This window comes from Triticum aestivum, chromosome 5D (assembly GCF_018294505.1).
Source record: "Triticum aestivum cultivar Chinese Spring chromosome 5D, IWGSC CS RefSeq v2.1, whole genome shotgun sequence".
Classification (NCBI taxonomy): domain Eukaryota; kingdom Viridiplantae; phylum Streptophyta; class Magnoliopsida; order Poales; family Poaceae; genus Triticum; species Triticum aestivum.
The window spans coordinates 259436460-259508445 of NC_057808.1; the positions used below are offsets into that span (position 1 = coordinate 259436460).

Genomic DNA, 71986 nt, shown 5'->3' on the forward strand with positions numbered 1-71986 from the left:
GGACGGACTGGAGCTGTTGGCAGTGATACATTGAGGAATGTGTGGCTCCCACATAGCGTCGAGAGCCCTCGCCGGCAAAGCGTTCCGGCAAGGTTTCTTCTGGCCCATGGCTCTCCGGGATGCAACTGCACTAGTAACCAAGTGTGAAGCGTGCCAGTTCCATTCAAAGAAGCTTCATCAACCAGCTCAAGCTCTTTAGACAATCCCTCTTTCCTGGCCATTTTCGGTCTGGGGGCTCGACATACTGGGCCCCTTTCCCCGTGTTGTTGGGGGCTTTGAGTACTTGTACGTCGCAATCGACAAGTTCACAAAGTGGCTGAAAGTGGAGCCAGTGACAAGGGTGACAGCACAGCCAGCCGTCAAGTTCTTCAAGGGACTAGTCTGCCGTTTTGGTGTGCCAAATAGAGTCATCACCGACAACGGCACACAGTTCACGAGCCGCACCTTCATGCAATATATCCAAGACCTCGGCAGCAAGGTTTGTTTTGCTTCTGTTGCTCATCCCGGAAGTAACGGCCAAGCTGAGAGAGCGAACGCAAAAGTGTTGTGAGGCCTCAAGACCAAGAGTTTCGACAGGCTACACAAGTGCAGAAGGCGCTGGATTGATGAGTTGCCAATGGTTCTTTGGTCGATCAGGACGACGCCAAATCGAGCCACTGGCCAGACACCCTTTGCCCTACTATACGGGGCAGAAGCAATTCTCCCCACGGAACTCATATACTGGTCACCTCGAGTGCTCGCTTATGATGAGCTTGAGCAAGAGCAGTTGCGCCAAGATGATGCAACGCTCCTTGAGGCAGATTGTCTTCGGGCTGTTGTACGAGCTGCTCGCTACCAGCAGGCCTTGCGCCGCTACCATAGCCGCAAGGTTCACTCCCGAAGCCTTGAGGAAAGCGACCTTGTTCTTCGGCGAATCCAATCCGACAAGAATTCCAACAAGTTGACACCAAAGTGGGAAGGCCCTTATCAGGTAATACGAGCCACCAGGCCCGGCGCAGTCCGCCTGGAGGCCGAAGATGGTATTCCAGTGAGCAACTCCTGGAACATCGAACATCTTCGCAAGTTTTACCCATAAGGCACGGTTGTCGGGCCTCCCGGCAAACCACCTTTTTGTACAAGCCTTGCCGGCAAGGCATGTAACCCTTTGTACAAAGCCAGGCGCAGACCCTGAGCAACAGATGAATAAATGAAGCGCTCGTGCCCTAGAATTAGCATGCATGCTAGGTTGAGTCTCCCTCTCTGGTAGGGTTGATAGGGCTTGGTGGCGACTAACCCCTAGCATAGAGGTCGAGTGCGTGTCTTTCTGTCTCTTCCAGTCCTTTTTGGTTCGCAGGCTGCACATGCTTTTCTGCAGAACCGCTTGGAGGAAAGAAGACGGACCGGCACCCCCGACCCCGGCAAGACGAGGTTGCCGGGGGCTGCGGATTCAGATAAGTCTCTTCTCCCCTGCTATGCGCTTCCGTATGAAACTCGAACGAATGAAACTTTGGTTATTCCTATGCCACCGTGCTCCCTCCTTCCTATGCCCGAAATCCTTTTCAGGCTGGAATGTGGTTGTAGTTGTGGTGGAAAGGAAACAAACGAAGGGCCCGATCCCGCTTTACCCCTACTCCCGCCAAAGGCGTGGATGTAATCATTGTATAAAGCGGGAGGATGGCAAGGTTTGTTGCCGGGCGACGTTGTTTATTTGAAATAACAAGGACTCACTCCTTAGTGTGGGCCTCGCTCACGCACAAAGGAACCCGGCAAACACCCTTTTCCATTAATACGTTGATTAAACGAGTAAAATTCATACGGAATATAAACATAAGCAGGGAATTACAAAGTCAAGATTCGACAAGTGCCCGCGGGCTTAAGATCTAAAAAAAGAGATAAGGTGCCCGTAATCCCTTTCTTTTCCCTCTCCCCAGGAAGCGGATCGAGACAGCGGGAGGGCAAAAGGAGTGCCTAGGCGAGGTACGAGCAGCAGAAGACACCAAGAGAACGTCCCGGCAGCCGCCCAGAAGAAGGCTGGTGATGATGGTGCCGGGGAAGAAGCTGGAAGATGAGGTAGCGGGCCGCCAATACGCGACGAAGGTGTCAAGTCCATCGTACTCCGACTTGATGGCCCGCCACCCGCCTTCTTCGTATTCTCCGGCCCTCCAGCGCCAGCCACCAGAAGCAACGGCCCCGAGAATTTCAAGGAGCTGGCTCAAGGAGCCGCCGCCAAGAACTACCCCTCCCCGGCAGATCCCTCTGCCGGGGAGAAGGTGATATGTCTCCGTCGTATCTATAATTTTTTATTGTTCCATGCCAATACTCTACAACTATTACATACTTTCGGCAACTTTTTATACTATTTTTGGGACTAACATATTGATCCAGTGCCCAGTGCCAGTTCTTGTTTGTTGCATGTTTTTTGTTTCGCAGAAAATCCATATCAAATGGAGTCAAAATGGGATAAAAACTGATGAAGATTTCTTTTTGGAATATATGTGATTTTTGGGAAGAAGAATCAACGTGATACGATGCATGAGGGGGCCACGAGGCAGGGGGCGTGCCCCAGGGGGTCAGGCGCGCCCTGGGCCCTCGTGGCCACCCCATAAGGCGGTTGGAGCCCTTTTTTCACTGCAAGAAAGCTAATATCCGGATAGAGATCGTGTCCAAAATTCAGCCCAATCGGAGTTACGGATCTCCAGTTATAAAAGAAACGGTGAAAGGGCAGAATCTGGAGCACAGAAACAGAGAGAGACAGAGAGACAGATCCAATCTCGGAGGGGCTCTCGCCCCTCCCACGCCACGGAGACCATGGACAAGAGGGGAAACCCTTCTCCCATCTAGGGAGAAGGTCAAGGAATAATAAGAAGGAGGGGGGCTCTCTCCCCCTCGCTTCCGGTGGCGCCGAAACACCGCCGGGGCCATCATCATCACCGCAATCTACACCAACAACTTCACCACCCTCATCACCAACTCTTCCCCCCTCTATGAAGCGGTGTAACCCCTCTTTTACCCGCTGTAATCTCTACTTAAACATGGTGCTCAACGCTATATATTATTTCCCAATGATGTATGCCTATCCTATGATGTTTGAGTAGATCTGTTTTGTCCTATGGGTTAATTGATGATCATGATTGGTTTGAGTTGCATGTTTTATTACTGGTGTTGTCCTATGGTGCTCTCCGTGTCGCGCAAGCGTGAGGGATTCCCGCTGTAGGGTGTTGCAATACGTTCATGATTCGCTTATAGTGGGTTGCTTGAGTGACAGAAGCATAAACCCGAGTAAGGGGGTTGTTGCGTATGGGATAAAGAGGACTTGATGCTTTAATGCTATGGTTGGGTTTTACCTTAATGATCTTTAGTAGTTGCGGATGCTTGCTAGAGTTCCAATCATAAGTGCATATGATCCAAGAAGAGAAAGTATGTTAGCTTATGCCTCTCCCTCAAATAAGATTGCAATGATGATTACCGGTCTAGTTATTGATTCTTAGGGACAAATAACTTTCTTGTGTGACAAAAAGCTCTTTACTAAAACTAATTTAGTTGTGTCTTTATCTAAACAGCCCCTACTTTTTATTTACGCGCTCTTTATTATCTTGCAAACCTATCCAACAACACCTACAAAGTACTTCTAGTTTCATACTTGTTCTAGGTAAAGCGAACGTTAAGCATGCGTAGAGTTGTATCGGTGGTCGATAGAACTTGAGGGAATATTTGTTCTACCTTTAGCTCCTCGTTGGGTTCGACACTCTTACTTATCGAAAGAGGCTACAATTGATCCCCTATACTTGTGGGTTATCAGAAGGCCAGGTGCAGATGGTGCTGCTGCCGGCGTTGCCTAGGGACAGGGCATCCGACACCTAGTCAGACCTGTCCTCGTCGTCCTCCCCACCGGTCCCCTCCTCGTCGCCGTCGCTCGAGGAGGAGCTCTCGTCATCGGACGAGCAATCCGCGCAGCACCCTAACCTGTGTCCTGAGTGCCCGAAGACCTTTACGGAGAGCAGGTCGCTCTCCACTAACTTGAAGTAGAGGATGTGCCCCTTCATCAAGCAATGGGCGCGTGCGAAGGTTTTCCAGCCCCGGCGAAGAAGCATCACATGAGGGGTGGGGAACCTTGTGTTCACCCACATGTCGCCGTTGCAACACCCCTTCATGTGAAGCCTCGGCCTCGGTGGCTGGTCGATCTCCAGCACCCTCGCGAACGCCTCGAGAAGGCGAAGGCGGCTGCACGGCGGCTCACGCAACTGCAGGATAAACTCCAGCGCCGTGTCCCCGGCATGGCCGCTCGACGAAGCAGGAGGAGATGGTGACGGAGATGGTGACGACGCAGGTGTCCCCCTTCCGCGCCCACCTCTGCCTCGACCGCCTCACCGACCACGGCTCCGCCCGGTGCCTCTGCCTCGAGCATGGCCTTCACCTTGGGCATCTGGCTCTTCCTTAACCGTCGTGGCTCTCTGGCGGGAGGAAGACCTAGTCGCCTCCGCGGAAGGATGGCCACGACCGCGCCCTCTCGCCATGGCAAAGGAAGGGAAGGGCTCGAACTAGAAGAATACGAATGCGGAAAGACGCTGCCCCTCTCCCTTTTTATAGGGGGGCGGGGCCGAGCGAGCCTGAGGGCGGCCGCCCCAATCAACCAATCCAGCCGCCAGGGGCGCAAGGAACCAGGACCGACCCGCTGCTCCAATCAGCGGTGCCCGGCCCCCTGCCTCGGCATTAAAGCCCGTACCCTCCGTGTCCACCGCCTGCCCTCCCCGAGGCATGGGGGACACGTGGCGGGCGAGCCAGGATTCCGATGGTAAGTGGAATGGCCGTTTCGTGCCCCGTGATCGCGGGGCGCGGGCGCCATGACCCGAGTCCACTTAGTAAATGAGCCGCGCCCCTGTGGCTTCCTCTGTTTTTATGGGGAGGACGCGGACCGCCTCTTTACTATTTTACCACGACGTGACACAAGCGTGCAGCAACCACCCCACGCATGACCCCCACGTCACGCACTCAATGTGCATCATGGGGAAGCGCAACTAGCGAAGGGATTACCACAATCAAGACTCTGCCACGCATGCCCGCACACCGTTCTGGGCCTGGCCCAACAACGCTCCGTGCTTATGTGTGGCCCAGGCCTGGGGGCTCCTGTCGGTGTACAAAAGTAGGGGCCTTCTGTACCCCTTTGCTTGTGCACAGGTAGTTGAAGCCACACCTGCGGCCATGCTTGGCGGGGCAGAGGAAGCAAGATACAAGACTACTAGAGCAGCGCTGAAACCAGAGGCGCAAAGAGCAAAGGGACAAGATGGGCTTGCCCCGGCAAGAGCCTTGCCGGGGCGGCCCGCGTGGCCCCGGTGTAACATCCCAAATTTTCAATTTGGTATGTTATACATAGATCATCATTGCATATCATATTTTATTGCATTTGACAAATCCTCGATAAATCCTAAGCAACTCAAGGACCCTCGGAGAGAGTTGGGGATTTTCTCGAATTTTCATATTTGATTTTCATCAAATAATAAAACGAGGATTTTTGGTTTTAATTATTTTCTCTCCGGAAAAATATTTCATTAAAAATAAATGAGAGGAGAAAATATGACTTCTCCAAAACAATTGAAATATTGGAGGAAAAGTGTTAAAATCATTTTTGGATTTTATTCGGAGTTTATTTGCAATTTTAATTGCATTAAAAATATAGCATGTTTTCAAAACATTTATTTTGTGTCAAAAAAAATGTTCACCCTGTTCTAAATATTCTAACTAGACGGGGAAATTTTGTTTTATCTTTTTTGGATTTTTATTTATTTTTCTACGAATTTTTCGGCGGAACGTTTAAAAAAAACCGCGCCGCGCCCGACCGGGCCGAGGCCCAGCCGAGCGGCGGCCCACCCCGCCGTCTCCCTCGCGCAGCAGCCACCGCCACCGCGCCCGAGTCCGCCTCGAGCACGGCCGCCGCCGCCTTGCCCCCTCCCCCACGCCACCAGCCCCCTCATAAATACCCCGCCGCCGCCGCCCTCCCTCTCACCCCGAGCCCGCCCGAGCCGCCGCCGCTGGTAGCCCGCACCGCCGCCGCCTAACGCCGCCGCCCCGCTCGTCGTTCGCCGCCGCCGGAGCCGCCCCTCGCCGCCCGAGCCCCGCCACACCCCGCCGCCCCTCGCCGAGCCCCGCCGGAGTTCCGTTCCGACGAGGTACCGATCCGATGCCGTCGTTTGCCGGTTTTGTTTTTAAAAAAACCGTTCGTTTAAAAAAAACCTAGATCGGTTTATTTTTTTGATTTTGTTATTTTGTGAACGTTCACCGACCCGTTCGTTTTAACGAGCGCGTTCGTCGTATTTTCTCCGTTAACGAACGTCCGTTCTTTAACCGTTCGTCCGTTTTTTCTTTTTCGTCGGATTTTTCCGCGATTATCTCAGATCTCGATTTCTGATCGAATCTTCGTTTCTGTTTAACTTTTCGCTCGTTTATTAGAATCAGGCGATTCAAGCGCCTAGAGTTTCGTCTCGAAATTCTCTTTCCGTTTAACCTACTCAAGCAAGTTTTTGCTACTGTAAAATTTGACCTAGATCCAGATTAGTAAACGAAGCTTGTTTCTTTCGCCGTTTGACTTCCGTTGCTTCGTTCGAGTTGGTTCTTTTTGCAAACCGGAGTTCTTCAGTTGAACTTTCTGGTTGGATCTTTCATTCGAGTTTTACCTGTGCATTAGATGAGTACTTATTGTTTGCTTGTTTGTTTGCGATAGAGTATCCGGAGTGTGCCGCTTGTTACTTCGAATCGCTAGGTTTCGCGGATCATCAGCAAGGCAAGTAACACTTTGATCATACCCTTCCATACCCAGTTTTATTGCATTAGATCTATTCCTCAAACATTGCATGATTAGGATCCAATTAAATTGTGGGTATTGGGAAGTAGTTGTGGTAGTACCTATTACCTGTTCTTTTATCAAACCCTTGGGAGTTACTTCTACGTTGCTATTATTATTGCCATGCTATGCTCGTAGACGTGGATTGGGTTTTGAGTGATATTCATGACAGATGTGAGATTGTTAATAATGGTTTACCTAAGGTGGCAACTAAAGCTCACATCTGGGTGGATTGAGGCACCTGGAGAATCCAGTGTTGTCTGTTTGTATAAGGACCGCCACCCAGGCTCAAAGGGATCATAAGATTATTCATGCTAGAAACTTCTATGTGCAGCCACAAGCTATTATGGGCTCTAGCATAGTTGAGTAGGTTACATGATCTCTTGAAGAGGTGGGCTAGTAGATGTAGGGGAAAGTAGGTGTACCGGTCCACCCGGAGTAAAGAGTGATTGTTCCTGAAAGACTGTGTCTCGGTCATCCGTTTCTCAAACATCATGCAGTGCGAGAATCAAGCGGAGGCGATCGAGTCTTGTGGGGAAAAGTGCGCAAACCTCTGCAGAGTGTACAAACTAATCATGGTTAGCCGTGTCCCCGGTTATGGACAATTTGAGTATCTAGTACCTGGATTATCATTTGAATCTCATCACCATGTTACTTTTAATTAATTTTGTTGGGTAAATGATGATTTTTAATTGGGATTGAGATGCTGTCAACCATCTCAATGTTTCACAACCACCATGATAGTTAAATAAATGTTATTCCTTTGCAGTAGGGAAAAATTGGCTTTCCGCAAAAACTTTAACCATAGAGCTTTCCACCAGCCATATATGCATGTAGTATATCATTATTACTGTTCATTATTCTCTATGTGTTACATTGCCAGCATATTCCATGTGCTGACCCGTTTTCGGGCTGCAACGTTTCGTGTTGCAGACTTTTCAGACGACGAGTAAGGTGCCTTAGGTCGTGGTCTTATACTCAGTGATGCCGCTGGAGTTGATGGACTCACTTATCTTCCAAGTCTTCCGCTGTTATCGTTTTTAGATGGCCTTAAGCCATATTTATCATACTTAATCTCTTTGGAGATATTCGATGTAATAAGTGTGTGTTTGCTACTCTGTTATAAATCCTCCATTTGTACTGTGCGTGTCAGCATTACTGATCCAGGGATGACACTGGTGCACAGCAGCACAGACCATTTGAGGTCTGGTCGCTACACCCGGCAAGAGCCTTGCCGGGGAAACTTACCCAACACCAGCAAGACCGCCACCCTTGAGCTTGAGAGTTCCGACACCATCGACAACATTGGAACCAAGGCTCGGGAGGCGCCTGCATGGTGGCATGCAGATCTTTGTGAAGACTGAAGGCCTGCAAGACTAGATAAGAACCAGAAGACAAAGGCCCCCGGCAAGACCCTTGTCGGGGACGCCCACAAGACCCCGGCAAGATCCTTGCCGGGGACATCTACGGGGCCACAACCAGGCCTGCAATTACCAAGGTTTCGCTGCCCCATGGTCGTTCCGACATAGCAGCCAGCCTACCAACTAGGCACGCACCTACGTGGTAGCATGCAGCTTCTAGGCCAACCAGGCAAGCACCTACGTGGTGGCATGCAGATCTTCGTGAAGACCCTGCCATCGCACTAGCGCAGTAGCCAGCCAGCCAGCGTGGCGCTACATGCCTCGTCATCTTGGACGCGCTTCGAAGCAAGGCGAGGCGGCGACAGACGAGACGTGCTTCCTTGCCGTCCCCGATAAAGCAAGAGGACACGTCGGCGATGCATTAAATGCGTTTTGTCCTATGATGTCAGAGATAGACTTGTACACTGTAGACACTTTCCACCTCCTGTGTGCCGCTGTGGCAGCCCCTTTGGCATATAAAAGGAGGCCGAGGCGTACTGAGGAAGGACTCGGACTTTTTGGGCTAGGCATCCACCGCAGCTAGTTCAAGAGCTCAAGAACACCCAAATATACACCAAAGCAGGACTAGGGTATTACGCGTCACTTGCGGCCCAAACCTGGATAAAATTCCCCCGCGTTGATCTCCTAAACCCGCTCTTTTCACAACTCCGCGCCCCGCCAACCGTAGTAGGGATTCCCTGTGATCCCATAGGTGTCATTCTTGAACCCCGACACAGAGCCTCGCGACGCCGCGTGGGCTGTCACTCCTGAATTCAAATCCGGGCCTCCAATGCGGCTCACATCATGTGTTAAGAAGGGCCTGGACTGGGCATCATCCGACGAGGTGATGACGCTGCAGAAGCGCGTCAAGGGCGTGATAGAGAAGAACACCGGCCTCGCCGATGTGATCCAGGTGATGCTTTTTCACCGGATTCTCCCATGCCAGCGCCGGTCTCTCCATATGTGGGAGTTCAATCCGGCCGGCCCTCGGACCCTGCAATGATTCTTCGGTATGACGCAGGAAGAAATCTGGAAGCTACTTTTCAAGGCCCAGAAGTCGTGGCCGGGCACGACCGAAGACCTCGGCCTCGACTGCGCTCACCCGGCCACTCCAGTAAGTTTTCGGATTTCCAAACATAACCTCTACTCGTAGATTCGAGTAGTATGCTAAGCCTTCCGTTTCTTCTTCAGGTCTGGACGAAGATAGCAGAGCGGATCAAATGTCCGGCTCCGCTGCTCGAAGACCCAGCTATCCCTTTGCTGACAAAGATGCTGGTTCCGGCGCCGTACCAGGCGCCGGAGAAGAAGGCCAAGAAGAAGGGCAAGGGGGCCAAAAGTGGCCTCCGCCATAAAGGTACTTCGGACATCGCGTCCAAAGATACCGAGGTTCTCTCCTCCCCCGAGGGAGATGAAGATGAAGAAGACGAGGAGGAGAGCAATTCTCCCCTCAAGGGGGAGAGAAGAAGAGGGGGGGCGTCCGCGGACCAAGAAGCGGAGGCGTCCAAGAAGGGGAAGATCTCCGTTTCGGCTGATTCAGAGTCGGACACTGAAGTCATCCCCGAGCGGCGCCTCAGGCCGAAGCCCCTGCCGAATCGTGAGTTTTTAGAAATACCATACATACATCCGACCTTTTACAGATCGTGGGATAACAATTTATTTGCGTATTTTCAGTTTGGCCCATGATCTCCCCCAACAATCGTCATCTTCGGGGAAATCGTTGGCGCCGGAGATGATGGAGAGCGAAACGCCTCCGCGAACCTCTCCGCCCCGAGCCACGGATGACACCGAGGTGTTTTCCCAAAGGACTTATCCATGCCAGGGGGAGATGCGGAAGGCCGCTAAAACGGCGCCAGAGGGTAATGCCTCAGCTGCCGAAAACATGGGGAATACTACCCCTATGGAAACTGACGACGGGGGCCTGGATCAGTCCAGGCCCCAGCCAAATATCGCTCAGGAGACCCACACGGTTCCGGAGTCGAGTGAGTAGCCCCCTTCAAGGGAAGGGGGAGGTCATACTCCACCGGCGACCTCTACCAATCCGGAGGCGCTGGATATGCTGAGGGAAGCACTTCAATGGGCTTCCGTCGTGGAAGAGCATCGTACCCTGATGGGTACGGTGGTTGAGAAAGTTCAGTCCGCCAAAAGCGGTCTGAACGAAGCTTTCACTAGCCTGTTAACAGGTTTTGAGGTAAGTGATATAACATGCTTTAGTCGCTTTTCGTATTGGAAGAATATGCCTGTATATAGATAGTAGCCCCTGAGACTCTGTTTGGGTCTTTGGAAAAAGAGCCGAATAGAGGATCAAATCATCGCCGGAGATAACACGTCCATCTATTTTGATAAACGGGCTTCGCTGTTGGTGGCTTCAGCTAAAGATGCTGAAGTGGCCGAACTCCAGCAGAAACTGAAGCTGGCTGACGATGAGATCGACCGTATTAACAAGCGGTTCGATGAGGCACAAGGTATGCCCCCTTTGTTTGTTTTAGAAGACTCCTTAATGAGTCTAAGTTATAGTGCAAACTCAGAGTTTAAGCTCATGCGCTGCTATGTAAATAATTGTAGGCAACGCGACCGAGGTCAAGGCCCTCAAGAATGCCCTTGCCGAAGCCAAGAAGGAGGCGAGGTCAAGCAAAGTAGCCGCAGAGAAATCGGCTGCGGATGTAGAGGCCGAAAAGGCCGCCCGCCTTTAGTATGAGGTGTGGGTGATCGAAGTAGAACAAGCGCTCCAGGACGCCGCCACCAAGTGTGAGTCCTTGGAGGAGAGTAACAAAGCCCAAGCGGCCGAACTCGCCAAGGCTCATCAAGCTGCGAAGGAGGCGCGGTCCGAGTCCCGGGCGGCTCGCGGGGAGATCAAGCAAGCCGGACAGATAGCGGCTGGTAAGCCTTTTCTTTTATAGAGTATATTCGGCGGTCGAAGATATGCTTTGCTAAATCGACTGTGGAGTGCTCCAAACGCTTTTGCGGATCTCCCGAGGAGTGCTGCCGACGCCCCCCAGTATTTCCGGGCCCAAGAAGGAAACGCGACGGAGAAGCTCTTTTGGTCGTAGTACTTGGCGCCGGAGCGACCAGCGTTACTAAAACAATCAGATGATGCAGCTGGCGGAGTTGCATAGGATGTCCGGTTTGGCCAAGAAGGACATCATAGTCCGGCTATTGCCAGCCGGACCCATTTCGAGCAGCTACTTCGGCCTGGTCAAACGACTCAGTTACGCCTTACCCCGAGTAGAGGCGGTGAAGCACTCGGCATGCATAGAGGGTGCACGGATGGCCTTTGCCCGTGTGAAGATGCACTGGGCGAAGATGAAGGCCGCCGACGTGGCGGTTGAGGGTCTGCCCGGAGGCAAGGTCTACCATAAGCCAGAGCGCTATTTTGAAGATGTCCTTGAGGGTGCCTATTTGATAGAGGGTCAATGCTCGAAGGATATCATGTTCGAGTAAATGTATCTGGGCTACCCGGATAATGTATTATACACCAAGGTTGTGTAATATATTTTATGCATTTATCTGAACTATTTTCCTCCGGTGTGGCCGTATATTATTATTCTGAAAGTTTGCCAGTCGTCGGCTTTAGCCCCCACGTAGATACTACGGGGGTGTTCGGGATGACGTGTAATCACTCTTGACCCAACATCTTGGTCCGTGAAGGAGGTGATTTACGTAGTGAACCAGGCAATCGGACTATGCGGCTTTAGCACTTTCTTGTAGCCATAGGAGCTTGATAATGGGACTGCAAGGCAGCCCCTGGTGCGTATGCGGCTGTCCGGATTTGGATGCCTTAAGCGCGTGAATGGAAAGAGCCAGTCCTTCGTGTAACACGGATAAAATTGCTAGGGATTTAATAAGTCACCGAATTGCTGACCCGCTCTCGCCGTATCACGACAGTCAGTTTTCGGCATTCTCTACTGAGGTGCTTAACGGGGCTAGCTGGAAACGGAACATAAGGTAGCAAGCACAGAAGCCGGGCAACCCAACTATTTACCAAAGACGTGATTCTGAGCCGATGCATATAATGTAGTATTCGGGACGCCAAAGTGTACTCTGAGAGTGTTCGGACTTTCTATTGTTGAAGGCATATATATGGCTTGAATAGAGCCCCTGGTTATCTAAGTCGTACCAAGGTGTATATGCCAATTTGGACATGAAGTGGAAGAATAGAAAAAAAACAAGCCAATACCGGACAGGGCTGGGCGAAACTGTTTCCATTATAGTCTGATTGGTACGTCAAAACGTATTTTTACAGAAGATGCGATGAGCATCACGGCTATTCTACATGTCGATGAAGATCCTTTGGACACTCTGTCGCACGTCTGCGCCGCTTTTCGCCTTGGTGTATGATCCTTTGAGAGGATCAACAATTGAGTATGCATAAGGGGCCTAGAATGGGGCCCTCGTTACCACCAGAAATTGATGTGGGTTGTAAAGAACCTGAAAAATAAAAACAAGAAGAAAAAGGTGGAACAATATCGAGGTCCGGATAGGGTTGAACCGTACTGGGGACCTTATGTTTACCATGCCTCCATTCTTGCCCATGGTATTTTTAGCGCGTAGTTATGTATGCGCGGTACGTATGCCGCTATCAAGCTGGGGCATTGGCGGAGGCCGAATTGCTAATCTAGCTCTAGATGAGCCGGACTATCGTTCTGCAGGGTAGACCGGACACGTTTAACAGTGTTTGAGGGCTTGACTGCCAGTGTAGTATTCGGCTTAGCGAGTCCACCCTGCACCTCGGCTGCGAGGACCGCGGTATGCTCCTCTATGAGGAGGGAGCGCTCCATGTTTCCATTGACTGTTATAACGCCGCGTGGTCCAGGCATCTTGAGCTTTAGATAAGCGTAGTGCGGCACTGCATTGAATCGGGCGAAAGCGGTTCGTCTGAGTAGTGCGTGATAGCCACTGCGGAACAGGACGATGTCGAAGACCAGGTCTTTGCTTCGAAAGTTATCCGGTGAGCCGAAGATGACTTCCAGCGTTATGGATCCTCTGCAACAGGCTTCTACGTCGGGTATTACCCCTTTAAAGGTGGTTTTAGTGGGCTTGATTCTTGATGGATCAATGCCCATTTTACGGACAGTGTCCTGATAAAGCAGATTGAGACTGCTGCCACGGTCCATAAGGACTCGCGTGAGGTGGAATCTGTCGATAATTGGATCGAGGACCAATGGCCGAACCTCCATGACGGATACTGATCAGGTGGTCTCTGCGATCAAAGGTGATCAGACAAGCTGACCACTGATAACCCACAAGTATAGGGGATCGCAACAGTTTTCGAGGGTAGAGTATTCAACCCAAATTTATTGATTCGACACAAGGGGAGCCAAAGAATATTCTCAAGTATTAGCAGTTGAGTTGTCAATTCAACCACACCTGGATAACTTAATATCTTCAGCAAAGTATTTAGTAGCAAAGTAGTGTGAAAGTAACGGTAACGGTAGCAAAAGTAATATTTTTGGGTTTTGTAGTGATTGTAACAGTAGCAACGGAAAAGTAAATAAGTGAAGAACAATATGTCAAAAGCTCGTAGGCATTGGATCGGTGATGGAGAATTATGCCGGATGCGGTTCATCATGTAACAATCATAACATAGGGTGACACAGAAGTAGCCAATTCATCAATGTAATGTAGGCATGTATTCCGAATATAGTCATACATGCTTATGGAAAAGAACTTGCATGACGTCTTTTGTCGTACCCTCCCGTGGAAGCGGGGTCCTAACGGAAACTAAGGGATATTAAGGCCTCCTTTTAATAGAGTACCGGACCAAAGCATTAACACATAGTGAATACATGAACTCCTCAAACTATGGTCATCACCGGGAGTGGTCCCGATTATTGTCACTTCGGGGTTGCCGGATCATAACACATAGTAGGTGACTATAGACTTGCAAGATAGGATCAAGAACTCACATATATTCATGAAAACATAATAGGTTCAGATCTGAAATCATGGCACTCGGGCCCTAGTGACAAGCATTAAGCATAGCAAAGTCATAGCAACATCAATCTCAGAACATAGTGGATACTAGGGATCAAACCCTAACAAAACTAATTCGATTACATGATAAATCTCATCCAACCCATCACCGTCCAGCAAGCCTACGATGAAATTACTCACGCACGGCGGTGAGCATCATGAAATTGGTGATGGAGGATGGTTGATGATGACGATGGAGCCGGATTCCCCTCTCCGGAGCCCCGAACGGACTCCAGATCAGCCCTCCCGAGAGAGATTAGGGCTTGGCGGTGGCTCCGTATCGTAAAACGCGATGAATCCTTCTCTCTGATTTTTTTTTCTCCCCGAACATGAATATATAGAGTTGGAGTTGAGGTCGGTGGAGCTCCAGGGGGGCCACGAGGCAGGGGAGCGCGCCCCCAACCCTCATGGAAAGGGTGCGGGGCCCCTGGCCTTGATTCTTTCGCCAGTATTTTTATTATTTCCAAAAATAATCTCCGTGAAGTTTAGGTCATTCTGAGAACTTTTGTTTCTGCACATAAATAACACCATGGCAATTCTGCTGAAAACAACGTCAGTCCGGGTTAGTTCCATTCAAATCATGCAATTTAGAGTCCAAAACAAGGGCAAAAGTGTTTGGAAAAGTAGATACGACGGAGACGTATCAACTCCCCCAAGCTTAAAACTTTGCTTGTCCTCAAGCAATTCAGTTGATAAACTGAAAGTGATAAAGAAAAACTTTTACAAACTCCGTTTGCTCTTGTTGTTGTAAATATGTAAAGTCGGCATTCAAGTTTTCAGCAAAGATTATGACTAACCATATTCACAATAACACTTAGGTCTCAATGTTACTCATGTCAATGGCATAATCAACTAGCGAGCAATAATAATAAATCTCGGATGACAACACTTTCTCAAAACAATCATGATATAATATAACAAGATGGTATCTCGCTAGCCCTTTCTGAGACCGCAAAACATAAGTGCAGAGCACCTTTAAAGATCAAGGACTGACTAGACATTGTAATTCATGGTAAAAGAGATCCAATCATAGTCATACCCAATATAAATTAATAATAATGGATGCAAATGACAGCGGTGCTCTCCAGCTAGTGCTTTTTAATAAGAGGGTGATGACTCAACATAAAAGTAAATAGATGGGCCCTTCGCAGAGGGAAGCAGGGATTTGTAGAGGTGCCAGAGCTCGATTTTGAAATAGAGATAAATAATATTTTGAGCGGCATACTTTCATTGTCAACATAACAACCAAGAGATGGCGATATCTTCCATGCTACACACATTATAGGCGGTTCCCAAACAGAATGGTAAAGTTTTTACTCCCCCTCCACCAACAAGCATCAATCCATGGCTTGCTCGAAACAACGAGTGCCTCCAACTAACAACAGTCCCGAGGGAGTTTGTTTGCAATTATTTTGATTTGATTTGCATAAAGCATGGGACTGGGCATCCCGGTGACCAGCCATTTTCTCGTGAGTGAGGAGCGGAGTCCACTCCTCTTGAGAATAACCCGCCTAACATGGAAGATACGGACAACCCTAGTTGATACATGAGCTATTCGAGTATACAAAACAGGATTTCATTTGAAGGTTTAGAGTTTGGCACATACAAATTTACTTGGAATGGCAGGTAGATACCGCATATAGGAAGGTATAGTGGACTCATATGGAATAACTTTGGGGTTTAAGGGATTGGATGCACAAGTAGTATTCCCGCTTAGTACAAGTGAAGGCTAGAAAAAGACTGGGAAGCGACCAACTAGAGAGCAACAACAGTCATGAACATGCATTAAAATTAATAAACCTTGGATGCAAGGATGAGTAGGATATAATCCACCATGAACATAAATATCATGAAGGCTATGTTGATTTTGTTTCAACTACATGTGTGAACATGTGCCAAGTCAAGTCACTCGAATCATTCAAAGGAGGATACCACCCTACTATACCACATCACAACCATTTTAATAGCATGTTGGCACGCAAGGTAAACCATTATAAACTCCTAGCTAATTAAGCATGGCATAAGCAACTATAATCTCTAATTGTCATTGCAAACATGTTTATTCATAATAGGCTGAATCAGGAACGATGAACTAATCATATTTACAAAAACAAGAGAGGTCGACTTCATACCAGCTTCTCTCATCTCAATCAGTCCATCATATATCATCATAATTGCCTTTCACTTGCACGACCGAACGATGTGAATAATATTAATAGTGCACGTGCATTGGACTAAGCTGGAATCTGCGAGCGTTTAATAAACAGGAGAAGACAAGGAAATATGGGCTCTTGGTTAAATCAACAATAATGCATATAAGAGCCACTTCAACAATGTTATTATGGTGTTCTCCTATCGACCCCCAAAGAAAAGAAAAGAAGTAAAACTATTTACACGGGAAAGCTCCCAACAAGCAAAAGAAGAACAAGAAGTCTTTTTGGGTTTTCTTTTTAATTATCACTACTACAGCAAGAAAATAAGCTAGCTAAAAGCTACAACTAATTTTTTTATTTTTTTTCTTAAGGTTTATCAAACACACAAGAAGAAAGCATAAAAAGAAAAATAAACTAGCATGGATATTACAATGAAAGAGTATGAGCACCGACAACTAGCATTAGTGTGTGAGCATGAATGTAATGTCGGTGAGAGATACGTACTCCGCCAAGCTTAGGCTTTTGGCCTAAGTTGGTCTATTACCACGGCTGGCCTGGCGGATATCCGAAGTTATAGCTGGGGTCGTACTGAGATGAAGCCCCAGGTTGCCACTGGCTGGCCATCTCCTCCGAATTCCACTGGTAAATAGATTGGCGTGGAGGAACAAATTGTGGTTCCGGATCTGGCTCTGTAGCTGAGGTGGGGTTCTGGTAGGCATGAACGGCCTCCAACGGAACAAGGTACTCGCCTGCAGTTAAATCAAACAAGGAAGGAGCGGGCAAGGTAATAGTCTTAGGGTGATTTTTTTGGGAGGAAGGAGTGTGTGGTTGCTGGAATAAGTGGAGGGGAGCCACCATGGGCCCATGAGGCAGGGGGCGCGCCCAGGGGGGTGGGCGCGCCCTGGACCCTCGTGGCCTGGTGCTTGCTCCCCCTGATGTGTTCTCAGTGCTAGATATTCTCATGTATTCTAGAAAAAAATCATATTTCATTTTCGGGGCATTTGGAGAACTTTTATTTTTGGGGTATTTTTTATTACACTGATAATTCAGAAAACTGACAGAAAATACTATTTTTGCTTTATTTCAACTAAATAACAGAAAGTAAAAGGAGGGTACAGAAGGTTGTGCTTTCTAACTTCATCCATCTCATGCTCATCAAAAGGAATCCACTAACAAGGTTGATCAAGTCTTGTTAACAAACTCATTCCGAATTGCATGAAACTGGATAAATTTTGAATAACACTATGTTACCTCAATGGGGATAAGCACATCCCCAACAATAAGAATATCATCTCTTTTTGGCAGTAGGAAGAGGAAATTCAAAACCTCCAATAATAATCGATGGAAATTTTCCAATAGAATTGATACTATGAACTTGAGGTTGTTTCCTCGGAAAGTGTACCGTATGTTCATTGCCATTAACATGAAAAGTGACATTGCCTTTGTTGCAATCAATAACAGCCCCTGCAGTATTCAAAAAGGGTCTTCCAAGAATAATAGACATACTATCGTCCTCGGGAATATCAAGAATAACAAAGTCCGTTAAAATGGTAACGTTTGCAACCACAACAGGCACATCCTCACAAATACCGACAGGTATAGCAGTTGATTTATCGTCCATTTGCAAAGATATTTCAGTAGGTGTCAACTTATTCAAATCAAGTCTACGATATAAAGAGAGAGGCATAACACTAACACCGGCTCCAAGATCACATAAGGCAGTTCTAACATAATTTCTTTTAATGGAGCATGGTATAGTGGGTACTCCTAGATCTCCAAGTTTCTTTGGTATTCCACCCTTAAAAGTATAATTAGCAAGCATGGTGGAAATTTCAGCTTTCGGTATCTTTCTTTTATTAGTAACAATTTCTTTCATATACTTAGCATAAGGATTCATTTTAAGCATATCAGTTAAACGCATACGCAACAAGATAGGTCTAATCATTTCAGCAAAGCGCTCAAAATCCTCATCATCCTTTTTCTTGGATGGTTTGGGAGGAGAAAGCATGGGTTTCTGAACCCATGGCTCCCTTTCTTTACCGTGCTTCCTAGCGACAAAGTCTCTCTTATCATAACGTTTATTCTTTGATTGTGGGTTATCAAGGTCAACAGCAGGTTCAATTTCTATATCATTGTTATTACTAGGTTGAGCATCAACATGAACATCATCATTAACATTATCACTAGGTTCATGTTCATTACCAGATTGTGTTTCAGCATCAGAGATAGAAATATCATTTGGATTCTCAGGTGTGTCTACAACAGGTTCACTAGAAGCATGCAAAGTCCTATCATTTTTCTTTTTCTTCTTTTTAGAAGGACTAGGTTCATCAATATTATTTCTGTGAGAATCCTGCTCAGTTCTCTTAGGATGGCCTTCAGGATACAAAGGTTCCTGAGTCATTCTACCAGTTCTAGTAGCCACTCTAACAGCAAAATCATTATTCTTACTATTTAATTCATTGAGAAAATCATTCTGAGCTTTAAGTACTTGTTCTACTTGAGTGGTAACCATAGAAGCATGTTTACTAATGAGTTTAAGTTCACCTTTAACTCTAGACATATAATCACCCAAATGTTCAATCATATAAGAATTGTGTTTCAATTGTCTACCAACATAAGCATTGAAGTTTTCTTGTTTGACAATAAAATTATCAAACTCATCTAAGCATTGGCTAGCAGACTTATAACGAGGAATATCACCTTCACCAAATCTATAGAGAGAATTTACCTTTACTACCTATGTCGGGTTATCAAGACCATGTGTTTCTTCAATAGGTGATGGATTAAAACCATGTATTTCTTCAATAGGCGGTAAATTAAGACCATGTATTTCTTCAATAGGAGGTAAATTCTTAACATCTTCAGCTTTAATGCCCTTTTCCTTCATAGAATTCTTTGCCTCTTGCATATCTTCAGGACTGAGAAATAGAACACCCCTCTTCTTCGGAGTTGGCTTAGGAGTTGGTTCAGGAAGTGTCCAATTATTTTCATTTGTCAACATATTATTGAATAGAATTTCCGCTTCATCTGGTGTTCTTTCCCTGAAAACAGAACCAGCACAACTATCCAGGTGGTCTCTGGAAGCATCGGTTAGTCCATTATAAAAGATATCAAGTATTTAATTCTTGAGAGGATGATCAGGCAAAGCATTAAGTAATTGGAGAAGCCTCCCCCAAGCTTGTGGGAGACTCTCTTCTTCAATTTGCACAAAACTATATATATCCCTTAAAGCAGCTTGTTTCTTATGAGCAGGGAAATATTTAGCAAAGAAGTAATAAATCATATCCTGGGGACTACGCACACAACCAGGATCAAGAGAGTTGAACCATATCTTAGCACCACCCTTTAATGAGAACGGAAATATCTTAAGGATATAATAGTAGCGAGTTTTCTCATCATTAGTGAACAGGGTGGCTATATCATTTAATTTAGTAAGATGTGCCACAACAGTTTCAGATTCATAGCCATAGAAAGGATCAGATTCAACCTTAGTAATTATATCAGGGTCGACAGAGAATTCATAATCCTTATCGATAACAAAGATAGGTGAAGTAGCATAAGCAGGATCATATTTCATTCTAGCATTCAGAGTTTTTTGTTTCAGCTTAGCCAATAATTTCTTAAGATCACTTCTATCATTGCAAGCAAGAAAGTCTCTAGCAGTTTCTTCATCCATAACATAGCCCTCAGGCACAACAGGCAATTCATATTTAGGGGGAGAGTCTTCATCATCACTTTCATCGATATTATCAGTTTCAATAATTTCATTCTCTCTAGCCCTAGCAAGTTGTTCATCAAGAAATTCACCAAGTGGCACAGTAGTATCAAGCATAGAAGTAGTTTCATCATAAGTATCATGCATAGCAGAAGTGGCATCATCAATAACATGCGACATATCAGAATTAATAGCATAAGCAGGTTTAGGTGTCACAAGCTTACTCAAAACAGAAGGTGAATCAAGTGCAGAGCTAGATGGCAGTTCCTTACCTCCCCTCGTAGTTGAGGGATAAATTTTTGTTTTCGCGTCTTTCAAGTTCTTCATAGTGACCAGCAGATATAAATCCCAAGTGACTCAAAGAATAGAGCTATGTTCCCCGGCAATGGCGCTAGAAAATAGTCTTGATAACCCACAATTATAGGGGATCGCAACAGTTTTCGAGGGTAGAGTATTCAACCCAAATTTATTGATTCGACACAAAGGGAGCCAAAGAATATTCTCAAGTATTAGCAGTTGAGTTGTCAATTCAACCACACCTAGATAACTTAATATCTGCAGCAAAGTATTTAGTAGCAAAGTAGTGTGAAAGTAACGGTAACGGTAGCAAAAGTAATATTTCTGGGTTTTGTAGTTATTGTAACAGTAGCAACGGAAAAGTAAATAAGCGAAGAACAATATGTGAAAAGCTCGTAGGCATTGGATCGGTGATGGAGAATTATGCCAGATGCGGTTCATCATGTAACAATCATAACATAGGGTGACACAGAACTAGTTCCAATTCATCAATGTAATGTAGGCATGTATTCCGAATATAGTCATACGTGCTTATGGAAAAGACCTTGCATGACGTCTTTTGTCCTACCCTCCTGTGGCAGCGCGGTCCTAACGGAAACTAAGGGATATTAAGGCATCCTTTTAATAGAGTACCGGACCAAAGCATTAACACATAGTGAATACATGAACTCCTGAAACTATGGTCATCACCGGGAGTGGTCCCGATTATTGTCACTTCAGGGTTGCCGGATCATAACACATAGTAGGTGACTATAGACTTGCAAGATAGGATTAAGAACTCACATATATTCATGAAAACATAATAGGTTCAGATCTGAAATCATGGCACTCGGGCCCTAGTGACAAGCATTAAGCATAGCAAAGTCATAGCAACATCAATCTCAGAACATAGTGGATACTAGGGATCAAACCCTAACAAAACTAACTCGATTACAGGATAAATCTCATCCAACCCATCACCGTCCAGCAAGCCTACGATGAAATTACTCACGCACGGCGGTGAGCATCATGAAATTGGTGATGGAGGATGGTTGATGATGATGATGGCGACGGATTCCCCTCTCCGGAGCCCCGAACGGACTCCAGATCAGCCCTCCCGAGAGAGATTAGGGCTTGGCAGCGGCTCCGTATCGTAAAATGCGATGAATCCTTCTCTCTGATGTTTTCTCCCTGAACATGAATATATAGAGTTGGAGTTGAGGTCGGTGGAGCTCCAGGGGGCCCACGAGGCAGGGGCGCGCGCCCAGGGGGCAGGCGCGCCCCCCACCCTCGTGGAAATGGTGTGGGGCCCCTGGCCTTGATTCTTTCACCAGTATTTTTTATTATTTCCAAAAATAATCTCCGTGAAGTTTCAGGTCATTCCGAGAACTTTTGTTTCTGCACATAAATAACACCATGGCAATTCTGCTGAAAACAGCGTCAGTCCGGGTTAGTTCCATTCAAATCATGCAAGTTAGAGTCCAAAACAAGGGCAAAAGTGTTTGGAAAAGTAGATACGACGGAGACGTATCAACCACGGATTAAATTTTGGGGCGACTGGCTCTATGGCGTAGACGTCCCTTAACGCGCGCCTGTGCTCCCGCTTAGGAATATGAGTAACGTAGATCATGTTCACCGTTTTGACCTTGGGGGGGAATTTCTTCTGTCCCCCTGTGTTCGGTGGACGAGGCTCTTCATCGTTGTCCTCGCTGGGCGGCCCTTTCCCCTTGTGTTCGGCATTGAGCTTGTCGGCCTGTTTAAAGACCCAACAATTCCTGTTGGTATGATTGGCAGGCTTATCGGGGGGTGCCATGAATCTGGCAAGGCCGATCGAGTATTCTGTCCAAACTAGATGGACCATCTCTGTTTCCTTTGAATGGCTTCTTCCGTTGACCGGGTTTGGAGCCACTGAATCCGGCATTGACCGTCGTGTCTTTGGTACCTTCGTTATTGCTTCGACGCTTGTGCTTGTTGCGTCGTGGCTTGCCATTGCCATCCCTGGCTTCGGAGGTGGCAGGGTCGCTGGTGCTATTGCTTCTACGAGCTAGCCAGCTATCTTCTCCCTCACAAAAGCGGGTCATAAGTGCGGTAAGGGCTGCCATGGACTTTGGCTTTTCTTGGCTGAGGTGTCGGGCGAGCCACTCATCTCGGACGCTGTGTTTAAAGGCCGCGAGGGCTTCGGTGTCCGGACAATCCACAATTTGGTTCTTTTTAATCAAGAACCTGGTACAGAGTTTCCGGGCTGATTCTCCGGGTTGCTAGACTATGTGACTAAGGTCATCGGCGTCTGGAGGCCGAACATAGGTGCCTTGGAAGTTGTCTCTAAAGGCGTCCTCCAAGTCTTCCCAGCTACCAATAGAGTTTTCTGGGAGGCTGTTTAACCAGTGCCATGTTGGTCCCTTTAATTTTAGCGGGAGCTATTTGATGGCATGGAGATCATCACCGCGGGCGATATGAATATGGAGAAGAAAATCCTCGATCCATACTGCGGGGTCTGTAGTGCCATCGTATGATTCAATATTCACGGGTTTAAATCCCTCGGGGAACTGGTGCTCCATAACCTCATCGGTGAAACATAACGGGTGTGCGGCGCCTCTGTATCGAGCGATGTCGCGGCGCAGTTCGGATGCGGTCTGAATGCGTTTTTTGGCTCGATGAGGTTGTGCCTGTCACGCGGGGCCTGATGGCCGTCCTCTCGCGCTGGAGCACGCCCCCTTGACCCATAGATTGATCTTGTCTTACCGGCTCTATTGTCCAAGTCCTTGCGTAGGTCATAGGTATAGCCCGGGGCCCCTGTGTCCCTGCCTCGACAGCGGGATGGTGCGGTCTGGTGTTCGGCGTGGGTAGCCGGTCTGTCCTGTCCACATGGTGGTCGGTCGGGTTCGTCAACAGTTTTATGATTTGACGGTATTGGCTCAAGGGCCTCGTCATCAAATTGAGGTAGTAGCTTGCGCTTCGGGTAACTCTTAGTTGGGCGTTCGAGGCCGTATTCTTCGGCTGCCAGGACATTAGTCCATCTGTCATTGAGTATATCCTGTTCAGCTTGAAGCTTCTGCTGCTTCTTTTTCAGGCTTCTCGCAGTGGCGATTAGCCTGCGCTTAAAGCGCTCTTGCTCGAGGGGTTCCTCTGGCACGATGAAGTCTTCGTCGCCGAGGCTCACATCCTCTTCGGAGATCGGTAGGTAGTTACTATCCTCTGAGTCCTCGTTCCCGATTGGATCGTCGGGGTTAACTTGCCCATCCTCCCAATCATCCTGTTCGGATGTTGGCTCGACAGGGGCTTCGGGGTCTTCGGCATTCTCCAGAGTGTTATTGTCTTCGGTGTCGGTATTGCTGGTTTTTTCACGACGCGATTTTGAGCGGCGCCGCTGACATCGATGCTTTGGAGGTGCTTCAGCAGGCTTGTCCTCAACCAGATCCTTCTTCCCGTCGTCGTCATCCTCTTTGGGTGTGTCCACCATGTACACGTCGTATGTGGAGGTGGCCGTCCAACGTCCGGTAAACGGAGGGTCTTGGCCTTGTGCGCCTCCGACATCGTCGTCCATGCTGTCGGTGTCTTTGTAGGCATAGTCCAGCATGTCAGTTAGATCTTCGATAGTGGCTATGAAGTGGGTGGTGGGTGGGACATAAAATTCTCCGCTCTCAGCCCCTAGTCCGGGCTGGGCGTAATTCGGAAGCGACTCCTCTGTAATGGCGAGGGATCGCATTAAGTCCAGAGCCTCGTTTAGGAGTGGGATTTGGACAGAGAAGCGTGAGTCCGCAGGTCTGACCGGGGTGAAAGCCTCTTGGCCACGCCCTCTTGACGCGGACCTCAAGAGTTCGGATTCAGAGTCCGAGGGAGAGTCCGGTGCTCTAGCGATAAGGGGAGCTTGGTTCGTATTCGGGTTTGCCAATGACGCCGTCCCCTCCAGATCTCCGGTAGCGAGTTCCATAATTGCAGGGAGTCCGGCGGGTCCCGTCTTTGGACCTGGTAGTCTGCTCTGGATCTGAGGCCAGAGCGGTGGTCGAGGCCGCGAACCCTTCGAAGATCAAGTCTCCTCGAATATCAGCGACGCAGTTTAAGTTCCCGAAACTGATCTGATGACCAAGGGCATAGCTGTCGATCTTCTCAAGGTGGCCAATCGAGTTGGCACGCGGTCTGAAGCCGCCGAATACGAAAATTTGGTCGGGGGGAAAGTCTCCCCCGAAACAGCATCATTGTAGATGATCGGACGAGCCATCGAACCTTCTGTCGACAGCACAGAGGAACTCTCAATGAAAGCACCAATGTTGGTGTCAAAACCGGCCGATCTCGGGTAGGGAGTCCCAAACTGTGCGTTTGAGGATCGAAGGTAACAGGAGGAAGGGAACACGACATTTACCCAGGTTCGGGCCCTCTTAACGGAGGTAATACCCTACTTCCTGCTTGATTGACTATTATGAATATAGGGGTTACGAGAGTTGATCTATCTCGAGATCGTAATGGCTAAACCCTAGATGTCTAGCCTGTATGATTGTGATTGTCTCTACGGACTAAACCATCTGGTTTATATAGACACCAGAGGGGCCTGGGGTTGTACAGAGTCAGTTTACAAAGAAAGGTATCTTCATATACGAATGAAAAACTTGCCATCCACGCAAAGGAGAGTCCCATCCGGACACGGAAGAAGGTCTTCTATCTTGTATCTTCACAGCCCATCAGTCCGGCCCATGCCACATAGCCCGGACGCCCAGGGACCCCCTAATCCAGGACTCCCTCAAGGAGCGTCCGGAACGTATCTACGATCAAGGGTTTCAGTTTAAGAGTGAGAATGTTGTACCTGAGCATGGAGGAGCGGCAATGTTTGAACAGTTCACCCAATTTCATAATGAAATGCGTGATTGGAAAACTTACATGCAGCTGCAAAATAATTTGATCGAGTATATGTGGGCTCATGTTGGCAACCAATATATGTATCTTTTTTATTTGGCTTGTAAAACTATGTGAGAACAATTTAATTTATATTCGGGTTTGTAAAACTATGCTTTATATTTGGTTGTGAAAACTATGCTTCCTTGTGAAACTATATATTTGAAGGAAATATGCCCTAGAGGCAATAATAAAGTTATTATTTATTTCCTTATATCATGATAAATGTTTATTATTCATGCTAGAATTGTATTAACCGAAAACATAATACTTGTGTGAATACATAGACAAACAGAGTGTCACTAGTATGCCTCTACTTGACTAGCTCGTTGATCAAAGATGGTTATGTTTCCTAGCCATAGACAAAGAGTTGTCATTTGATTAATGGGATCACATCATTAGGAGAATGATGTGATTGACTTGACCCATTCCGTTAGCTTAGCACTCGATCGTTTAGTATGCTGCTATTGCTTTCTTCATGACTTATAGATGTTCCTATGACTATGAGATTATGCAACTCCCGTTTACCGGAGGAACACTTTGTGTGCTACCAAACGTCACAACGTAACTGGGTGATTATAAAGGTGCTCTACAGGTGTCTCCAAAGGTACTTGTTGGGTTGGCGTATTTTGAGATTAGGATTTGTCACTCCGATTGTCGGAGAGGTATCTCTGGGCCCACTCGGTAATGCACATCACTATAAGCCTTGCAAGCATTGCAACTAATGAGTTAGTTGCGGGACGATGTATTACGGAACGAGTAAAGAGACTTGCTGGTAACGAGATTGAACTAGGTACTGAGATACCGACGATCGAATCTCGGGCAAGTAACATACCGATGACAAAGGGAACAACGTATGTTGTTATGCGGTTTGACCGATAAAGATCTTCGTAGAATATGTGGGAGCCAATATGAGCATCTAGGTTCCGCTATTGGTTATTGACCGGAGACGTGTCTCGGTCATGTCTACATAGTTCTCGAACCCATAGGGTCCGCACGCTTAAAGTTTGATGACGGTTATATTATGAGTTTATGTGTTTTAAAAGGTTGGAAAAAGCGGGAGGCGTAAGCGATGCGGCTGGCCTTCGCCTAGTGCCTAGGCGATGCCTAAGCGCCCTAGGCGCGGCCTAGGCGGTAATATAGTTTTTACTCATAGTGTATTTGTGATTATTATATGGGTGTTGATATTAGTTTAGGGCATATAAATAAGTTAATTACCGTCTACTACCATTGGAATATAACCTGCTTGGCATATTAGTGCAGTATGTCGCATGGTTTCTTGCTCGGGTAGGAAATTCCTTGCTTGACGTGCCTAGACCTCCATTTATGCCCCAGGCGAGGCGTTTGGCCATTGCCTAGCGCCTAGGTGTGCCTAAGCGCATCCTAGGCACTGCCTTTTCCAACAGAGGTTTTGATGTACCGAAGATAGTTCGGAGTCCCGGATGTGATCACGGACATGACGAGCAGTCTCGAAATGGTCGAGACATAAAGATTGATATATTGGAAGCCTATATTTGGATATCGAAAATGTTCCGGGTGAACTCAGGATTTTACCGGAGTACCGGGGGTTACCGGACCCCCCAGGGGGGTTTAATGGGCCTACATGGCCCTTAGTGGAGAAGAGGAGGGGCGGCTAGGGCAGGCTGCGCGCCCCCTTCCCCTCTAGTCCGAATTGGACAAGGAGGGGGGCGCCCCCCTTTCCTTCCTCTCTCCCTCCTCCTTCCCCCTTCTCCTACTCCAACTAGGAAAGGAGGGAGTCCTACTCCCGGTGGGAGTAGGACTCCTCCCGGCGCGCCTCCTCCTGGCCGGACGCCTCCCTCCTTTGCTCCTTTATATATGGGGGCAGGGGGCACCCCATAGACACAACAATTGATCATTGATCTCTTAGCCGTGTGCGGTGCCCCCCTCCACCATAGTCCACCTCGATAATATCGTAGCGGTGCTTAGGCGAAGCCCTGCGTCGGTAGAACATCATCATCGTCACCACGCCGTCATGCTGACGGAACTCTCCTCAAAGCTCGCCTGGATCGGAGTTCGAGGGACGTCATCGAGCTGAACATGTGCTGAACTCGGAGGTGTCGTGCGTTCGGTACTTGATCGGTCGGATCGTGAAGACGTACGACTACATCAACCGCGTTGTGCTAACGCTTCCGCTTTCGGTCTACGAGGGTACATGGACAACACTCTCCCCTCTCGTTGATATGCATCACCATGATCTTGCGTGTGCGTAGGAATTTTTTTGAAATTACAACGTTCCCCAACAGTGGCATCCGAGCCTGGTTTTATGCATAGATGTTATATGCACGAGTAGAACACAAGTGAGTTGTGGGCGATACAAGTCATACTGCTTACCAGCATGTCATACTTTGGATTGGTGGTATTGTTGGATGAAGCGGCCCGGACCGACATTACGCGTACGCTTACGCGAGACTGGTTCTACCGACGTGCTTTGCACACAGGTGGCTGGCGGGTGTCAGTTTCTCCAACTTTAGTTGAATCGAGTGTGGCTACGCCCGGTCCTTCAGAAGGTTAAAACAGCACTAACTTGACGAACTATCGTTGTGGTTTTGATGCGTAGGTAAGAACGGTTCTTTCTCAGCCCGTAGCAGCCACGTAAAACTTGCAACAACAAAGTAGAGGACGTCTAACTTGTTTTTGCAGGGCATGTTGTGATGTGATATGGTCAAGGCATGATGCTATATTTTATTGTATGAGATGATCATGTTTTGTAACCGAGTTATCGGCAACTGGCAGGAGCCATATGGTTGTCGCTTTATTGTATGCAATGCAATCGCCCTATAATGCTTTACTTTATCACTAAGCGGTAGCGATAGTCGTAGAAGCATAAGTTGGCGAGATGACAACGATGCTACGATGGAGATCAAGGTGTCGCGCCGGTGACGATGGTGATCATGACGGTGCTTCGAAGATGGAGATCACAAGCACAAGATGATGATGGCCATATCATATCACTTATATTGATTGCATGTGATGTTTATCTTTTATGCATCTTATCTTGCTTTGATTGACGGTAGCATTATAAGATGATCTCTCACTAAATTATCAAGGTATAAGTGTTCTCCCTGAGTATGCACCGTTGCGAAAGTTCTTCGTGATGAGACACCACGTGATGATCGGGTGTGATAGGCTCTACGTTCAAATACAATGGGTGAAAAATAGTTGCACACGCGGAATACTCAGGTTAAACTTGACGAGCCTAGCATATGCAGATATGGCCTCGGAACACTGAGACCGAAAGGTCGAGCGTGAATCATATAGTAGATATGATCAACATAGTGATGTTCACCATTGAAACTACTCCATCTCACGTGATGATCGGACATGGTTTAGTTGATTTGGATCACGTGATCACTTAGAGGATTAGAGGGATGTCTATCTAAGTGGGAGTTCTTAAGTAATATGATTAATTGAACTTAAATTTATCATGAACTTAGTACCTGATAGTATTTTGCTTGTCTATGTTGATTGTAGATAGATGGCCCGTGCTGTTGTTCCGTTGAATTTTAATGTGTTCCTTGAGAAAGCAAAGTTGAAAGATGATGGTAGCAATTACACGGACTGGGTCTGTAACTTGAGGATTATCCTCATTGCTGCACAGAAGAATTACGTCCTGGAAGCACCGCTAGGTGCCAGACCTGCTGCAGGAGCAACACCAGATGTTATGAACGTCTGGCAGAGCAAAGCTGATGACTACTTGATAGTTCAGTGTGCCATGCTTTATGGCTTAGAACCGGGACTTCAACGACGTTTTGAACGTCATGGAGCATATGAGATGTTCCAGGAGTTGAAGTTAATATTTCAAGAAAATGCCCGGATTGAGAGATATGAAGTCTCCAATAAGTTCTACAGCTGTAAGATGGAGGAGAATAGTTCTGTCAGTGAGCATATACTCAGAATGTCTGGGTATAACAATCACTTGATTCAACTGGGAGTTAATCTTCCGGATGATAGCGTCATTGACAGAATTCTTCAATCACTGCCACCAAGCTACAAGAGCTTCGTGATGAACTATAACATGCAAGGGATGGATAAGACAATTCCCGAGCTCTTCGCAATGCTAAAGGCTGCGGAGGTAGAAATCAAGAAGGAGCATCAAGTGTTGATGGTCAACAAGACCACCAGTTTCAAGAAAAAGGGCAAACGAAAGAAGAAGGGGAACTTCAAGAAGAACAGCACACAAGTTGCTACTCAGGAGAAGAAACCCAAGTCTGGACCTAAGCCTGAGACTGAGTGCTTCTACTGCAAACAGACTGGTCACTGGAAGCGGAACTGCCCCAAGTATTTGGCGGATAAGAAGGATGGCAAGGTGAACAAAGGTATATGTGATATACATGTTATTGATGTGTACCTTACTAATGCTCGCAGTAGCACCTGGGTATTTGATACTGGTTCTATTGCTAATATTTGCAACTCGAAATAGAGACTACGGATTAAGCGAAGATTGGCTAAGGACGAGGTGACGATGCGCGCGGGAAATGGTTCCAAAGTCGATGTGATCGCGGTCGGCACGCTACCTCTACATCTACCTTCGGGATTAGTTTTAGACCTGAATAATTGTTATTTGGTGCCAGCGTTGAGCATGAACATTATATCTAGATCTTGTTTGATGCGAGACGGTTATTCATTTAAATCAGAGAATAATGGTTGTTCTATTTATATGAGTAATATCTTTTATGGTCATGCACCCTTGAAGAATGGTCCATTTTTGTTGAATATCGATAGTAGTGATACACATATTCATAATATTGAAGCCAAAAGATGCAGAGTTGATAATGATAGTGCAACTTATTTGTGGCACTGCCGTTTAGGTCATATTGATGTAAAGCGCATGAAGAAACTCCATACTGATGGACTCTTGGAACCACTTGATTATGAAGCACTTGGTACTTGCGAACCATGCCTCATGGGCAAGATGACTAAAACGCCGTTCTCCGGAACTATGGAGCGAGCAACAGATTTGTTGGAAATCATACATACAGATGTATGTGGTCCGATGAATATTGAGGCTCGCGGCGGGTATCGTTATTTTCTCACATTCACAGATGATTTAAGCAGATATGGGTATATCTACTTAATGAAACATAAGTCTGAAACATTTGAAAAGTTCAAAGAATTTCAGAGTGAAGTTGAAAATCATTGTAACAAGAAAATAAAGTTTCTACGATCTGATCGTGGAGGAGAATATTTGAGTTACGAGTTTGGTCTTCATTTGAAACAATGCGGAATAGTTTCACAACTCACGCCACCCGGAACACCACAGCGTAATGGTGTGTCCGAACGTCGTAATCGTACTTTACTAGATATGGTACGATCTATGATGTCTCTTACTGATTTACCGCTATCATTTTGGGGTTATGCTTTAGAGACAGCTGCATTCACGTTAAATAGGGCACCATCGAAATCCGTTGAGACGACGCCTTATGAACTGTGGTTTGGCAAGAAACCAAAGTTGTCGTTTCTTAAAGTTTGGGGCTGCGATGCTTATGTGAAAAGCTTCAACCTGATAAGAACCCAAATTGGAGAAATGTGTCTTCATAGGATACCCAAAGGAAACTGTTGGGTACACCTTCTATCACAGATCTGAAGGCAAGACTTTTGTTGCTAAATTTGGATCCTTTCTAGAGAAGGAGTTTCTCTCGAAAGAAGTGAGTGGGAGGAAAGTTGAACTTCATGAGGTAACTGTACCTACTCCCTTATTGGAAAGTAGTTCATCACAGAAACCGGTTCCTGTGACACCTACACCAATTAGTGAGGAAGTTAATGATGATGATCATGAAACTTCAGATCAAGTTGTTACTGAACCTCGTAGGTCAACCAGAGTAAGATCCGCACCAGAGTGGTACGGTAATCCTGTTCTGGAGGTTATGTTACTAGACCATGACGAACCTACAAACTATGAAGAAGCGATGGCGAGCCCAGATTCCGCAAAATGGCTTGAGGCCATGAAATCTGAGATGGGATCCATGTATGAGAACAAAGTGTGGACTTAGCTTGACTTGCCCAATGTTCGGCAAGCCATTGAGAATAAATGGATCTTCAAGAAGAAGACTGACGCTGACGGTAATGTTACTGTCTATAAAGATCGACTTGTTGCAAAAGGTTTTCGACAAGTTCAAGGGGTTGACTACGATGAGACCTTCTCACCCGTAGTGATGCTTAAGTCTGTCCGAATCATGTTAGCAATTGCCGCATTTTATGATTATGAAATTTGGCAAATGGATGTCAACACTGCATTCCTGAATGGATTTCTAGAAGAAGAGTTGTATATGATGCAACCGGAAGGTTTTGTCGATCCAAAGGGAGCTAACAAAGTGTGCAAGCTCCAGCGATCCATTTATGGACTGGTGCAAGCCTCTCGGAGTTGGAATAAACGCTTTGATAGTGTGATCAAAGCATTTGGTTTTATACAGACTTTTGGAGAAGCCTGTATTTACAAGAAAGTGAGTGGGAGCTCTGTAGCATTTCTGATATTATATGTGGATGACATATTACTGATTGGAAATGATATAGAATTTCTAGATAGCATAAAGGGATACTTGAATAAGAGTTTTTCAATGAAGGACCTCGGTGAAGATGCTTACATATTGGGCATCAAGATCTATAGAGATAGATCAAGACGCTTAATTGGACTTCCACAAAGCACATACCTTGACAAAGTTTAGAAGAAGTTCAAAATGGATCAAGCAAAGAAAGGTTTCTTGCCTGTGTTACAAGGTGTGAAGTTGAGTAAGACTCAATGCCCGACTACTGCAGAAGACAGAGAGAAGATGAAAGATGTTCCCGATGCTTCAGCCATAGGCTCTATTGAAGGAAATATGCCCTAGAGGCAATAATAAAGTTATTATTTATTTTCTTATATCATGATTTTATTATTCATGCTAGAATTGTATTAATCGGAAACTTGATACATGTGTGAATACATAGACAAACAGAGTGTCACTAGTATGCCTCTACTTGACTAGCTCGTTGATCAAAGATGGTTATGTTTCCTAGCCATAGACAAAGAGTTGTCATTTGATTAATGGGATCACATCATTAGGAGAATGATGTGATTGACTTGACCCATTCCGTTAGCTTAGCACTCGATCGTTTAGTATGCTGCTATTGCTTTCTTCATGACTTATACATGTTCCTATGACTATGAGATTATGCAACTCCCGTTTACCGGAGGAACACTTTGTGTGCTACCAAATGTCACAACTTAACTGGGTGATTATAAAGGTGCTCTACAGGTGTCTCCAAAGGTACTTGTTGGGTTGGCGTATTTTGAGATTAGGATTTGTCACTCCGATTGTCGGAGAGGTATCTCTGGGCCCACTCGGTAATGCACATCACTATAAGCCTTGCAAGCATTGCAACTAATGAGTTAGTTGCGGATGATGTATTACGGAACGAGTAAAGAGACTTGCCGGTAACGAGATTGAACTAGGTATTAAGATACCGACGATCGAATCTCGGGCAAGTAACATACCGATGACAAAGGGAACAACGTATGTTGTTATGCGGTTTGACCGATAAAGATCTTCGTAGAATATGTGGGAGCCAATATGAGCATCCAGGTTCCGCTATTGGTTATTGACCGGAGACGTGTCTCGGTCATGTCTACATTGTTCTCGAACCCGTAGGGTCCGCACGCTTAAAGTTCGATGACGGTTATATTATGAGTTTATGTGTTTTGATGTACCGAAGGTAGTTTGGAGTCCCGGATGAGATCGGGGACATGACGAGGAGTCTCGAAATGGTAAAGACGTAAAGATCGATATATTGGACGACTATATTCGGACATCGGAAAGGTTTCGAGTGATTCGGGTATTTTTCGGAGTACCGGAGAGTTACGGGAATTCGCCGGGGAGTATATGGGCCTTATTGGGCTTTAGTGGAAGGAGAGAGGAGAGGCTGGGCGCCCCCCGAAGGCCTAGTCCGAATTGGAGTAGGGGGAGGGGCTGCGCCCCCTCCTTCCTTCTCTTCTCTCTCCCCTTTCCTTGACTCCTACTCCTACTACTTGGAAAGGGGGGTCCTACTCCCGGTGGGAGTAGGACTCCTCCTAGGGCGCGCCATAGGGAGGGCCGGCCCTCCCCCTCCTCCACTCCTTTATATACGGGGAGGGGGCACCCCTTGGAGAACAACAATTCATCTCTTGATCTCTTAGTCGTGTGCGGTGCCCCCCTCCACCATAATCCACCTCGATAATATCGTAGCGGTGCTTAGGTGAAGCCCTGCGTCGGTAGAACATCATCATCGTCACCACGCCGTCGTGCTGACGGAACTCTCCCTCAAAGCTCGGCTGGATCGGAGTTCGAGAGACGTCATCGAGCTAAACGTGTGCTGAACTCGGAGGTGCCATGCGTTCGGTACTTGATCGGTCGGATCATGAAGACGTACGACTACATCAACCGCGTTGTGCTAACGCTTCTGCTTTCGGTCTACGAGGGTACGTGGACACACTCTCCCCTCTCGTTGCTATGCATCACCATGATCCTGTGTGTGCGTAGGAAATTTTTGAAATTACTACGTTCCCCAACGGTGGCATCCAAGCCTGGTTTTATGCGTTGATGTTATATGCACGAGTAGAACACAAGTGAGTTGTGGGTGATATAAGTCATATTGCTTACCAGCATGTCATACTTTGGTTCGGCGGTATTGTTGGATGAAGCGGCCCGGACCGACATTACGCGTACGCTTACGCGAGACTGGTTCTACCGACGTGCTTTGCACACAGGTGGCTGGCGGGTGTCAGTTTCTCCAACTTTAGTTGAACCGAGTGTGGCTACGCCCGGTCCTTGCGAAGGTTAAAACAGCACCAACTTGACAAACTATCATTGTGGTTTTGATGCGTAGGTAAGAACGGTTCTTGCTAAGCCCGTAGCAGCCACGTAAAACTTGCAACAAGAAAGTAGAGGACGTCTAACTTGTTTTTGCAGGGCATGTTGTGATGTGATATGGTCAAGACGTGATGAGATATAAGTTGTTTTATGAGATGATCATGTTTTTGTTGAAGTTATCGGCAACTGGCAAAAGTTTTATGGTTGTCTCTTTATTGCATAAGATGCAAGCGCCAAATAATTGCTTTACTTTATCGCTATGCGATAGCAATAGTTGCAAGAGCAATAGTTGGCGAGACGACCATGTGACGACACATTGATATAGATCAAGATGATGGAGATCATGGTGTCATGCCGGTGACGATGGAGATCATGACGATGCTTTGGAGATGGAGATCAAAGCCACAAGATGATGATGGCCATATCATGTCACATATTATGATTGCATGTGATTTTTATCTTTTATACATCTTGTTTTTCTTAGTTCGACAGTAGCATTATAAGATGATCTCTCACTAAATTATCAAGGTATAAGTGTTCTCCCTGAGTATGCACCGTTGCGAAAGTTCTTCATGCTGAGACACCATGTGATGATCGGGTGTGATAGGCTCTACGTTCAAATACAACGGGTGCAAAACAGTTGCACACGTGGAATACTCAGGTTAAACTTGACGAGCCTAGCATATAACAGATATGGCCTCGGAACACTGAGACCGAAAGGTCGAGCGTGAATCATATAGTAGATATGATCAACATAGTGATGTTCACCATTGAAACTACTCCATCTCACGTGATGTTCGTACATGGTTTAGTTGATATGGATCACGTGATCACTTAGAGGATTAGAGGGATGTCTATCTAAGTGGGAGTTCTTAAGTAATATGATTAATTGAACTTAAATTTATCATGAACTTAGTCCTAGTAGTATTAGCATATCTATGTTGTAGATCAATAGCTCGCGTTTTGCTCCCCTATTTTATTTTGATATGTTCCTAGAGAAAATTTATGTTGAAAGATGTTAGTAGCAATGATGCGGATTGGATCCATGATCTGAGGATTATCCTCATTGCCGCACAGAAGAATTATGTCCGTGATGCACCGCTAGGTGACAGACCTATTGCAGGAGCAGATGCAGACGTTATGAACGTTTGGCTAGCTCAATATGATGACTACTTGATAGTTTAGTGCACCATGCTTAACGGTAGAATCGGGACTTCAAAGACATTTTGAACGTCATGGACCATATGAGATGTTCCAGGAGTTGAAGTTAATATTTCAAGCAAATACCCGAGTTGAGAGATATGAAGTCTCCAACAAGTTCTATAGCTAAAAGATGGAGGAGAATAGCTCAAGCAGTGAGCATGTGCTCAGATTGTCTGGGTACTACAATTACTTGAATCAAGTGGGAGTTAATCTTCCAGATAAGATAGTGATTGACAGAATTCTCTAGTCACTATCACCAAGTTAGTAGAACTTCGTGATGAACTATAGTATGCGAGGGATAACGTAAATGATTCCCGAGCTTTTCATGATGATGAAATCAGAAATCAAGAAAGAGCATCAAGTTTTGATGGTTAACAAGACCACTAGTTTCAAGAAAAAGGGCAAAGGGAAAGAAAGGGAACTTCATGTAGAACGGCAAGCAAGTTGCTGCTCAAGTGAAGAAGCCCAAGTAAGTGCTTCTACTGCAAAGGGACTGGTCACTGGAAGCAGAACTGCCCCAAGTATTTGGTGGATAAGAAGGATGGCAAAGTGAACAAAGCTATATTTGATATACATGTTATTGATGTGTACTTTACTAGTGTTTATAGCAACCCCTCGGTATTTGATACTGGTTCAGTTGCTAAGAGTAGTAACTCGAAACAGGAGTTGCAGAATGAACAGAGACTAGTTAAGGGTGAAGTGACGATGTGTATTGGAAGTGGTTCCAAGATTGATATGATCATCATCGCACACTCCCTATACTTTCGGGATTAGTGTTGAACCTAAAATAAATGTTATTTACTGTTTGCGTTGAGCATGAATATGATTGGATCATGTTTATTGCAATACGGTTATTCATGTAAGTTAGAGAATAATTGTTGTTCTGTTTACATGAATAAAACCTTTTATGGTCATACACCCAATGAAAATGGTTTGTTGGATCTCGATCGTGGTGATACACATTTTCATAATATTGAAGCCAAAAGATGCAAAGTTAATAATGATAGTGCAACTTATTTGTGGCACTGCCGTTTAGGTCATATTGGTGTAAAGCGCATGAAGAAACTCCATGCTGATGGACTTTTGGAATCACTTGATTATGAATCACTTGATGCTTGCGAACCATGCCTCATGGGCAAGATGACTAAGACTCCGTTCTCCGGAACAATGGAGCAAGCAACTGCTTATTGGAAATAATACATACTGATGTATGTGATCCGATGAGTGTTGAGGCTCGCAGCGGGTATCATTATTTTCTGACCTTCACAGATGATTTGAGCAGATATGGGTATATCTACTTAATGAAACAGAAGTTTGAAACATTTGAAAAGTTCATATAATTTCAGAGTGAAGTGGAAAATCATCGTAACAAGAAAATAAAGTTTCTACGATCTGATCGTGGAGAAGAATATTTGAGTTACGAGTTTGGTCTTCATTTGAAACAATGCGGAATAGTTTCGCAACTCACGCCACCTGGAACACCACAGCGTAATGGTGTGTCCGAACGTCATAACCGTACTTTATTGGATATAGTGCAATATATGATGTTTCTTACCGATTTACCACTATAGTTTTGGGGTTATGCATTAGACAAAGCTGCATTCACGTAAAAAGGGCACCATCTAAATTCGTTTTGAGACGACACCGTATGAACTGTGGTTTGGCAAGAAACCAAAGTTGTCGTTTCTTAAAGTTTGGGGTTGCGATGCTTATAAGAAAAGGTTTCATCCTGATAAGCTCAAACCCAAATCGGAGAAATGTGTCTTCATAGGATACCCAAAGGAGACAGTTGGGTACACCTTCTATCACAGATCCGAAGGCAAGATATTCGTTGCTAAGAATGGATCCTTTCTAGAGAAGGATTTTCTCTCGAAAGAAGTGAGTGGGAGGAAAGTAGAACTTGATGAGGTAACTGTACCTTCTCCCTTACTGGAAAGTAGTTAATCACAGAAATCTGTTCCTGTGACTACTACACCAATTAGTGAGGAAGCTAATGATGATGATCATGTAACTTCAGATCAAGTTACTACCGAACCTCGTAGGTAAACCAAAGTGAGATCCGCACCAGTGGTACTGTAATCCTGTTCTGGAGGTCATGTTACTTGACCATGACAAACCTACGAACTATGAGGAAGCGATGGTGAGCCCAGATTCCGCAAAATGGCTTGAGGCCATGAAATCTGAGATGGGATCCATGTATGAGAACAAAGTGTGGACTTTGGTTGACTTGCCCGATGATCGGCAGGCCATCAAGAATAAATGGATCTTCAAGAGGAAGACGGACGCTGATAGTAGTGTTACTATCTACAAAGCTAGAATTGTCGCAAAAAGGTTTTCGACAAGTTCAAAAAGTGTTGACTACGATGAGGGTTTCTCACTCGTATCTATGCTTAAGTCTGTCCGAATCATGTTAGCAATTGCCGCATTTTATGAAATCTGGCAAATGGATAAACAAAATTGCATTCCTTAATGGATTTATTAAAGAAAAGTTGTATATGACGCAACCAAAAGGTTTTGTCAATCCTAAAGGTGCTAACAAAATATGCAAGCTCCAGCGATCCATCTATGGACTGATGCAAGCATCTCGGAGTTGGAATATACGCTTTGATAAGTTGATCAATGGATATAGTTTTATACAGACTTGCAATGAAGCCTGTATTTACAAGAAAGTGAGTGGGAGCACTACAACATTTTTGATAAGTATATGTGAATGACATATTGTTGATCGGAAATAATGTAGGATTATTCTGCAAAGCATAAAGGAGTGTTTGAAAGGAGTTTTTCAAAGAAAGACCTCGGTGAAGCTGCTTACATATTGAGCATCAAGATCTATAGAGATAGATCAAGACGCTTGATAAGTTTTTCAATGAGTACATACCTTGACAAGATTTTGAAGTAGTTCAAAATAGAACAGTCAAAGAAAGAGTTCTTGCCTGTGTTACAAGGTGTGAAAGTGAGTCAGACTCAAAGCCCGACCACGGCAGAAGATAGAAAGAGAATGAAAGTCATTCCCTATGCCTTGGCCATAGGTTCTATAAAGTATGCCATGCTGTGTACCAGATCTATTGTATACCCTACACTGATTTTGGCAAGGGAGTACAATAGTGATCTAGGAGTAGATCACTGGACAGCGGTCAAAATTATCCTTAGCGGAATAAGGATATGTTTCTCGATTATGGAGGTGACAAAAGGTACGTCGTAAAGAGTTACGTCGATGCAAGCTTTGACACCGATCTAGATGACTCTAAGTCTCGATCTAGATACATATTGAAAGTGGGAGCAATTAGCTAGAGTAGCTCCGTGCAGAGCATTGTTGACATAGAAATTTACAAAATACATACGGATCTGAATGTGGCAGACCCGTTGAATAAACTTCTCTCACAAGCAAAACATGATCACACCTTAGTACTCTTTGGGTGTTAATCACATAGCGATGTGAACTAGATTATTGACTCTGGTAAACCTTTTGGGTGTTGGTCACATGGCGATGTGAACTATGGGTGTTAATCACATGGTGATGTGAACTATTGGTGTTAAATCACATGGCGATGTGATCTAGATTATTGACTCTAGTGCAAGTGGGAGACTGAAGGAAATATGCCCTAGAGGCAATAATAAAGTTATTATTTATTTTCTTATATCATGATAAATGTTTATTATTCATGCTAGAATTGTATTAACCGCAAACATGATACATGTGTGAATACATAGACAAACAAAGTGTCACTAGTATGCCTCTACTTGACTAGCTCGTTGATCAAAGATGGTTATGTTTCCTAGCCATAGACAAAGAGTTGTCATTTGATTAATGGGATCACATCATTAGGAGAATGATGTGATTGACTTGACCCATTCCGTTAGCTTAGCACTCGATCGTTTAGTATGCTGCTATTGCTTTCTTCATGACTTATACATGTTCCTATGACTATGAGATTATGCAACTCCCGTTTACCTGAGGAACACTTTGTGTGCTACCAAACGTCACAACATAACTGGGTGATTATAAAGGTGCTCTACAGGTGTCTCCAAAGGTACTTTTTGGGTTGGCGTATTTCGAGATTAGGATTTGTCACACCGATTGTCGGAGAGGTATCTCTGGGCCCACTCGGTAATGCACATCACTATAAGCCTTGCAAGCATTGCAACTAATGAGTTAGTTGCGGGATGATGTATTACGGAACGAGTAAAGAGACTTGCCGGTAACGAGATTGAACTAGGTATTAAGATACCGACGATCGAATCTCGGGCAAGTAACATACCGATAACAAAGGGAACAACGTATGTTGTTATGCGGTTTGACCGATAAAGATCTTCGTAGAATATGTGGAAGCCAATATGAGCATCCAGGTTCCGCTATTGGTTATTGACCGGAGACGTGTCTCGGTCATGTCTACATTGTTCTCGAACCCGTAGGGTCCGCACGCTTAAAGTTCGATGATGGTTATATTATGAGTATGTGTTTTGATGTACCGAAGGTAGTTCGGAGTCCCGGATGAGATCGGGGACATGACGAGGAGTCTCGAAATGGTCGAGACGTAAAGATCAATATATTGGACGACTATATTCGGACATCGGAAAGGTTCCGAGTGATTCGGGTATTTTCGGAGTACCGGAGAGTTACGGGAATTCGCCGGGGAGTATATGGGCCTTATTGGGCTTTAGGGGAAGGAGGGAGGAGAGGCTGGGCGCCCCCCCCCCCAAGGCCTAGTCCGAATTGGACTAGGGGGAGGGGTTGCGCCCCCTCCTTCCTTCTCTTCTCTCTCCCCTTTCCTTGACTCCTACTCCTACTACTTGGAAGGGGGAATCCTACTCCCGGTGGGAGTAGGACTCCTCCTAGGGCGCGCCATAGAGAGGGCCGGCCCTCCCCCTCCTCCACTCCTTTATATACGGGGAGGGGGCACCCCTTGGAGACACAACAATTCATCTCTTGATCTCTTAGCCGCGTGCGGTACCCCCCTCCACCATAATCCACCTCGATAATATCGTAGCGGTGCTTAGGCGAAGCCCTGCGTCAGTAGAACATCATCATCGTCACCACGCCGTCGTGCTGACGGAACTCTCCCTCAAAGCTCGACTGGATCGGAGTTCGAGGGACGTCATCGAGCCGAACGTGTGCTGAACTCGGAGGTGCCGTGCGTTCGGTACTTGATCGGTCGGATCGTGAAGACGTACGACTACATCAACCGCGTTGTGCTAACGCTTCCGCTTTCGGTCTACGAGGGTACGTGGACACACTCTCCCCTTTCGTTGCTATGCATCACCATGATCCTGTGTGTGCGTAGGAAATTTTTGAAATTACTATGTTCCCCAACATCTATCATGTATGCAATGCTGTGTATGCCTTGCTATAAGTTTAGCAGGGAGGTACCAAAGTAATCTAGGAGTGGATCACTGGACAATGGTCAAGAACATCCTGAAATACCTAAAAAGGACTAAGGATATGTTTCTCGTTTATGGAGGTGACAAAGAGCTAGTCGTAAATGGTTACGTCGATGCCAGCTTTGACACTGATCCAGACGATTCTAAATCGCAAACCGGATACGTGTTTACATTGAACGGTGGAGCTGTCAGTTCGTGCAGTTCTAAACAAAGTGTTGTGGCGGGATCTACGCGTGAAGCGGAGTACATAGCTGCTTCGGAAGCAGCAAATGAAGGAGTCTGGATGAAGGAGTTCATATCCGATCAAGGTGTCATACCTAGTGCATCGGGTCCAATGAAATTTTTTTGTGACAATACTGGTGCAATTGCCTTGGCAAAGGAATCCAGATTTCACAAGAGAACCAAGCACATCAAGAGACGCTTCAACTCCATCCGGGATCTAGTCCAGGTGGGAGACATAGAAATTTGCAATATACATACGGATCTGAATGTTGCAGACCCGTTGACTAAGCCTCTTCCATGAGCAAAACATGACCAGCACCAAGGCTCCATGGGTATTAGAATCATTACTGTGTAATCTAGATTATTGACTCTAGTGCAAGTGGGAGACCGAAGGAAATATGCCCTAGAGGCAATAATAAAGTATTATTTATTTCCTTATATCATGATAAATGTTTATTATTCATGCTAGAATTGTATTAACCGGAAACATAATACTTGTGTGAATACATAGACAAACAAAGTGTCACTAGTATGCCTCTACTTGACTAGCTCGTTGATCAAAGATGGTTATGTTTCCTAGCCATTGACATGAGTTGCCATTTGATTAACGGGGATCACATCATTAGGAGAATGATGTGATTGACTTGACCCATTCCGTTAGCTTAGCACACGATCGTTCAGTATTCTGCTATTGCTTTCTTCATGACTTATACATGTTCCTATGACTATGAGATTATGTAACTCCCGTTTACCGAAGGAACACTTTGTGTGCTACCAAACGTCACAATGTAACTGGGTCATTATAAAGGTGCTCTACAGGTGTCTCCAAAGGTACTTGTTGGGTTGGCGTATTTTGAGATTAGGATTTGTCACTCCGATTGTCGGAGAGGTATCTCTGGGCCCACTCGGTAATGCACATCACTATAAGCCTTGCAAGCATTGCAACTAATGAGTTAGTTGCGGATGATGTATTACGGAACGAGTAAACAGACTTGCCGGTAACGAGATTGAACTAGGTATTAAGATACCGACGATCGAATCTCGGGCAAGTAACATACCGATGACAAAGGGAACAACGTATGTTGTTATGCGGTTTGACCGATAAAGATCTTCGTAGAATATGTGGGAGCCAATATGAGCATCCAGGTTCCGCTATTGGTTATTGACCGGAGACGTGTCTCGGTCATGTCTACATTGTTCTCGAACCCGTAGGGTCCGCACGCTTAAATTTCGATGACGGTTATATTATGAGTTTATGTGTTTTGATGTACCGAAGGTAGTTCGGAGTCCCGGATGAGATCGGGGACATGACGAGGAGTCTCGAAATGGTCGAAACATAAAGATTGATATATTGGAAGCCTGTATTGTTGGGAATCGTAGCATAATTTTAAAATTTTCCTACGTTCACCAAGATGCATCTATGGAGTATACTAGCAACGAGGGGAAGGGAGTGCATCTACATACCCTTGTAGATCGCGAGCGGAAGCGTTCCAATGAACGTGGATGACGGAGTCGTACTCGCCGTGATCCAAATCACCGATGACCGAGTGCCGAACGGACGGCACCTCCGCGTTCAACACACGTACGGTGCAGCGACGTCTCCTCCTTCTTGATCCAGCAAGGGGAAAGGAGAGGTTGATGGAGATCCAGCAGCACGACGGCGTGGTGGTGGATGTAGCGGTTCTCCGGCAGGGCTTCGCCGAGCGTCTGCGAGAGAGAGAGATGTTGCAGGGGAGGAGGGAGGCGCCCAAGGCTGTGTGTTGCTGCCCTCCCTCCCCCCCTTTATATAGGCCCCTGGGGGGGTGCGCCGGCCCTGGGAGATGGGATCTCCAAGGGGGGGCGGCGGCCAAGGGGGGAAGGGGTTGCCTTGCCCCCCAAGGCAAGGGGGAAGCTCCCCCCCTAGGGTTCCCAACCCTAGGCGCATGGGGGGAGGCCCAAGGGGGGCGCCCCAGCCCACTAAGGGCTGGTTCCCTTCCACTTTCAGCCCACGGGGCCCTCCGGGATAGGTGGCCCCACCCGGTGGACCCCCGGGACCCTTCCGGTGGTCCCAATACAATACCGGTAACCCCCGAAACTTTCCCGGTGGCCGAAACTTGACTTCCTATATATAATTCTTCACCTCCGGACCATTCCGGAACCTCTCGTGACGTCCGGGATCTCATCCGGGACTCCGAACAACTTTCGGGTTTCCGCATACATATATCTCTACAACCCTAGCGTCACCGGACCTTAAGTGTGTAGACCCTACGGGTTCGGGAGACATGCAGACATGACCGAGACGCCTCTCCGGTCAATAACCAACAGCGGGATCTGGATACCCATGTTGGCTCCCACATGTTCCACGATGATCTCATCGGATGAACCACGGTGTCGAGGATTCAATCAATCCGTATGCAATTCCCTTTGTCAATCGGTATGTTACTTGCCCGAGATTCGATCGTCGGTATCCCAATACCTTGTTCAATCTCGTTATCGGCAAGTCTCTTTACTCGTACCGCAATGCATGATCCCGTGACTAACGCCTTAGTCACATTGAGCTCATTATGATGATGCATTACCGAGTGGGCCCAGAGATACCTCTCCGTCACACGGAGTGACAAATCCCAGTCTCGATCCGTGCCAACCCAACAGACACTTTCGGAGATACCCGTAGTGCACCTTTATAGTCACCCAGTTACGTTGTGACGTTTGACACACCCAAAGCACTCCTACGGTATCCGGGAGTTGCACGATCTCATGGTCTAAGGAAAAGATACTTGACATTGGAAAAGCTCTAGCAAACGAAACTACACGACCTTTTATGCTATGCTTAGGATTGGGTCTTGTCCATCACATCATTCTCCTAATGATGTGATCCCGTTATCAATGACATCCAATGTCCATAGTCAGGAAACCATGACTATCTGTTGATCAACGAGCTAGTCAACTAGAGGCTTACTAGGGACACGTTTTGGTCTATGTATTCACACATGTATTACGATTTCCGGACAACACAATTATAGCATGAATAATAGACTATTATCATGAACAAAGAAATATAATAATAACCATTTATTATTGCCTCTAGGGCATATTTCCAACAGTCTCCCACTTGCACTAGAGTCAATAATCTAGTTACATTGTGATGAATCGAACACCCATTGCGTCCTGGTGTTGATCATGTTTTGCCCTAGGGAGAGGTTTAGTCAACGGATCTGCTACATTCAGGTCCGTATGTACTTTACAAATATCTATGTCTCCATTTTGAACACTTTCATGAATGGAGTTGAAGCGACGCTTGATATGCCTGGTCTTCCTGTGAAACCTGGGATCCTTCGCAAGGGCAATAGCTCCAGTGTTGTCACAGAAGAGAGTCATTAGGCCCAACGCATTGGGAATCACCCCTAGGTCGGTAATGAACTCCTTCATCCAGACTGCTTCCTGTGCTGCCTCCGAGGCTGCCATGTACTCCGCTTCACATGTAGATCCCGCCACGACGCTTTGCTTGCAACTGCACCAAGTTACTGCTCCTCCATTCAAAATATACACGTATCCAGACTGTGACTTCGAGTCATCCAGATCTGTGTCGAAGCTAGCGTCGACGTAACCCTTTACGACGAGCTCTTCGTCACCTCCATAAACGAGAAACATATCCTTAGTCCTCTTCAGGTACTTCAGGATATTCTTGACCGCTGTCCAGTGTTCCTTGCCGGGATTACTTTGGTACCTTCCTACCAAACTTACGGCAAGGTTTACATCAGGTCTGGTACACAGCATGGCATACATAATAGACCCTATGGCCGAGGCATAGGGAATGACACTCATCTCTTCTATATCTTCTGCCGTGGTCGGGCATTGAGCCGTGCTCAATTGCACACCTTGCAATACAGGCAAGAACCCCTTCTTGGACTGATCCATACTGAACTTCTTCAATATCTTGTCAAGGTATGTACTCTGTGAAAGACCAATGAGGCGTCTTGATCTATCTCTATAGATCTTGATGCCTAATATATAAGCAGCTTCTCCAAGGTCCTTCATTGAAAAACACTTATTCAAATAGGCCTTTATACTTTCCAAGAATTCTATATCATTTCCCATCAATAGTATGTCATCCACATATAATATGAGAAATGCTAAAGAGCTCCCACTCACTTTCTTGTAAACACAGGCTTCTCCATAAGTCTGTGTAAACCCAAACGCTTTGATCATCTCATCAAAGCGAATGTTCCAACTCCGAGATGCTTGCACCAGCCCATAGATTGAGCGCTGGAGCTTGCATACTTTGTTAGCATTCTTAGGATCGACAAAACCTTCCGGCTGCATCATATACAACTCTTCCTTAAGGAAGCCATTAAGGAATGCCATTTTGACGTCCATCTGCCATATCTCATAATCATAGTATGCGGCAATTGCTAACATGATTCGGACGGACTTAAGCTTCGCTACGGGTGAGAAAGTCTCATCGTAGTCAACCCCTTGAACTTATCGATAACCCTTAGCGACAAGTCGAGCTTTGTAGATGGTCACATTACCATCTGCGTCCGTCTTCTTCTTAAAGATCCATTTGTTTTCTATGGCTCGCCGATCATCGGGCAAGTCAGTCAAAGTCCATACTTCGTTCTCATACATGGATCCTATCTCGGATTTCATGGCTTCTAGCCATTTGTCGGAATCCGGGCCCGCCATCGCTTCTTCATAGTTCGAAGGTTCACCGTTGTCTAACAACATGATTTCCAGGACAGGGTTGCCGTACCACTCTGGTGCGGAACGTGTCCTTGTGGACCTACGAAGTTCAGTAACTTGATCTGAAGCTTCATGATCATCATCATCAACTTCCTCCCCAGTCGGTGTAGGCACCACAGGAACATTTTCCCGCCCTGCGCTACTTTCTGGTTCGGAAGGGGTGACTATCACCTCATCAAGTTCCACTTCCTCCCACTCAATTCTTTCGAGAGAAACTCCTTCTCCAGAAAGGACCCATTCTTGGCAACAAAGATCTTGCCTTCGGATCTGAGGTAGAAGGTATACCCAATGGTTTCCTTAGGGTATCCTATGAAGACGCATTTTTTCGATTTGGGTTCGAGCTTTTCAGGTTGAAGTTTCTTGACATAAGCATCGCATCCCCAAACTTTTAGAAACGACAGCTTAGGTTTCTTCCCAAACCATAATTCATACGGTGTCGTCTCAACGGAATTCGACGGAGCCCTATTTAAAGTGAATGCGGCAGTCTCTAAAGCATAACCCCAAAATGAGAGCGGTAAGTCGGTAAGAGACATCATAGATCGCACCATATCCAATAGAGTGCGATTACGACGTTCGGACACACCATTTCTCTGAGGTGTTCCAGGCGGCGTGAGTTGTGAAACTATTCCACATTTCCTTAAGTGTGCACCAAACTCGTGAATTAAATATCCACCACGATCTGATCGTAAGAATTTTATTTTCCTGTCACGTTGATTCTCAACTTCACTCTGAAATTCCTTGAACTTTTCAAAGGTTTCAGACTTGTGTTTCATTAGGTAGACATATCCATATCTACTTAAATCATCAGTGAGAGTGAGAACATAACGATATCCTCCGCGAGCCTCAACACTCATTGGACCACACACATCGGTATGTATGATTTCCAATAAGTTGGTTGCTCGCTCCATTGTTCCGGAGAACGGAGTCTTGGTCATCTTACCCATGAGGCATGGTTCGCACGTGTCAAATGATTCGTAATCAAGAGACTCCAAAAGTCCATCTGCATGGAGCTTCTTCATGCGCTTGACACCAATGTGACCAAGGCGGCAGTGCCACAAGTATGTGGGACTATCGTTATCAACTTTACATCTTTTGGTATTCACATTATGAACATGTGTAACATCACGTTCGAGATTCATCAAAAATAAACCATTGACCAGCGGGGCATGACCATAAAACATATCTCTCAAATAAATAGAACAACCATTATTCTCGGATTTAAATGAGTAGCCATCTCGAATTAAACGAGATCCAGATACAATGTTCATGCTCAAAGCTGGCACTAAATAACAATTATTGAGGTTTAAAACTAATCCCGTGGGTAGATGCAGAGGTAGCGTGCCGACGGCGATCACATCGACCTTGGAACCATTCCCGACGCGCATCATCACCTCGTCCTTTGCCAGTCTCCGTTTATTCCGTAGTTCCTGCTTTGAGTTACAAATATGAGCAACCGCACCGGTACCAAATACCCAGGAGCTACTACGAGTACTGGTAAGGTACACATCAATTACTTGTATATCACATATACCTTGGGGGTTGCCGGCCTTCTTCTTGTCCGCTAAATATTTGGGGCAGTTCCGCTTCCAGTGACCACTTCCCTTGCAATAAAAGCACTCAGTCCCGGGCTTGGGTCCATTCTTTGACTTCTTCCCAGTAACTGGTTTACCGGGCGCGGCAACTCCCTTGCCGTCCTTCTTGAACTTGGTGGTTTTATTCACCATCAACACTTGATGTTCTTTTCTGATCTCCCCTTCCACTGATTTCAGCATTGAATATACCTCGGGAATGGTCTTTTCCATCCCCTGCATATTGTAGTTCATCACAAAGCTCTTGTAGCTTGGTGGAAGCGACTGGAGGATTCTGTCAATGACCGCGTCATCCGGGAGATTAACTCCCAGCTGAGACAAGCGGTTGTCCAACCCAGACATTCTGAGTATGTGCTCACTGACAGAACTGTTCTCCTCCATTTTACAGCTGAAGAACTTGTCGGAGACATCATATCTCTCGACCCGGGCATGAGCTTGGAAAACTAGTTTCAGCTCCTCGAACATCTCATATGCTCCATGTTTCTCAAAACGCTTTTAGAGACCCGGTTCTAAGCTGTAAAGCATGCCGCACTGAACGAGGGAGTAATCATCAGCACGTGATTGCCAAGCGTTCATAACGTCTTGGTTCTGTGGGATTGGTGCATCACCTAGCGGTGCTTCTAAGACATAATCTTTCTTGGCTACTATGAGGATGAGCCTCAGGTTCCGGACCCAGTCCGTATAGTTGCTGCCATCATCTTTCAGCTTGGTTTTCTCTAGGAACACGTTGAAATTGAGGACAACGTTGGCCATTTGATCTACAAGACATAGTGTAAAGATTTTAGACTAAGTTCATGATAATTGAGTTCATCTAATCAAATTATTTAATGAACTCCCACTCAGATAGACATCCCTCTCGTCATCTAAGTGAAACATGATCCGAGCTTAACTAGGCCGTGTCCGATCATCACGTGAGACGGACTAGTCAAGATTGGTGAACATCTCCATGTTGATCGTATCTTCTATACGACTCATGCTCGACCTTTCGGTCCTCCGTGTTCCGAGGCCATGTCTGTACATGCTAGGCTCGTCAAGTTAACCTAAGTGTATTGCGTGTGTTCCGAGGCCATGTCTGTACATGCTAAGCTCGTCAACACCCGTTGTATTCGAACGTTAGAATCTATCACACCCGATCATCACGTGGTGCTTCGAAACAACGAACCTTCGCAACGGTGCACAGTTAGAGCGAACACTTTCTTGAAATTATTATAAGGGATCATCCTACTTGCTACCGTCGTTCTAAGCAAATAAGATGCAAAAACATGATAAACATCACATGCAATCAAATAGTGACATGATATGGCCAATATCATCATGCTTCTTTGATCTCCATCTTCGGGGCACCATGATCATCTTTGTCACCGGCATGACACCATGATCTCCATCATTGTGTCTTCATGAAGTCGTCACGCCAACGATTACTTCTACTTCTATGGCTAACGCGTTTAGCAACAAAGTAAAGTAATTTACATGGCGTTTATTCAATGACACGCAGGTCATGCAAAATAATAAAGACAACTCCTATGGCTCCTGCCGGTTGTCATACTCATCGACATGCAAGTCGTGATTCCTATTACAAGAATATGATCAATCTCATACATCACATATCACATCTTCTAGCCATATCACATCACATAGCACTTGCTGCAAAAACAAGTTAGACGTCCTCTAATTGTTGTTGCAAGTTTTTACGTGGTTTATAGGTTTCTAGCAAGAACGTTTTCTTACCTACGTATGACCACAACGTGATTTGCCAATTTCTATTTACCCTTCATAAGGACCCTTTTCATCGAATCCGTTCCGACTAAAGTAGGAGAGACAGACACCCGCTAGCCACCTTATGCAACTAGTGCATGTCAGTCGGTGGAACCTGTCTCACGTAAGCGTACGTGTAAGGTCGGTCCGGGCCGCTTCATCCTACAATGCCACCGAAACAAGAAACGACTAGTAGCGGCAAGAAGAATTGGCAAACTCAACGCCCACAACTGCTTTGTGTTCTACTCGTGCATAGTAACTACGCATAGGCCTGGCTCATGATGCCACTGTTGGTAATCGTAGCATAATTTTAAAATTTTCCTACGTTCACCAAGATGCATCTATGGAGTATACTAGCAACGAGGGGAAGGGAGTGCATCTACATACCCTTGTAGATCGCGAGCGGAAGCGTTCCAATGAACGTGGATGACGGAGTCGTACTCGCCGTGATCCAAATCACCGATGACCGAGTGTCGAACGGACGGCACCTCCGCGTTCAACACACGTACGGTGCAGCGACGTCTCCTCCTTCTTGATCCAGCAAGGGGAAAGGAGAGGTTGATGGAGATCCAGCAGCACGACGGCGTAGTGGTGGATGTAGCGGTTCTCCGGCAGGGCTTCGCCGAGCGTCTGCGAGAGAGAGAGATGTTGCAGGGGAGGAGGGAGGCGCCCAAGGCTGTGTGTTGCTGCCCTCCCTCCCCCCCCCTTTATATAGGCCCCTGGGGGGGTGCGCCGGCCCTGGGAGATGGGATCTCCAAGGGGGGGCGGCCAAGGGGGGAAGGGGTTGCCTTGCCCCCCAAGGCAAGGGGGAAGCTCCCCCCTAGGGTTCCCAACCCTAGGCGCATGGGGGGAGGCCCAAGGGGGGCGCCCCAGCCCACTAAGGGCTGGTTCCCTTCCACTTTCAGCCCACGGGGCCCTCCGGGATAGGTGGCCCCACCCGGTGGACCCCCGGGACCCTTCCGGTGGACCCCCGGGACCCTTCCGGTGGTCCCGGTACAATACCGGTAACCCCCGAAACTTTCCCGGTGGCTGAAACTTGACTTCCTATATATAATTCTTCACCTCCGGACCATTCCGGAACCTCTCGTGACGTCCGGGATCTCATCCGGGACTCCGAACAACTTTCGGGTTTCCGCATACATATATCTCTACAACCCTAGCGTCACCGGACCTTAAGTGTGTAGACCCTACGGGTTCGGGAGACATGCAGACATGACCGAGACGCCTCTCCGGTCAATAACCAACAGCGGGATCTGGATACCCATGTTGGCTCCCACATGTTCCACGATGATCTCATCGGATGAACCACGGTGTCGAGGATTCAATCAATCCGTATGCAATTCCCTTTGTCAATCGGTATGTTACTTGCCCGAGATTCAATCGTCGGTATCCCAATACCTTGTTCAATCTCGTTACCGGCAAGTCTCTTTACTCGTACCGCAATGCATGATCCCGTGACTAACGCCTTAGTCACATTGAGCTCATTATGATGATGCATTACCGAGTGGGCCCAGAGATACCTCTCCGTCACACGGAGTGACAAATCCCAGTCTCGATCCGTGCCAACCCAACAGACACTTTCGGAGATACCCGTAGTGCACCTTTATAGTCACCCAGTTACGTTGTGACGTTTGACACACCCAAAGCACTCCTACGGTATCCGGGAGTTGCACGATCTCATGGTCTAAGGAAAAGATACTTGACATTGGAAAAGCTCTAGCAAACGAAACTACACGACCTTTTATGCTATGCTTAGGATTGGGTCTTGTCCATCACATCATTCTCCTAATGATGTGATCCCGTTATCAATGACATCCAATGTCCATAGTCAGGAAACCATGACTATCTGTTGATCAACGAGCTAGTCAACTAGAGGCTTACTAGGGACACGTTGTGGTCTATGTATTCACACATGTATTACGATTTTCGGACAATACAATTATAGCATGAATAATAGACTATTATCATGAACAAAGAAATATAATAATAACCATTTATTATTGCCTCTAGGGCATATTTCCAACATGTATTTGGATATCGAAAGTGTTCCGGGTGACATCGAGATTTTACCGGAGTACCGAGGGTTTAATGGGCCTACATGGGCCTTAGTGGAGAAGAGGAGGGGCGGCCAGGGCAGGCCGCGCCCCCCCTTCCCCTCTAGTCCGAATTGGACAAGGAGGGGGGGCGCCCCCTTTCCTTCCTCTCTCCCTCCTCCTCCCCCCTTCTCCTACTCCAACTAGAAAAGGAGGGAGTCCTACTCCCGGTGGGAGTAGGACTCCTCCCGGCGCGCCTCCTCCTGGCCGGCCGCCTCTCCGTCCTTTGCTCCTTTATATACGGGGGCAGGGGGCACCCCATAGACACAACAATTGATCATTGATCTCTTAGCCGTGTGCGGTGCCCCCCTCCACCATAGTCCACCTTGATAATATCGTAGCGGTGCTTATGCAAGCCCTGCGTCGGTTGAACATCATCATCGTCACCACGCCGTCGTGCTGACGGAACTCTCCCTCAAAGCTCGGCTGGATCGGAGTTCGAGGGACGTCATCGAGCTGAACGTGTGCTGAACTCGGAAGTGCCGTGCGTTCGGTACTTGATCGGTCGGATCGTGAAGACGTACGACTACATCAACCGCGTTGTGCTAACGCTTCCGCTTTTGGTCTATGAGGGTACGTGGACAACACTCTCCCCTCTTGCGTGTGCATAGGAAATTTTTTGAAATTAATACGTTTCCCAACAATATTTGCTTGTGAAATATGGAAAGTGTTCACTAAAAATGGAGACCGGTTGGCCACGCCGATAAATATGGGTTGACGTGTTGGCTGCGCTGCCGACGCAAATCAAAATGAAGGTGGACACCAAACGGACGGCCGACCCAAACGAACAAAAACGACTACGCTAATCAAAATGAAGGTGGACACCAAACGGACGGCCGACCAAAACGAACAAAAACGACTACGCTGACAAATATGGGTCGGCATGTTAGGTGCACTGCCGACCCAAATCAAAACGAGGGCGGATACCGAGCAGACGACTAACCCAAACGGATAAAAAAGAACAAATGCGCCGTCCGTTTGGATCGGAGCCGTGAAGTTGCTCTTATAGCATGTGTATGCTCATATATGTAAACGAACTTTGATTCTACTGTGTAAAAGAAAGTACTTCCTCCATTCTCTTATACAAGCCCACTATCATTTTGCATCAATACAAGACCATCAATAGTAATTAAGGCAAAAATTAATGATGTTTCTTTGTACTAGCAACTTTTTAATACTTACATGCATGTAATCATAATGACACTCAGCCACTTCCTTCATTCGTTGCATGCTTATGGTGTACTAATGATTCCGGTTAATGAAAAAATTGACTTGCAAAGGAGTCATTAAATTTTATCTTGATACCTGTATTAAATTTTATCTTGATACCTGTAATATGAGTTTGTGGTTGTACAGTATAAGATAATGGTATAAGAGAATGGAGGGAGTAGTACAATCGTACCGTGTAAAAAGAGTAACAGTACCACGTCTTTCCTTTTGGTCGCGAAAATGGACAGACAATAGCACAATTCCGGTAGTACTGCATGCTCGTAAGTTCAATCTTAGTGGCGCTAAAAATGCTCATTATTATTTACCGAAAACAAAGATATTCCAATCACTTCAGTTCTCCAAAGTAAAAACAGGGGTTTCAACCGGCGATTTACTCAACCGGGAAACAGCAAGCGGACACCACCATTTTACCAATCACACTGCTTTTCTCGATTCGTTGTGCTCTGCTACTCTTGCTTAGTAGCAGGCTCCTTGGCCGGGATCTCGTGCACCACCTCGATCGGCTTGATCGTCCCCTCCCCCTCCTCCTGCCCCGCCGACTGCCTCACCTCCACCGTCTGCACCGTCTTTGTCACCGTCGGCTCGCTGCCTGCCGCCACCGCCGGGGCGCTGTTCTCCGGCAGGGGTGCGTCCTTTAATGTTCATCAGATCGTACATATGTTAGTCTCAAAACAAAATGGGGATTTTCGGCCAATCAACATCAATTAAACAGCATCGTATATATGCATAGGGCCTGCGTACCTTGGGTGAGCTGGTGTCAGTCGTCGACATGTCGCTGATCTCGCAGAGGAAAGATGGATGGAGAGTGGATAGCTGCTCAAGAGGAAGTATGGAAGCTGATGGTGGTTTCAGCGTCTGGGGCAGGGGTGCTTATGTAGTACGGTCGCCGAAGCTACCAGAAGGATGTGAGCTGGCTTGGTCGGCGGACAGCTGCCCACCACAACTAGCAAAATTATGCTCAGCCAACCACCTGTCGTATCCACATCATCCATTTCACTTTGGGGATGTCGGCCGCCTAGCCCACCACCTCGTGCTTGCGTAGACCGTTTTGATCCCTCGTCTAATTATTTTGTCAGGAAACTATGAACTAATTATCTCTACTCCTAAGGCCCCTTTAATTCGTAGGATTTTAAAAACGTAGGAATGAAAAAAAATATAGGATTGAAGTGGCATGCCCACTTGAATTCTATAGGATTAACAAGGAGTGTTTGATGACACATGAAAAACAAAGGAAAAAAAAAGTTGAAGTGGATGTTAGATTTTCTATAAAATATAGTACAAAAGATTTTATAGGAAAAATTCCTATGGGATTCAATCCTATGAATCAAAGAACCAACATAGAAAAAAATCCTCAGAATTTCAATCCTCCAGAAATCCTATAAAATTCCTTTGAATCAAAGGAGCCCCTAATGTCTCAGTTGGTAGTCTCCGTTCCGGATTTATTTTCGTCCCATCTATCATGTTTTTTTGGTACCTCTTCCCACCTTCGCTGGTTTTTTTCGTAGATTTTTTTCGTCCCCTTCCCCGACTTCATCGGTTTATTTTCGTGTCACCCTCTCACACAACGAAAAAACTAAACGGATCAGAACTTTCTATACTGACGCAAATTATTTAGTAATGTCTTTATATAAAAGAATCAATCACAATCAATCTCTAAAGATCAAATCTAAATTAATTAATCTTCATAACGTTTGTTTCCTTCCGAATCACGTCCATAACTTTCCTTCCTTGTCAGGCAGAAACTGTTTGGTAGCAGATATTAGGAAGCTTCCTATGAGCGTAGTAATAGGAAGTATTCTTTTTTTGGATGATTCGTTTCCATGCATGATGATAGTAAATTAGGCCAAAATTCACCACTATTTATCAACGTCATCAATCGTATCCATTCCTACCAGTTTTAAGGGAATCCACTCGCTACGTCTTTTTTAAGGGGATCCGTTCGCTACGTCGTCGTCGCACGTTATTTTCACAAGCAATTTCCTTAAAAAACACAGCGCCCTACCTCGACTTCCCTACCTGGACGCCGCCGCCGCCTCCCGGCGATCCCCTCCTCCCTCCCGCAGCTCGAACGGCCCACTTTTTTGGCCACGAGCACCGTCTGCCTCTTCGCCCATGCGTCGCCCCACCTCTTCAACATAGCCACGAGCACCATCCGAGGCGGAGCCGCGGCGCCTCCACAGATGCGGCGGAGACACCATATCCAGTGGAGACGGCGGTGTAAATCTTCTCCCACTCTGCTCCTTTCCCTGGTTACCGGCCTGCTCCACCTCCCCTCTGCTTCGTGTGGATCTGCTCACGTGCAGCAGTAAACTTTATTTAGGTAGAACTATTCTTCTAGGCCTTCTTTTGTTACTTACAAATTAACTTTTTGAGCCAATGCTTACAGCATGAAGTATTACCTAGAGTTCCTTAATCAATCTGCTTGTCCATCGTTTCATTTGGTTCAATTATTATCAGCAAGAACGCATTGTGAAACCGTTAGCTTATGAATGTGTGCTCTTCCTGCAATAATAACATTTGCAAGTAAGGGCCGAGGCACACCCATGCATCAGGATGATGTGCACCACGTGGGAAGTAATACTAATATGGCCTAAGTGGATAATGAAATATCCAAAGATACACTTGACTGAATCAATTTTTTTCTCTGGAATTGTTCCTCGTGATGCGCAGATGTAGATGCTATATTTTTAAAATTTCAAATCACCTATGCATGCCAATGTGATTCTTATCCTTTTCATTAGACAGTGTGTTCCCATCAATCCATCCATGCACCGAACCGATTTTTTTTACTCTGTTCAGGTTGCAATTACGAACGAGTAGCATATGTATGCACTGAACTACTTGCATAAGACAGTGAAATACTTCTTACTTGCGTGAGTGGAATTTTGGAATAGAGAAAGAACATACAACAGAGATTACGTAATTAATTATTTACATAAACCGAGATCACCTAAAACAAGTTTGATAGGTCCGTTGCATCGCACGGGCATTTTTGCTATATGTACTAACAGATTCTATTTATTTCCTTTGATTGGTCAACACTCCTATGTCCTATGTAGGTAAGAAGGAAAGAAAACTTAACGGTACAGCCGGCAAAACAGTCAACGGCGAGCTTCATCGCCGCGTACGCGTCGTAGTACCTGGCCATCACCGGCTGGGGCATCGAGGACTTAACGCTGGTGAAGAAGGCGTGGGTATTGGTAGAGCTCCAAGAAGCTGCCCTTCGTCCTGCCCGCAGTCTTCACCATCGGTCCCCGGGTGACCACCCTGGAACTCGGCGACGCTACCAAGGCGACACGGGCTGGGTTGGTTCGGTCCCTCATCGAGCCACCATTTGGACCGGCCAACCACCACCGGCGTCAACGTGCTGGGGCAGTGGCGAGGTGGGCTGCGTGTGCGGGTGTTGTGGCGAGGTGGTGGACATGCGGGAGCGCCAACGATGAGGTCGGTGATGTGCCACGGCAAGTGCGCGGCTGTTAGCCATGAACCTTCCGTAGCAGTTTTTTTCATGAACCCATGTTTTTTTGTGTTCGGGCCTTGCCATAATTAGCGGATTAACCATGAAAAAAACATGACGTTTAGTTTGTTGTCAAATGGTGCCGTGATTTTCGGATCAAGCCATGTTTCTCTTGTACTTCCTATTTCTTGTTCGACTGAATAGAAGTGCAGAAAGTGAACACACCAACACGACTGAAAGCAATCATATTCAGTTATAGAGGTATACATTTATACAAGATATACACAGGCAGGTGCGGCCAGTAACCCAACTAACTCTTGAGCTGACCTTGCTAATCCTTTACTCGCGATAAAGACGCAGATGATAAGGAAAGGTTGTTACGAAGAGAGCAATGGGGGAGAGAGAATCGCGTGGCGGCAGGTGGGCCTAAACATATGCTTCAACAAAGAAAACGGCAACGTAGGATCATGGTGCGTGATTATAGGCGGAGGCTATTAAATCTCACGCGAAAATCATGGCTGAGCGATTCTCGCACGATCCGAAGTTCACACCAATCGACCGTTTTCCCCAGTTGATGGTCTGCATGTGTGCTGTGCTAAAACGGTCGCTGCCATGGCAGCGAAACCCGCAGCTAGAACGCTGCCAGCACCAAGTTGAGAACTCGAGATCGTCAGTGGTGCATGCATGACAGCGGCGGCGAGAGGCTATGGTGCATGGGGAGGAGAGAAAAGAAGGAGAGGGGAAGCTTGGGGACATGGTAGTTGAAAGTGCAACTATCCCTGGGTGGTTTTGGTAATTCCTAACAACATATAGCTCATTGAGCTAATGCTATTTCAAGATAAACATTTCAGGAAAGCTCAATGATTGGCATGGAATGGATGAGAAAAGTGGACCCCTCAAAATGCTAAGGACAAAGGATTGACTCAAGCTCAAAGCACAAGACTCTACAATTTCCATTTTAAGTGATCCAAGATCACATTGAGTCCATAGGAAAAGCCAATACTATCAAGAGGGGGTGAGGTGTTGCTTAATGAGTTTCTTGCTCAAAGTGCTTAGTGATATGCTCCAGAAACCCTCAACTACTTTCTCACATCCACATTTGTCCCAAACCAAAAGTCAAACTCGGCCCCACCGAAACTGTCTATCCGGCGCCACCGAGTTCTATTGACATAGCCACTGCCAGAAACCCTAGTCTTTTCGGTCTCACTGATAGGGATCTCGGTCTCACCGAGATGGGATTGTAATCTCTTTGTTTCCCTTCGTAACGTTTCGGTCAAACCGAGATGAGTGATTGGTCCCACTGAGATTGCAATGCAAACTCTTTGTTTGCCTTTCGTAACGTTTCGGTCTAACCGAGATGAGCGAATCGGTCCCACCGAGTTTTCCTGACCAACTCTCTGTTTGTCTATTACCAAAATCGGTCTCACCGAGTTTGTGTAATCGGTCTCACCGAGATTACGTTATTCCCTAACCCTAATGAAATCCGTCTCACCGAGTTGACATGTCGGTCCCACCGAAAATTCTAACGGTCACATTATGAAGTAAATCGGCCTAACCGAGTTTAATGATTCGGTTCCACCGAGTTTGGTAAATTATGTGAACGGTTAGATTTTGTGTGGAGGATATATATACCCCTCCACCCACTCTTTATTCGTGGAGAGAGCCATCAGAACATGCCTACACTTCCAACATACATTTTCTGATAGAGAACCACCTACACTTGTGTTGAGGTCAAGATATTCCATTCCAACCACATAAATCTTGATCTCTAGCCTTCCCCAAGTTGCTTTCCACTCAAATCATCTTTCCACCAAATCCAATCCTATGAGAGAGAGTTGAGTGTTGGGGAGACTATCATTTGAAGCACAAGAGCAAGGAGTTCATCATCAACACACCATTTGTTACTTCTTGGAGAGTGGTGTCTTCTAGATTGGCTAGGTGTCACTTGGGAGCCTCCGTCAAGATTGTGGAGTTGAACCAAGGAGTTTGTAAGGGCAAGGAGATCGCCTACTTCGTGAAGATCTACCCGAGTGAGGCAAGTCCTTCGTGGGCGACGGCCATGGTGGGATAGACAAGGTTACTTCTTTGTAGACCCTTCGTGGGTGGAGCCCTCCGTGGACTCGCCCAAGCGTTACCCTTCGTGGGTTGAAGTCTCCATCAACGTGGATGTACGATAGCACCACCTATCGGAACCACGGATAAAAAAATCTCCGTGTCAACATTGCGTTTGCTCCCTCAATCTCCTCCCTTTACCTTCATATGCAATTGTTTTACTTTCCGCTGCTACACTCTTAGAATTGCATGTGTAGGTTGATTGCTTGTCTTGTGCTAAGTTGCTAAAATCTGCCAAGAACTAAAATTGGGAAAATGCTAGATTTTTAATTGGTCAAGTAGTCTAATCACCCCCCTCTAGACTTACTTTTGATCCTACAGTAGTTTACCCGGGGGCTGCTGGTCGGCACGCTGAGAACGAATGGTGGCGGCAGTGACATTTTTTCTCAGTCCTCTTGGTTGGACCGGTTGAAGACCAGACCGGATCGGACCGAATATTTTCCAGGCCGATTTTAGCAGACCAGATCGTCCATTTTCTCTAACAAGCCAGGACCGAGCGTGTCAAACACCGATTGTGCCACGAGCGGTACGTCCAGCCCTGCCCACCAACGAAGCGAAGCTCCTACTCCACGTGAAGTTGATCGCGCTGTTGCACTCGTACGGTAGGAGCCACGGGCACAATGTGACGCCCGGATAATTAAGCTACAGTAATCCCACGTTAACGATGCCACGTCACCCCGTTTACTGTTGATAAACTCTCGATAGTTCAGAACGATTCAAATTCAAATTTAAGATATAGGCAAACAGTAAATGTTTTCAAACATAAAAACTAAAATGTTCTTATTGTGGCAAATAATTCATAGGATATATTGGTGGAGAGACCAAAATTTGATAAAATGTTTTAGGGCTCTAAAGTAATTAAAACAGCAGCAAAAACAATTAATTTAATGCCTTTTATAAAGTTATAATAATATAACTAATTTAATAATATGCCAAAATAATTGTGGCAGTGGACTAATTAGTAATACTAATTTAGGTGCTCATTTGGCATTTTATAAAACTAAAATAAAATGAAGTTGAGATGGAAATAGTAAAGAAAAAAAAACAAAACAAAAGTGTAAAAGCACAGGCCACTGTGCACTGGGCCAAGTGCACAGTGCCTGGCCCGAGCCTCGGCCCACTCCAGCTGGTCTGGCCCAACCCCTCCCCAGGTCGTCTTCCCCCCCTGTTCCCCCGACCGGGGTCGCAACAGGGGCGAGCCCCGCCGGACCGCCTCGACGACGACTACCCGGAGAGGATAAGGCCGACCCCTCCCCTCGACGCCTCGGCCTCCTCCCCACCTACCTCCACCAACTCCCCTCTCCATCTCGGCCGCTCTCTCTCTCTGCCCCACCCCCTCGCCCGAGCGAGATCGCCGCCGAAGCCTCGCCGTAGGCGTGGCCCCGACCACCGTTCGTCGAGCCGCCGAGTCCCCGAGCTCCCTCTACGTCGTCCTCGTCGACCCCGCGCTTCAGGACGAGCTGGGGTGCCCTGCAGCGGCCGGGTCAAGCTTTTCCCCGACCTCGGTCGCCGCCGCCCGCTGCGATTCATCCCGCCTCCCCTCTGCGCTCCCGTTCACTCGAGGGCCTCCGTGTGCCGCGCCGTAAGCCTTCGCCCCTCCTCCTTCCTCTGGTTCCTCCTCATACACCGTAGATGGCTCGCGGTGCCGCCGTCGCCATTGCCGCATGCGGCCTCGTCCGCGAGCTCGTTGCTCTCACCCCGTCCATCTTCGAGCCAAGCCGTGGCCTCCGTCGAGTTGCCGGAGGTCCGTAGAGCCCGCTAGCGTCGTTTGTTAGCTAGAACGCAGCCCGTAGCGTGGTTTTCGGAGATGCCCGTAGTCCGGCGCCGCCCGCGGTCGTCGTTGAGCTCCACTCCGGCCACCCCCGCTCCGGGGATCGCTCTAGATCGACGCGGGACGATCTACTCGTTCGAACGCCACCGAAAACGCGCGGAATGGTGCACCGTGCTGGAAATCCGAGCAACTCCGGCGAACCTCCGCCGCTGGAATGGTCGCCGGCGTGATTCCGGCGACGTCACCGACGTGGCACCCGCGTGGCACCGCCTGGGCCACTGACTGGTGGACCCAGGGCCCCCCTTGACTTGTTGACCGCGGTCAACGTGCTGACTGGGTGGCCCCCAGCCACTGACATGCGGGCCCCCCTCTGTTAATTAGTCTAACAATTGTTTCTATAAATAAAATTAATTTGTTAGATTAAACACTCACTGACATATGGGGCCCACCCCTCTAATTAGACTGTTAGTTTAGTTTAAATTACTGTTAGACTAACAGAGGCCGACATGTGGGTCCCACTGGACCCACCTGTCTGGTTTGACTAGTCAGCCGACCTGTTGACCTGCTGACGTCAGCGTTACCTCATGCTGACGTCATAATTCATTTTTGCTAAATTCAGATAATTCCAGAAATTCAAATAATCTTTGAAAATTCATATCTTTTAAACCGTAACTCGGATGAAAATGTTTTCTACATGAAAGTTGCTCAGAACGACGAGACGAATCCGAATACGCAGCCCGTTCGTCCACCACACATCCCTAACCTATCGAACTCGCAACTTTCCCCCCCTCCGGTTCATCTGTCCGAAAACGCGAAACACCGGGGATACTTTCCCGGATGTTTCCCCCCTTCGCCGGTATCACCTCCTACCACGTTAGGGCATACCTAGCACCGCGTTTTGCCTCCTTATGTTTTGTGATGCTTTGTTTGCTCCGTATTTACTATTTCTTCCCCCTCTCCTTCTCTGGTAGACTACGAGACCGACGCTGCTGCTACCCAGTTCGACTACGGAGTTGACGACCCCTCCTTGCCAGAGCAACCAGGCAAGCCCCCCCCCCTTGATCACCATATATCGCCTATTCTTATCTATACTGCTTGCATTAGAGTAGAGTAGCATGTTACTGCTTTCCGATATCCTATCCTGATGCATAGCCTATCCTTGCTACTACTGTTGTTACCTTTACCTGCAATCCTACATGCTTAGTATAGGATGCTAGTTTTCCATCAGTGGCCCTACATTCTTGTCCGTCTGCTGTGCTATACTATCGGGCCGTGATCACCTGGGCGGTGATCACGGGTATATACTTATATACTATATACATGGCACCTGTGATGACTAAAGTCAGGTCGGCTCGTAGGAGTACCCGCAAGTGGATCTTTGTGGCGGAGCGACAGGGCAGGTTGAGACCGCCTAGGTGAGAGGTGGGCCTGGCCCTGGTCGACGTTCGCGGTTACTTAACACGCTTAACGAGATCTTGGTATTTGATCTGAGTCTGGCCATTTGGTCTATACGCACTAACCATCTACGCGGGAGTAGTTATGGGTATCCCGGCGTCGTGGTATCAGCCGAAGCCTTCGTGACGTCAGCGACTGAGTGGCGCGCGCCGTGTTGGACCGCTTTGACGTAACCGCCGTGATCGTGTGGGTTGCTAGGTCTGCTCGCGGCCGCGTTCGCAACGTGCAGGTGTGCATAGGGCGATGGGCCCAGACCCCTGCGCGCTTAGGATTAGACCGGCGTGCTGACCGCTCTGTTGTGCTTAGGTGGGGCTGCGACACGTTGATCTTACGAGGCCGGGCATGACCCAGAAAAGTGTGTCCGGCCAAATGGGATCGAGTGTGTTGGGTTATGTGGTGCACCCCTGCAGGGAAGTTTATCTATTCGAATAGCCGTGTCCCTCGGTAAAAGGACGACCCGGAGTTGTACCTTGACCTTATGACAACTAGAACTGGATACTGAATAAAATACACCCTTCCAAGTGCCAGATACAACCCGGTGATCGCTCTCTAACAGGGCGACGAGGAGGGGATCGCCGGGTAGGATTATGCTGTGCGATGCTACTTCGAGGACTTCAATCTACTCTCTTCTACATGTTGCAAGATGGAGATGGCCAGAAGCGTAGTCGTCGACAGGACTAGCTATCCCCCTCTTATTCTGGCATTCTGCAGTTCAGTCCACTGATATGCCCCTTTACACATATACCCATGCATATGTAGTGTAGCTCCTTGCTTGCGAGTACTTTGGATGAGTACTCACGGTTGCTTTTCTCCCTCTTTTCCCCTTTCTATACCTGATTGTCGCAACCAGATGCTGGAGTCCAGGAGCTAGAGATCCCGAGGATGATGCTACATGGAGTTTGGCTTCGAGGAGTAGTTAGGAGGTCCCAGGCAGGAGGCCTTGCCTTTTCGATCGTTGCTACTTTTGTGCTAGCCTTCTTAAGGCAAACCTGTTAAACTTATGTCTGTACTCAGATATTGCTGTTTCCGCTGACTCGTCTATGATCGAGCACTTGTATTCGAGCCCTCGAGGCCCCTGGCTTGTATTATAATGCTTGTATGACTTATTTATGTTTTAGAGTTGTGTTGTGATATCTTCCCGTGAGTCCCTGATCTTGATCATACACATTTGCGTGCATGATTAGTGTACGGTCAAATCGGGGGCGTCACAAGTTGGTATCAGAGCCAACTGCCTGTAGGAACCCCCCGTTCCAACTCCTTGGCCGAAGTTGAGTCTAGTCAGTGAAAACTATTTTACTAACATGGCTGTGTGGCTTACGGGCCCACGTCGCCATTGGGTGGTATTAGGATCTTTTACTCCTTGTCTATACTCTGGGACTCTGATCTCTCTTCTATTCGGGTTAAGTGAATTTTACTAAATCTAACATTAGGATCTCGTTATCACTTTCACCCGGAGAGCCCCTTACTGATGATCGTCTGCTGCACGTGAAGACCCTGAAGATACTCTCCGCTGATAACCCAAGAACTTGTGTTCATCGCTTTTGCAATTCCCTTTCATCGATAAACTCCTATGGATAACCATGTATACTCGCCATTCATACAATATTTCCCAGTTGATCTTGTTATTACAAGATACCCCGAAATTCTCTCTGTTGTTCCGAAAATCCTTTGAGCTTACTGCCTTGCTGTTCTTTGTCACCTGAATACCCCTACGGATAATTCTCGCACTTACCGAGTATCCGGTCATCCCCAGTTGATTCAAGTATTCCACAATAGTCTTCAAAATACTATTCGATCTTCCGAAAATCCTCAGGAGCCTATTGCTCTTGAAATTCTTGTTTGCTTGCATTATGGTTAATCCCATAAGTCTCGTAATCTTATTGGCATCTCTTGTCATTATCATTTTGAGTCCGTTGATTCAATTTGTTGCGAATGCTCGCAATCCTCAATCATATCCTAGAATTCATTCTTCCGGCTCAGACGTCATTTTAAACGTGAGCTGGATCTCGGCCTATCAAATTGCCATCGATTGTACCCCTAAGCCTACTCAACTTATCCATCCTTGATCAGAGCGTTGCTTCTGACCCCCTGATTTGGAAATCATAATTCTTTTGCATTTGAACTTTGAGTTAGTCAGTTGTTTCTATAATCAGATCTCCTTGCATTCTTCTTCCTCTGGTTGAGTACCGATGCTCACATCAGATCCCTTGTGGACCATCGGTTCCTTTGTTGGATTTTATCCGACAGTGTCCTTCATATTGAATAACCTTGTGAGCCTTTCCATGGGTATATAATGCCTTTGGTAAATTGTATCATCTGTTTTTGAACAATGCTCTTATTTCGAGCTTGTAATATTTACTCCGAAGTTTGTGGTATATGTTCCTAAGACGCCTTGATGGGTTGAACCTATGGCCTTCATAATATGTGTGAACTCGAAAGTTTTTCATGAGTCATACTCTTCTGGTATTTTGCCAGATAATTTTTTTTTCACACTGCAACTTCATCAAATGTGAGAAGTGAATGAAAGGTTATGCATTGAAGAAGTGGGAGTCGACCTTGAACTTTGTGTTCATGCCCATGGACACGATGTATACCTTATCAGGGAAGCTTCTCTTAAAATAATTGTCCCCTTGTAATAAGTTCATCTGGTATCCGTGGACGTGGTTCCGACCATGTTCTCGTTTAAATACCATTTCTCGTACAAGTTTAAGCACTTGTCTTCTGCAGAGTAATACCCCAGTCCAACCTCTACTTTGAATTGTCGTCGAGTATTACCCCCTGGTATCTCAAGATTATCACGGAACTGCATAACTTATTATGAGTTCTCCATCAAGTATTACATTCTCATTGATTCCAATTTTTCACGGGCTCCGAGTTATTAAACACTCGAGAACACCGTTAAGTGAATCGATTCCGCACTCCGATTCAATAACTCTAAGTAATTTTCATTGCTTATGATTTAGTAACCCTTCAAGTCATTCCTAGCCCGATCGGCTATATCATTATCATGCAACTTTTTAACTGTGCTATCTGGTCCTTCTTTCCGAAGCACGATTTTCGACGATGAGCTAAGCTTACGCCGACTTTCCTCGTCATATCATTTCGCCTTGAACAACAAGCTTGATTCCGAGTTTGTGTCATACCCAGGGTTCCAATAACCTTTCGCTTCATCATTCATTTGAGTTGATGTCATCGCCGAGCGATTGCATCTTCATGGAATCTCTCGACAAATGTGTCGTGATCATCATGAACATTTTGAGTCCTTCCAGAATATCGATTGAATTCATGATGAGAAAGACCATCCTTTCCCTTGATGATTTGTGTTATCATCGGCCACTTTACTGCCTTCCCTCCAACACAAACTTGTTCGTGTTATGTGTTATACCTTGAGATTCTTGCTATCCAGCATTTGTTCCTCTTTACTTTGGAGTATTACCAAATTTTATATCAAGAATGTCGTGAGAATTTCACCACCTCTTTAGAATTCTTGATATAGTAATACATCTTGCCGTCTACATTCAGTTCTTGGTCCCCATCTTGATTTTAACCGAAGTACCCACAAATGAACTGTGATGTGTAAAATTCAAAACTTCCAGCAACCCTATTGCTTGTAAGTTAATGAACGATAGTTCATTCCTTGTTTATTGGTTATCGAATCACCATTCTAACCTTGATCATGCTACCTAAGCCCATATTCGGGTGCACCTTTCAACCAATGTTTAATTGTGTATGTTTTCCTCGAGCATACATCATTATACCATTTGATCTGAAAAATGTTATCTCCTTGTTCACATAGTTGTGGAAATCCATCTTTTGGAAATCTCAATGGATTGTCGCTGAGTCAATCAGTCACCTCCTCACCTCTCCTTGATGTAATGATGAACCCTTGTTCGGAACTCGCTTCCATAGTTCATCTCCCGAGAATCTTCGATGTCGTTTCGACAATTTGTGTTGCACCTTTCTTCTCAGGCATCCTGAGTCTGAGTTATCCTGACACCAATCAAATCTGAATCTCGGTCAGATATGATGGTTGGAACATATTTCCAAGAGTTATACATTGGTCTTTATATGACCCGGTAGGGTGATGTCACGCCTAGCACAACTGGCCGGAGGACCTATTGTTATAGTTCTTCCTTTCAGCAAGGTTATCCATTCTTCCATGAGGAAATTGTAAGACTTATTCCATAAGTTGTTCCTGATGGATCCTTTGTGAATCCATGGCCTGATCTTACCAATTGATCATGTCAATACTATCTCGAAACATGTCTATGGTACTCTGATTTTCAACAGGAACATTTGAAGCCCAAAGCTAATTGCTTCCTGCACAATTATCCAAACACCGTTGTATGGGTAATGTCATGAAATTTCCTTCCCCTTACCTAAAGAGTTTTCTACGTTATATCCCATCATGGATATCATGCTCTGCTTACCCTTGGGAAGAATATACCCTTGAAATATGTGTTTTAACACATTTTCCTTTCCATTCTTCTGTTTAATCTGATAATCATATTTTCCTTTCCATTGTTTGATTTAACCTTTCTGGTGATCTATATGATCTAAGAAGTAATATTCTCCTGCTTATGTAAACACCTCAGTGTACAACTCTGTCAGTAAGACCCTGTTAATATTGTTGGTGACATTTCGTTAACCACTGATGGACGAGAACTTTGCCTACTGGTCCGCCTCGTTCAACGAGCAGGAAAATGGTTCTCTTCGTCCCTCGCCCTTGGTACCGACGTTGTTGCCGACATAACTGACAGGCTACCCTCTGACATGCCTTGCTTGCATGATCACGCAAGACGTCTCCGCCTTCCTACTTTTAACCCACATGGTGGGCCCATAACCCACAGTTCCACAGGATCGAAACCTGACTCTCATGTACACCTTGTTACCAAAGTTATTCCTAGAGCTTGACTTTGTATGTAGTTCACGGGCCACCTGCCTAGTGATCTATTCTGGTATCAGACGCAATACTTATTCCCATTGCTCTGAGCCCCCTTCACATTTTCGTATCAGGCAACGAATGATTGCCTATGCACTTGAAACTTCTACATTGGACCTTCTTACTTTGCTCTCGATAATTTCTTAAGTTTCAATTCGAGAGTTACTTTTCGCCACCTTCCCTAATGTTATCTATCGGATAAGCAACCGTGGAGAGTTCCATTCTTTCGAGTTACCCCTTATCATTTTACGTAAGTACGATGGAGTTCCCGAAGAAAGGATGTCGACTTCATCATGATGACCTGAAGCAGAGAAATGAATACATCAACGTAATGGATCGACCTCTTCGAGAAGAGCATCCAAGACCGAGAAGACCCGTTAGAATTTCGTAACCAGAACTTCCCCCCCTTACACAACCTCTTAAATCTCGGGACGAGATTTCTTGTAGTGGAGGAGAATTGTGACGCCCGGATAATTAAGCTACAGTAATCCCACGTTAACGATGCCACGTCACCCCGTTTACTGTTGATAAACTCTCGATAGTTCAGAACGATTCAAATTCAAATTTAAGATATAGGCAAACAGTAAATGTTTTCAAACATAAAAACTAAAATGTTCTTATTGTGGCAAATAATTCATAGGATATATTGGTGGAGAGACCAAACTTTGATAAAATGTTTTAGGGCTCTAAAGTAATTAAAACAGCAGCAAAAACAATTAATTTAATGCCTTTTATAAAGTTATAATAATATAACTAATTTAATAATATGCCAAAATAATTGTGGCAGTGGACTAATTAGTAATACTAATTTAGGTGCTCATTTGGCATTTTATAAAACTAAAATAAAATGAAGTTGAGATGGAAATAGTAAAGAAAAAAAACAAAAGTGTAAAAGCACAGGCCACCGTGCACTAGGCCAAGTGCACAGTGCCTGGCCCGAGCCTCGGCCCACTCCAGCTGGTCTGGCCCAACCCCTCCCCGGGTCGTCTTCCCCCCTTGTTCCCCCGACCGGGGTCGCAACAGGGGCGAGCCCCGCCGGACCGCCTCGACGACGACTACCCGGAGAGGATAAGGCCGACCCCTCCCCTCGACGCCTCGGCCTCCTCCCCACCTACCTCCACCAACTCCCCTCTCCATCTCGGCCGCTCTCTCTCTCTCTTTGCCCCACCCCCTCGCCCGAGCGAGATCGCCGCCGAAGCCTCGCCGTAGGCGTGGCCCCGACCACCGTTCGTCGAGCCGCCGAGTCCCCGAGCTCCCTCTACGTCGTCCTCGTCGACCCCGCGCTTCAGGACGAGCTGGGGTGCCCTGCAGCGGCCGGGTCAAGCTTTTCCCCGACCTCGGTCGCCGCCGCCCGTTGCGATTCATCCCGCCTCCCCTCTGCGCTCCCGTTCACTCGAGGGCCTCCGTGTGCCGCGCCGTAAGCCTCCGCCCCTCCTCCTTCCTCTGGTTCCTCCTCATACACCGTAGATGGCTCGCGGTGCCGCCGTCGCCATTGCCGCATGCGGCCTCGTCCGCGAGCTCGTTGCGCTCACCCCGTCCATCTCCGAGCCAAGCCGTGGCCTCCGTCGAGTTGCCGGAGGTCCGTAGAGCCCGCTAGCGTCTTTTGTTAGCTAGAACGCAGCCCGTAGCGTGGTTTTCGGAGATGCCCGTAGTCCGGCGCTGCCCGCGGTCGTCGTTGAGCTCCCCTCCGGCCACCCCCGCTCCGGGGATCGCTCTAGATCGACGCGGGACGATCTACTCGTTCGAACGCCACCGAAAACGCGCGGAATGGTGCATCGTGCTGGAAATCCGAGCAACTCCGGCGAACCTCCGCCGCTGGAATGGTCGCCGACGTGATTCCGGCGACGTCACCGACGTGGCACCCGCGTGGCACCGCCTGGGCCACTGACTGGTGGACCCAGGGCCCCCCTTGACTTGTTGACCGCGGTCAACGTGCTGACTGGGTGGCCCCCAGCCACTGACATGCGGGCCCCCCCCTCTGTTAATTAGTCTAACAATTGTTTCTATAAATAAAATTAATTTGTTAGATTAAACACTCACTGACATATGGGGCCCACCCCTCTAATTAGACTGTTAGTTTAGTTTAAATTACTGTTAGACTAACAGAGGCCGACATGTGGGTCCCACTGGACCCACCTGTCTGGTTTGACTAGTCAGCCGACCTGTTGACCTGCTGACGTCAGCGTTACCTCATGCTGACGTCATAATTCATTTTTGCTAAATTCAGATAATTCCAGAAATTCAAATAATCTTTGAAAATTCATATCTTTTAAACCGTAACTCGGATGAAAATGTTTTCTACATGAAAGTTGCTCAGAACGACGAGACGAATCCGAATACGCAGCCCGTTCGTCCACCACACATCCCTAACCTATCGAACTCGCAACTTTCCCCCCCTCCGGTTCATCTGTCCGAAAATGCGAAACACCGGGGATACTTTCCCGGATGTTTCCCCCCTTCGCCGGTATCACCTCCTACCACGTTAGGGCATACCTAGCACCGCGTTTTGCCTCCTTATGTTTTGTGATGCTTTGTTTGCTCCGTATTTACTATTTCTTCCCCCTCTCCTTCTCTGGTAGACTACGAGACCGACGCTGCTGCTACCCAGTTCGACTACGGAGTTGACGACCCCTCCTTGCCAGAGCAACCAGGCAAGCCCCCCCCCCCTTGATCACCATATATCGCCTATTCTTATCTATACTGCTTGCATTAGAGTAGAGTAGCATGTTACTGCTTTCCGATATCCTATCCTGATGCATAGCCTATCCTTGCTACTACTGTTGTTACCTTTACCTGCAATCCTACATGCTTAGTATAGGATGCTAGTTTTCCATCAGTGGCCCTACATTCTTGTCCGTCTGCTGTGCTATACTATCGGGCCGTGATCACCTGGGCGGTGATCACGGGTATATACTTATATACTATATACATGGCACCTGTGATGACTAAAGTCGGGTCGGCTCGTAGGAGTACCCGCAAGTGGATCTTTGTGGCGGAGCGACAGGGCAGGTTGAGACCTCCTAGGTGAGAGGTGGGCCTGGCCCTGGTCGACGTTCGCGGTTACTTAACACGCTTAACGAGATCTTGGTATTTGATCTGAGTCTGGCCATTTGGTCTATACGCACTAACCATCTACGCGGGAGTAGTTATGGGTATCCCGGCGTCGTGGTATCAGCCGAAGCCTTCGTGACGTCAGCGACTGAGTGGCGCGCGCCGTGTTGGACCGATTTGACGTAACCGCCGTGATCGTGTGGGTTGCTAGGTCTGCTCGCGGCCGCGTTCGCAACGTGCAGGTGTGCATAGGGCGATGGGCCCAGACCCCTGCGCGCTTAGGATTAGACCGGCGTGCTGACCGCTCTGTTGTGCTTAGGTGGGGCTGCGATGTGTTGATCTTACGAGGCCGGGCATGACCCAGAAAAGTGTGTCCGGCCAAATGGGATCGAGCGTGTTGGGTTATGTGGTGCACCCCTGCAGGGAAGTTTATCTATTCGAATAGCCGTGTCCCTCGGTAAAAGGACGACCCGGAGTTGTACCTTGACCTTATGACAACTAGAACTTGATACTGAATAAAATACACCCTTCCAAGTGCCAGATACAACCCGGTGATCGCTCTCTAACAGGGCGACGAGGAGGGGATCGCCGGGTAGGATTATGCTATGCGATGCTACTTGGAGGACTTCAATCTACTCTCTTCTACATGCTGCAAGATGGAGATGGCCAGAAGCGTAGTCGTCGACAGGACTAGCTATCCCCCTCTTATTCTGGCATTCTACAGTTCAGTCCACTGATATGCCCCTTTACACATATACCCATGCATATGTAGTGTAGCTCCTTGCTTGCGAGTACTTTGGATGAGTACTCACGGTTGCTTTTCTCCCTCTTTTCCCCTTTCTATACCTGATTGTCGCAACCAGATGCTGGAGTCCAGGAGCTAGAGATCCCGAGGATGATGCTACATGGAGTTCGGCTTCGAGGAGTAGTTAGGAGGTCCCAGGAAGGAGGCCTTGCCTTTTCGATCGTTGCTACTTTTGTGCTAGCCTTCTTAAGGCAAACCTGTTAAACTTATGTCTGTACTCAGATATTGCTGTTTCCGCTGACTCGTCTATGATCGAGCACTTGTATTCGAGCCCTCGAGGCCCCTGGCTTGTATTATAATGCTTGTATGACTTATTTATGTTTTAGAATTGTGTTGTGATATCTTTCCGTGAGTCCCTGATCTTGATCGTACACATTTGCGTGCATGATTAGTGTACGGTCAAATCGGGGGCGTCACACACGACATGGTGAAGGGATAAAGGGCTGATCGAGGGTGAGACCCGGATGCTGGTGGCGCAGCTAACCATGGACGAGATCTTCACCTGCACCAAAAAGTTCAAGCAGGAGGTGTTCAGCAGCGTGCAGAAGGAGCTAGACCAATTCAGTCTCTTCATCTACAATGCCACCATGAAGCAGCTGGTGGACGTGCCTGGGCATGAGTACTTCTCCTATCTCGGCGAGAAGACACAACAGGAGGCAGCGAGCAGGGCCAAGGTGGATGTTTGTGGAGCGGGATGGCCTCACGTGCCAGAACGCCGCCAAGGTGGACGCCGAGAACAAGGTGCTCTCTGTGCGGCAGTAGGGCGAGGCGCTCAAGGAGAAGGCCAAGGTCAAGGTGGAGGTGCGAGTGTTTGAAAACACTAGGAAGGCCGACAACACCGCCTCAATGACCGACCTCGCCATGAAGGGGAAGGTTGGGACTGGCAGGCCAAGGTCGCCGAGGTTGAGGCCGCCAAGGCTGTCACCATCCGCGATGCCGAGCTGCAGATGGAGGTTAAGACAAAGAACATGCTCTACCAAACTGACAAGCTCAAGGTCGAGCAGCTCAGCAAGTCCACAGCACACTACGACACACAAGTTGGTTATGCAATAAGCATGTATAAAAATATAGTACTAGGGACAAGAGAAATTCATACTTATTGACCTCGGCATTTTATATTTTGTAGGTTCAAGAATCGAACAGCTCTTCTACAGCTGGCAGAAAGCGGTGGATACGACGTTGTATAAGGAGATGAAGGCGGCGGTGAGGTGAAGCGGCCGAGCAGAAACACATGCATGTCTCGATATGGGAGGAAAGGGAGGGAGATAAGGTGAGGTTTAGCGGTGCCACATGCCACACGAGGAAAGGGGTGAAGAGATGACCTTGAGGAGGGAAGTGAGCTCGGTCCATGGCATGGGTCAGAGTAGAGGAAGGTTGATCCATGGTTTGGCCAAAGGGGTGATGAGCGAGGGATAAGTAGAAGGCCCCCTCTCATATCTTGGTGCGCGAGCAAGTCAGTCGAGGTGGAAGAAGCCTGTCATTTCATGACGGCGTTGGTGACCTTGGCGTGATGTTGTTCGCCGGTTTGTGGGCGGATCAGGCAACCGTCTAGTCTCTCGATCCCCCCCTTCACTAATTTTGGTGAGAAGAGGGGAGGGATGAAAAGGTGGAGGGGTGGGAGATGAGGTCGCCGATTCTGTTGGTTGTGGGGGCGAGGGCGGAGAGATGAGAGTGAGCGACGCCGGTGAAGTCTATGGATCTAGAGAGGGAGGGGAACAGGAGAGTGAGTGGTGCGGAGAGGGAGTGGATAGAGTGCGGTCGTGCGGGAGAGGACAACAAGTTGTATAGGAGGGGTATAACGGGAATATCATAAAAATAAAGCTTTATTTATACCTGTACACTATATATATTCAGAATAGCATAAAATATTTTCTCAATAAATTACTTAAAAATATCCAAGAAATTACGGATGACCGACCATCATTATATAAAGGGGAAATCCGTTCTTTGCTCGTGGAGAAATGTAACATAGTATTTTATGGGCAATATACCACATACCCTAAATAGTAGATATTCGTGAGAATAACCATCAACATGTGATTTAGAGGTGAGCCTAAAATTATTAAAATTGGGATGCCACTCAATCTACTAGAAACTGCTCATTTCTAGCATTTGTCCAATGAATATATATTTTCCATA

The 71986-nt window shown here is 46.8% G+C and overlaps 1 long non-coding RNA gene across 1 annotated transcript; it reads right to left on the reverse strand.

Annotated features, from left to right (window-relative positions):
• Positions 1–52530: 52530 nt before the first annotated feature.
• LOC123120629 (uncharacterized) lies at positions 52531–53214 on the reverse strand. Its single transcript, XR_006459538.1, has 2 exons — positions 52996–53214; positions 52531–52886 (listed from the first exon to the last, which is right to left on the reverse strand). It is a non-coding gene; the product is annotated as an uncharacterized lncRNA (long non-coding RNA).
• Between the last annotated feature and the right edge of the window lie 18772 nt (positions 53215–71986).